We start from the raw sequence: 71808 nt of genomic DNA, 5'->3' as shown, positions 1-71808 counted from the left end.
TGAGAAGACAACTGCAGAAGAGGACAGGATGACCATGGGCAGCAGGCAGTAGCCCAGGACACTTGCAACGCAGCCGTGCGAGACTCCTGAGACACTCATCAGGTTCAGCAGGGCATGCATGGCAAGGCACCCGATGGCACTCATCCCATACACGTAGCCAAAATGAACTTTTCCTGCCTGGAATAAATATGAGGAAGCATGAGGTGACAGAAGTGAGCAGTGATCACTAAGTGCAAGCAGAAGACAGATTTAGGTTGAAATTTCTTACTTGTTGTTGTTGACAATCTCTCTCTGCTTCACCTGCATTAGTTCAGGTGAACCACAGATGATACTTCTGGTGACTTTTGCATAAAATAATTCCAAGGTGCAATTGACAAAATGTGCTTGTTGCTAACTTAAAGTTACAAGGCTGATCCTCAGTCTTACTTTCATTGGGCTCTGAACATAACTGGAATTGCTTGGGAGACTTAGGAAAGTTTAACTAGCAAAAAAAGATGAAATTATGGAAAGCACATTTTAGTCATTAAAAATCAGTTTAGACTCAGGAAACATCTTTTCAATAAGTGTATATGGGGCTGTGAAAAAGTGTCCTACTTAATATGATGACCCAGGTTACCTGATATGCTTCACATTTTATTACAAAACTTCAGCTATAAGCAGGTCTGCAAAAAATTGGGAAAATTTTGCTTAAGCTATGGTGGTTTCCAGGATAAATGTGACTGTCTTTTCCCTTGACTACCATGAAAAAGATACATTTCTGTGCTTAGACCAATACAACATGTTCATTTCAACATAAAACTCAGTAGTAAATGTCAGCTTATATTCTTTTTTTTGTTCTAACAAATGAAAAAAATCCCAGATTTTTTTTCCTTCTAGGTTTTATTCTTTGTTTGAATTTATTGCCTATGAAAGGTACCAGCCTGGCAGCCTGGAGCTTGATTTTTTTAATTTATACACAAAGCTAGTAAAACAGGCAACTGTGGCCACAGCACCACCAGTTCCTTCATCTCCTGCCATAATTTTGAAGGATCCCTCCAGGCATAAGGGCATTGTTCACTCCCCAAAATAAACCGTCACAAAATAATGTTAAATATGTTTTTGTCTCTCTTCAAGGTTCTTACAAATTAAATGCTGAAAGTTGGCTATGCAAAACTGTCATTTTCACATCTGTACATCAGAAAAACATTCATAAATCAGAAATCTGTTTTTTTTCTTAGAACTTTGTATCCTAATGATAGAATGCACCTGTGAAGGAGAAAGTTCAGACCTGGAACTTAACCATTAACTCAACACCATGGAGTAAACTTCTCAAATGAAGAGCCACTATGCATCACCTTCCTGACATGTAGTAAGGTATATGTACATACATAAAACACAAGTGTGTTTGTTCATACACACACATATACACAATCTATAAGTTGCACACACTGTATATTTTATCTGTATATATCGCATATGATAAACCACATAAGACTCAATACTAATAGATGGTCTCAGTTTCCTAATAATGCTGTGGCTTATGGTTGGATTCTGATGTGATGGATTAGGTGGAAACATTGTTGAAGCTTTTATCATGTTTTGTGATACTTGCTATTTTATCTCCCATGATGGCTAAGGAGGATTTAGAAAACATCTGATTTTACTTATCCATACATTTTAATGAAATCTGGGGGAAATCAACTTTGAAGATCCTTCTTTGCCCTCTCTTCCTGTATTCCATGCATGTGGAAATTGATCACTGGATGCCAGCAGTATTAGAGCTGGACAGACATAACGAAACAGTATGGAGAAGGCCTAGTGATGACACAGCTTGAAAGTCCTGATGCTGCAGGTTGGTGGCAGCTCACCAGCTCTCGTTGGAGAGCAGTGCATGAACGTGAAAGGCAATCTGAGTTAATAAGACCTGACTTTACATCAGCACCATTATCCTGTCTGCACACTGACCTGGCTCACTGTTGAGCTCTCCTCTGCTCCCAGTCCTCAAGGTTAAGTCAGGTACAGCCAGGCTGCCTATATCCTTCCAGCATCCTGGCCTTTTCCCCATTACTGTCTTCAACCATTAAGAATAATCTATTCCTGAAATCACAGCATAAGAAAACTTCCTACTTAGGTACAGACTTTTTTTTTGCTGGCATTTGCATACTAGTGGTATAAAATAATCAGGAAAAATTGCTTGTACAAATAAAACTAACGGTAGCTATAGACAGTGTGGGAGAGGAATACTAGCTCAGATGGTTATCAACTAGAATTTCAGTCATTAAGTCAGTAAGTTTAACATTCGCAATGGTTTGAGGCAGCCTTTGCTATATACCAACTAAATAAAGTTCTCATTTTAAACAGATGCATCAACTACAAGCTATATTTTAGACTGTTTGTTTCAGTGTATATAACTGTTCTACACAGCACTATTTATTTATTAGCTTAGTTTAAGATTTAAAAATTCCTGAGCCAGAGATGAAGGGAGCACTAGCACCAGCAGCTAGCTGAGATCTCCAGTTGGTGAAATGTTGGATTCGTGGGGCAAGGATGTGAGAGAAGGAAAAAAAAAGGCAGCTGAACATGTTGGTTCCGATTTTATTCTTATTTAACATATGTAAATATACTGACTCACATACACGGGAATACTCCCAGTTCACAGTGATGTAAGCAAAACTAGAATCAGGCTTGATTAGTCTGACAGGCTTTGATGAATGAGCTAAATTTGTCCTGCAGAAGGAGCAAAGTTAGCAGAAAGTCAGACTTTGTGTTCTTGCTTGCATCTGTCTGGAGTGGGTACTACTACCTTTGGCTGAAGTGGATGGGGAAGTCTGATTTCATACAAATGACAGCGTAAAATGCAAAGCAGCTGAGACTTGGGCTTCTGCTAAATTTTGGGCTGCCATTTTTTCCTCTATCTACAATGGAGCTGCCGTGTTTTACACTAACCTGAGGAAGAACAAATCTGCTGCCAGGCTAGCAGCCCTTTCCTCGTTTTCTCTGAAATGACTGCTACCCTTTGAAGAATATCTTTGCATAATTTTCCATAGTTAAGAAGCCAAAGCTAAAGAAAATGTATACATTATTTTTAGAAACAAGCTCTCAACCAAATCATGTTCCTAGTGCTATCAGAAGATACTTATTTAAGTAGAGAAGGATATCATAGTTTACACAGCTGAAGAGACACGTTAGTATTCAAATACATCTGAGATAAAATGGTAGCCTGAATTTCTAAGATAAACCCAAAGGTTTACTGCTAGGAAGTTATGGAACAAAAACATTGGATTGTGTCACAGGTGTTCTGCTGCTCTAAAACTGGAGCATTGAAAATACTTGGTTTTCTAATGACACCTAAAATGCGTAATAGCTCAGTAAAAGTATGATAATTAAAGTAATTTTTTTCAATAATAATAGTTTAACATTCATTAAAACTGTTGGCTATTCAGAGAGAAAAGTCAACAGGAAACATTTTTCCATTCTTTCTTTTAGCTTTCCTTTCATTTTCTTGATTATAATTAATTCAACTTTCTCTTTTTACTACCCTCATACATTTATTTCTCCAGGTGGAAAATAGCCTGTCTTCTCTAGCTTCCCACCTTCTTTTCCTTTTATTCCCTTTCCTCCTGCCCCTTCCACCCTTTTAAAAGATTTTTATTTTTATAGGAACATAAATAATAATACTACTTGCCATTTATATAGCAGTTTGCACATTCAAGGTACTGCACTGACATTACAAATTGAGTAAGAACTTTCAAGAATCTCCTGATTCAGCACTATTTATCACAGAGGAAATGGAGAATTAGAGCCCCTTTCCTATCACCTCAGTTGCAGGGCAGTAAAGCCCTTCCTGGAATGGCCCCACCTTACGCTGTCTGATGAATTGCTGCTGGCAGCCAGAGCTGTACTTCAGCCACACTGGAGAGCCCCTGTTGCCAGGCATATCTAGATGAATTTGGAGTTCTGTACAACCCTGTTAAACTTTCCTCCTGTAGGAAAGCTATATTCATAAAGAAGAAGGAGGTCAAATACAGGCTACTATATTTTGTTAAGCAGACAATACAGAACAAAGAATATAAAATAAGAAAGTACTAGCAAAATTTATAGGGAGATACTGCAAATTTAAGAGGGTGGGTGGAAAAAGACAGTTTCCATTTTTTTTTCTCTAATTATTCTAGTTGTATAAAGATTTTTTTTTAGTCTAACTGTCTCTACACTCTCTAAAATAACACTGAAAGAAGATAATTCAAAAAAAGTAGCAAGAGTGTTAGAAAAACTGAGCTGGCCTGGTATTCCTTTTTATTCCCTCCTTTAAAACCTGTTCAGAGCCTCTCCAGATTATATCTGGCACAGATCTGACTTTTGTTCATATTAAATCCCACCCTAAAAATGGTGTGGTCTCTTCTTTCCACTGGAAGTAATACATCACTTTACCTGTATCACCTTTACATTACATTTAAATTTTATGCAGGTGCTTTCAAAGTAGGAAGAATTTTTAACACATAATCCCAGAACAGCCGGCAGCAAACGACTCTTTTTATGCTGGTACTACATCTTCTGCAGCTTCACACTCATTATCACCTAGGCATGAGCTTGTTAGAAAAGAAATCCCTGAAGATTTCTACAACATCCTACCATCAGCAATGTTGCTCCAAGGGCCAAACAGAAAACCAAAGGTCCGGTGAGGTCTGTCTCATTCATAATGCTGCCATCTGCAGGCTTCATTGGATTTAGAACGGTTAATGTTTTCTGCCATATATGCTCAAAATTGATCCCAAGTTCTGCAACAAGAAATTTCAGGATTTTGTTAATTGCTCACAAGAAAGCAACACTTTTACAAAAATCCATTAGATACCTCAAAACTACAAACAAATGCTTCAGTGAAACTAATATTGTAGGATGACATATTCTGTAGTAGGAACATAATGTCCCTGCTATATATTCAGTATATTTGAGAATCAGCTTTCATTCTAAATTGGAATATTAATGTATTAAATCGAATTTTAGTCAGTGAAGCAAAAAATGGACTCAGCATTTTTGAGTTTATATTTGGTTTTCCTATATTTAAAACCCACATATCTAATGCCACACTAACATAGATGTTGAAAAACAATTAATTAACAATAACTGCAGAATTTAAGATACTCTGCAACACTGAGGACAAAGATATAAGCTTTAATTCTGGAATTTCTGACAAGAACTCTGTCTTAAACCTGAACAGCCAAAAGCACTTAAAAATGACATTTGTTCCTTCAAGGCGAGTTTATACTACTTTATACAGTGCTTTATAAGCTTGGGGTTTTTTTTGTTTGGTTTTTTGTTTGTTTATTTATTTATTTGTTTGTTTGTTTTTTTGGGGATGGGGGATGTTTGCATTTAAAAAGTAATTAGTGGGACCCCTTGAAAAATAACAAAATTCTGTCCCATTAAAGGTGATGGGAATCCTGCCATTAACTTGTATCTTCTGGAGAAACATTTCAGCTTGCACGAGTAATCATCTTCCCTGAGATTCTCCAGTAAGGGCAAAGTAAGGTTCAGATTTGCTGGCAGAATGGCTGAGACTGACAATGTGTTAGATCTATTGGGAAAGCTGAGTCTTTACCTTGTTCCACCTCTCCATCATCTTGAGCTCAGTCAAAACATTGTATATATAAAGCTATTCTGCATTAAAATGTGTGGTTTTGCTCAGATTTATGTGCTACACAGATAGGAATATCTCTGAAGTCTTGCAGATCACAAGCAGTTGTATTACAACATCCTTTTCCCAGGGTGAACCACACAGGGAGATAAATGGTTGGAGGTCTTAGAGGTAGAGATCTAGCAGTTATCTACATGAAACAGAATGATCTTGCTAGCTTTAAGGCAGTAGTAGTCCCTTTTGAGTAGTAAAAACTCCAGCTGCCTTCCAGTATGCCAAACTAGCAGGCTGAATATGCTCATTTTATATTATGCTGAAACAATTACAGACAAATTCTCCTTTTTTTTTTTTTTTCTAATATAGCATGAGTATTTTGCTAGCAACAAAATCAGCCACTAGTATTAGAATGGTCAATAATCATGAAGAACGACATAGCTCATATAGTTAAATGATCAACTAATTGAAACTGAAAGCAGCTTTCTCAATTCCTTTCCCACTGAAACAAGCAACTTAGCATCTGCAGACTACTAAATCTATTACTAGATACACAAAAAAAAGATGATTATCCATCTTCATTAGCTATAGATTTTCCAATATGTACGGAGGAAAAACGCAAGAGTGGAAACAATTTTGGAAACATGAATGCAAAACTATTGTTCTGCTGCTATCTAGCGGTGGTACAGTATATCTGCTCTAGGCCACAAGGCTGGATGAATCCATGGCGAATTTGAAGGAGAAAATGCAGCTTTGGCAGCCAGGAGCTTTGGCTGAAGCTCACACTGCAAGGCTTGCCAGCTCTGCTGCAGTTTCTCTAGTGACTTCCACTAGCTGGCAGAGAAAAGTCAGAGGCACCCCCAGGAATCCTGCATGTTGTCTGTGGGATTAGTTTTGTTATAGATACATATTATAATATTGGCTTTTTGCAAATATTTAAATGGATTTTATATGTGTAATGTTAAAGCAACTTTGTTATAAAGTTTTTATTTCTGTTGTTAATTAAGCTTAGACATAGTAGTGAAATAGCTGATATATAAGTATAGATGTGTTAAAATACCTGCTTAGATGAGATAACATGCAATGAACATATGAAGAAAACACCTGCTACAGACAGGCCAACTATCAGCACTCACCATGTGAAGACAGTGTGAGCAGAGCCAAAACTAAAGATTATGATAAAAAATGACTAAAAGCACATCCAAAGAATCACATGTTCTAAAAAGGCAAATCCAAAGAGGATATATGCTAAACAATTCTTAGAACATGTAAACTAGTTTGAAGAAAAAGTTTATTATGCATAAGAGTCTATGAATATACAACAGCTGATGTAAGGGCAAAGGTATTTAAAGGGTATCCCCAAAGGTAACCGTGTGCTCTTGGCTGAGTGCCCAGATGCACCTGGCCGTAATAACCTTTGCTCTATGGTTCTTGCCTCCTATTGAGGCAATATTATTATTTATTAAACTTTTTTTGATTTTCACAAGAGAGTGAACGTATTTTTCACAGTTTTACCTTCTAGCAAAGGAGGTTCCTCATCAAATCCATCAACATAACCAAGCTGAGGAGTGTCGGGACTGTACGCTGGCTGCAAAATCTGACCCGAGTAGCTCTGAGAGGACAGAAGCATGTCTGATGGGACAAAAGCCCCAGCTGCAGGTTGCTTTTCTGCCTGGCTCCTAGGACAAGAAGCAAAGCACAGCCAAACTCATAACTACAGTGAGAAACGTCTTGGAGCTGCTCACCACGTTCCACCTACTTTTCACGTATTTTCAGTTTGGAGAACATGGATTTTTTCTGGGTACAACCTTCACTGTGGGAAATGAGAGCTGAGCTGCTGACCGTGCCTTTGCAGCTCCCTCTGCAAGCGGGCAGGGCTCCTTGCCAGCCTGCCAGAACCCTGCAGCCCACCACACCCACTTCCACATTCGGGCACTCCTGGCTTTTTTGCCCAGCAGCCTGGCGACATTCCTCAGCTATGTCCATATTGCCAGTGAAAGAGCCACACATTTAGATTTTTTCCTTGAATCTCAGAATTTCCTGCAATACACACCCTAAATTTCACATTAATAACATGAAGCTCAGTTACTCCTGGCAGGTAAACAACCTGTAACACCTATACTGATAGAAGTAGCACAAAATCAAATCCTTTAAAAAGAAACAATCACTTATAAGCATTCTCCCTTTCTGAAAGTCTAGATGATGTCTTGAACTTCTTCCCTGCTCCTGCAAACCCCAAAGCCAGCCCCAGACCCACCATCTGTTGAAGAGGGAAGCTGAAGCAACACCCACACTTACTTTCTGCTTTCACAGAGGTTTTTGTCTGAGCCATAGCTGTTGCAGCCTTCTTCCTGGTCCTCTATGGTATAATTAGACTGGTAAAAGTCGATGTGAAACTGCTCAAAACTTGACATACTGATTGGAAAAATGATTGCAAATATCAATAAATAGCCTTTACAACAAGCCAAAATCTATATTTTGAACTGCCCTAAGCGTAAATTAAAATAGCAAACCATAAAGCCTTAAACTCAAGAGAATCTTTCTGTAGAAGCTCATGATAATTTGGAAATTACAAAAAAAAAGACCATTTACTTCCCTTAGCTGTAACAAGAGGAATTAATCTGCTTTTTCTGGAAATTACAATATATTAACTTAAAAGTGGTATACCAGATTTCCTTTCTTGATACCGTTACCAAAAATAATGCAATTTTGAAGGAAGATATATATCTACAAAATGTTTTTTAAACATTTCATTAGTTCATTTTCCTACTTTCAATAAAAAAAAATTGTGACCATATCTCAATGTTTAAAAACTAAGGCTTTAGGAAGTACTTTGGATTTCAAAAACAATTAGTACTTACAGCTATTTATGTTTTGCAATATTATAGATGATTCTTATGAAGCAATAGAAAAAAATTCCAGATTTGTTCACAAAATCTGTTGTTTCTGTTCAAGGACACAGCTGGCACATCAGTGGTAGCAGAGAAACATTCTCACTGGCCAGCAACATGAATGGTAAAGGACAGCATACTCTGTGATTGAATTGGATCGATGAGTGGATGATTCCTTGGTGAAAAGGTATGCTAAAATATATCTTTCCTTCCTACTGCATGTATTTCACCACTTGGCTAGCACTTAGGTAGTTAAACCCTTAAAACTCACAGAGCAGTTACATAACCTGACTGATAACCATAGCCATATCCAAATTACATAGATTTTCATGTGAGATATTCATCTCTCCTAACATTTCCCCTTTTTTTTCACTTTTGTCCTCATTTCGAACTTTTCAAATGCCATTGGCAAAATATGCTTTGGACCTTGCAGTTATTCTTAGAGTTATCTCAATATTTATCAAGCACTCTCTGCTTATGGGAAAGATCTTTGCAAATCTCTCTGCAAGATAAAAGTGATAAAAATTACTATTTCATCAGGGATCTTAAAATGCCACATGTTAGAATTTCTTTTTCCCCATTATCAGTCTAAACTTTGCAGACCTATTTCCTTATTTACCTAGAGTTCAAGGCAGAAATTGTTCTTATGTTATTTTCATAACTGCTGATCAATTGTGCAGGTTTTCCAAATAATTTTTACCTTTTAAATATCCATCTTTAGTTGGCAGCTCTACCTCAATAGTTCGATTCCAGTAAGTATTTAATGTTCTTTGCTGTCACTATACAGAATGAAATAATGGCTTAACCAGCTATGGTTAACTCTGTATAACAGAGTTCAGAAAAGATAAATTTATTTCCCAGAAGAATTTGGAGTTAAGGTTACTTACATTTTAAGATATTTGGTGAAAACTCCAGTCTGTTGAATTTACATGTTGGAGAAGACCTAAAATATCCTCTTGCTTCAACAGGGATGAGCTTAGTGCTATTTATAAGATTCTAAATTTGATATTTGAACAGATGCACATGAAGAAAAAAAACCTCATAACCTGTCAATATCAGGGCCAGCATTTAACAAGAGCTAACAACAATGGGCAGAGCAGGGTAGGAACCTTCAAGGGAAAATGAACAAAATGAACAAATACTATTCCATATATTTCAACTCAATAATCTAGATTCCCTCTTAAGTAAGTATTTATGATTGTGGTGGAGCCCTCATTAGCAGAGCTGTTGGGCATTAAAAAGTGTAATAGTACCTGCTACAGTGGTGGGGTGAATACACTTATGTGAGGGTGTGTTTCCAGCAGCCAGAGCCCTAGGACAGCTGTGGGATGCTCCCGGGGAACCCCGCAGCAGAGGGAAGGAGGGAGGGAGGCTGAGTGCCCTGCTGGGCCAAGTCCCTCTGCTGGTCCAGCGCTAGGGCCCTGTTCTCCAGGCACATCCCCCTGCCCCATTGCTTCTCCAGGAGCTCTCTCTGATTGCAAAGCTGTCTCTTGAAGTGCAGTACCTGCCATGCCAAGATCAGCACAAGGAACTTCTGTTCCATAGTCCTGGCTACTGGGAAACGGCAGCATAGGATGGATTTTTAAATAGATTTTAAACTTCAAGAATTACTTTTCAATTTACACCTGCTTTTGTTTGACATACTTGACTAGCCACAACAAAGGCTGCTTTTTTCATTTCTTTATTTATTGGATAGTTTCCCAATAAGAGCTTGGGCTGTTAAATTTAAAGAATGCAACATTAAATTATATATATTATCAGGTAATAAATCTATGCCTCAGGTGCATATTCAGTCCTGTGATGTTGAAGGCCAAATAATTCCATTTCATTAGCAGAACAATGATGAGCCGTTAGCACATGACTTACAATGTTATAGAAGAGTTATAACATATGTGCATTTTGAAATAACTTAAAATGAAATTTACCAAGTTTTTGCTCAGTAAGTATGTCCAAGAAAGAGATCAGAAATAAAGAACGGTGAGAAGGAGAAAAATGTAACATTTGATTCTGAAAATTAAGGGTAATCTAAGTACAGTATTTATCACAACTATTGTTAACTCTCCCTCATGTTCTGCTACTTCTAGTGTAACAGTCCATTCTGCTACATTCACCAAGGTGAAGTTGCATTTCCAACTCTTAGCAAACTGCTAACCCCTATAATGTCTGACCATCTCAATTTAGATAATATGGCTTCATCTTGTTTATACTGAATCAGTGGGGGCAACAATACAGGATTAACTTCTGTCCCTCAAGAAGGTAATTCAAAAATTTCTTTTAAGGAACAAAAAAAATCTTGATTTGATAGGGTTTTGCATGTTTATTTAAACTATAAAAGTGATTTGGTTACTTTGGCTGCTTTCTGATAGAAATACAAATGTATCTATACAAAAATTGGGAATAATTATCAGACAAAAAAATTCAGAGAAGGAATTTAAATAGAAAAAACACAATGAAAAGCAGTGGAATGTGGTCAAATAATACTTTAATAGCCATTTAATAGCCACAGTTAGGTAAGAAAGCCACCTGTAAATTAAAAAAAAAAGAAACAAAATGGAACTTAAAATTGAGCCATATATATTTCTCTCCTTATATAAAATTATTATATAACTTCTGATAGATATAATACATAAATTATACACATATATTACATTAATATCCCAGTGGATATACACGTATAAATGGACACATAAAATACAAAAGTAGAAAATAATATTAGTTGGAAATGAGAAGTAGGTGATCAAAAAATAAAAAGAAGGTAAGTTAAGTAGTTGATAGGAAAGTGACTGATAGAAATAAGGACTGCCCATGTGCATTAAAAGCAGATGAAATCATATCACTACTGCCATGTTCCTATCAGAGGTAAAAATAAAAATACCAATAAAACAAAAAGACAGATGAATTTATTAGAAATGCTAAAATCACCATTTTAAAATTCTGCATCTAAAAGTTTTAGAAGAAATGGTTAAAAGCTTTCTATTTTGTTGAGTAACAAAACAACAGGAAAGTTTGTGAAGACCAAAAATAAGTCAACATGCTGCCTTGTAAAAGGCTAAGTAAGATGCCTTGAGTAATTATTGGCCTGTTCCCATGAGACTGATCCAGGAAATTATGGGCTCAAATAATAACTGTGTTGATGAATCCAATCAATGTGGGACTTTGGAAACTAGCTCATTTCAAAGTAATTTATTTCCTTACAAGATTTGTAGTTGGGAAAGGTAACCATTGATGACCCATATTTATACAAGGCCTTTTATTTTATTTTGGTTCACTAGATATGTAACCATCACTGCTTAGTGTGACAGCCATCCTACTGATTAAATAAGTGCCATCTGATGTGTCTTAAACGTATTTGGGAAAGAGGGGAGGATTTGCATTGATGCCTTACAGGACAGAAGCTTTTCAAAGATCACCTAGCAGATACTCAGGTATGTCACAGGTACCTGATGTGCAGTCCATCAGTGAGAGACCACACTAGACAAGGCTGCCACAGATGCAGTAACATAAAGGAAAAATAAATTATTTCACTTAAAGACTTTAGAAAAGAGTTTGAATATAACTTTACTTTCTTTGAATGGCAGGTATAGAGGATGCTAATAATCTACAGGGAAGATAGTTTGGATGAGATCTAATCCTCAAAGATGAAAATGAGAATTTAAGCTGGGGAATGCAGGAAAGATGAAGAAATTTAATGAAAAATGTGAGAACTTCTAGAAGAAATTAAAACATTTTCCTTAAAGTTAACTCCTAGGTTTTCATTTACCTACTTTCTTCCATCTTTCCTGAAAAGGAAAATAGATGTGGCAAAAAGTGAAATGTCATCAGTTTTCATAAATTTACATTTTCATTTTCAGTTTTTTTTTTTAATGAAATGAGATGATACTTCAACTTCTTTAAACTTTCGGGTGAGCACATTAAAAAAAACCTAGAATTAAATGAGATTAAATGGGAAGAGATAGAAAATACTATAGAACTCTGGCTTTAGACTCAGCTATGTAACCCCACATTTATTACTCAAAGTAAACTGATGAGTATGGCAAATCCATTATAATAGTCAATTATTTTATAGTTTTTTGAAATGTAAAAATTGATCTTATTAAGGATTAATTCAGCAAATCTTAAGCTTAATTACTTACATTTACAGGCCCCATTAATAATTTTGTAAGTGGACATTATTAAAATGTGCTCCTAAAGAAGAGAGGAAAATTTAATTGCAAAGAAATATAACATTTACTATGAAATAGGGTTTTTTTACCAAATTAATTACTTGCATTATAGAAAGTGGCTGCTTAGTGAATTTTATGTCTCAGGCATATCTGTTGCAAGAGATGAACTCTTTCCTGTAACTGGTCTTCAGAGGGTAGATAAGATGCAAATTAAAAAAAGTGAAATCCAAAGCTATTAATGTTTTCTTTTTCATGCTTAACAAGTTTGCTAGACTTGAACAAACAAGTGAGAAGTTACAGCTTCCTGCATGAGTAATTGTACCTATCAATACCCATTACAAATCAAACACACAATTCTCCTGCTAGTCATTATTAGGAAAAGACATTAAAATAGAGGGCATCATTATATCACTGCATGTGTCTGTGATTCACTGACAAGTCAAATATTGTAAGAAGTTCTAGCTGTGCTCCCTCAGAAAATATTTGCGAGGATGTTGACATGCTGAGAGAAGAGCAGGGGAGGTGTGTGTGGAACGGGCTCCATGTAACAACAACCAGGTCAGGTCCTCAGGCTGGAGAAGCAGTGATTAATTGGCGTTTATGAAACTGTGTGACAGGGACTGCTGGGTAGGGAAAAGCTGGGGCCTCTTTCTTCTGTAAGAGAAACAAAATTCACTAAGTGTTCAAAACTAGGAAAAAACAGACTGGTGGAAATCCATGTCAAAGGAAGTTAAGCCTGTTAAGTACCTATATGGATCTGGAACAAGTCCATGAAAGTTAAAACAATCAAGAATTACTGAATGCATAGAAATGCTATGCAGCTCAAGAAGCCAATAAACAAGAATTAGTAGAAGACTAGAAAAATATTCAAGGGAAGAATTCATGATCATCCTTATGTATTCAATCATCGTCATTGTTAAACAGGGAGTTTCTCTTTTAACTTACATGACCATTCAAATCCTTTATGTTTGTGAAGGAGGAAAGTGACACAAAAGATTACAGCTTTAAATCTAAGAAACTCACTGCATAAGACCATAACATCCTTAATTCCACATGGACTGAATTTGCTGACTTCTAACAATTACCAAAACACTGCTTTGTATGACTTCTGTGGTACTTTTCCTTCCACTCAGTTTTTACTTCTGATTGAGTCCTTGTTCTCCCACCTCTGTTGTGAGTTAGCTGACTTCCAGTTTCAGATTCATAATATATCTCTTCTCCATGCAGACTTTTTTTCCTATCAGAAGCACCAAAAAACCAAAACCAAAACCAAACCAACAAACCAATGAACAAAACCACCAAAAAATCCCCCTCAGATGAAGCTTTTTTTTTTTTGATGTATGAATCACAGACAAGAGCTGGTTCGCAGCTTGATTCTTTGATGTCTAATAAGCATGAGAGATGTTTTCATGTTTTACTTAGTGTAGGTACTAACACAATTCCTTAACTCCGAGTAGTTGCCTATTTTCATGACATTTGTAGAAACCTTATTAGTATTAAGAGCTCTCCCTCTCTGTTCAACATACTTAAAATTACCTAACAAATTCAAAATTGTCATGGAGAATGCCAAAACAGGTAGATAAAGAGCATGGTGCAGCAATACTTTGTCCTTAAGAAATAAAGGTTTGTATGTATGTAAATAAATAAATCTTAATTTATTTAGTTTGTATGTAATAAAAAAGATACCAATAAATAAATCTCGATTCATTTATTTTACTTTTTTTGTTTTGTGGTAGGGCTTTTGCTCAATAGAATGTGAAGGGTCTTATGCAGGAAGGAGGTATCATCACTGGTATACTGAAAATGGAGTTTAGTCAACCTTATTAACTGTTTATTTAAACAATCACAATAAAGATATTCAACATTTCAGAAATGTGTTGCACATCTGCTTTTCATGGGCTTCTTGAAGTAACAAAACTGCAATACTGCATCCTGCATAGGCATAGTTACTATTCCAAAATTGAACTAGGAACAGGAGATATGGCAATATTTATGAAAAAAAAAAAAAAAAAGTTTCTTCTCTGTGGAGGTCACAAAACTCCTAAGGGCAACTGTAATTATTTCTTTAGAAAAAGCCTATACAGACTGTGTAAGCTATAAAGGTTTCAAAAGTGCAGTTACAGCAGTTTGTGCCAATAATCTATGGATCACAAATTGCCTAAAGGGAATGTTAACTCCATAAACTGAGTATTACTTTTTTGGAAAAACATATAAATTAATTTGGCATCCTTAAAGGTCTTCTCAGGCAAAATTTCAGCTTCTTGTCTGTGCCTGGAGTAATTATGTACATAGCAATATAGCCAGGCTTGGAACCAGATGAAGAGCAGAAAAAAGATGTTGGTGATTTGTAAAGTTTGCAGTAGACTTGTCAATATATTTGCTGCTTTGCATGATTACACCTATGTAGTGGTCTCATAGGACAGAAATGTTAAACTAAGAGAAACCCATAGATTAAAAGCCTTTGTTGCCTGGTTCTATTTTGCTCTGACAAAAGAGAAGGAAAGGGAAGAGGAAATAAATCCAGATCTTGGAAATAAACCTAAATCAACCAGAGAAACATTTACTATTAATTGAACTGGGCATCCTGATCAATTTCTGTTTGGCTGAATATATTTTGACCTTGCCCAGACATCAGAGATGCCACACATATTCCACAGGCTACTAATAGGAAGGAAGGGGCTAGAGGCACAGGGTCTCTTCCCTGGAGAGGCCAAATCTGTCGTCGCAGGGGGGACCTTCCTGGGCCCAGCCCAATTTGAATAGGAAAAAGATATATGAGCCACATTTGTTTAGAAGCAAATTCCACACACTCTTGGAATGCTGGAGGCCAAAATGGAGCGGCAGGGATCTGTGAGCCCACGATTCATCCCAGCCAAGGTCATCCAGGGTGCAGGCTTGTTATGACACAGAGTGTACACTCAGTTGTAATCCAAGCAAGGGATTAGTGCCACAGTCCACACTGTGATTAAAGACCTTACATAAAGACCTTGTTGCTTATAAATTTGCAAAGTCTTAAGCATCTGGGATGAGACTTCCCATATGTTTTATTTTCAAGGTGAACTAAATTGGAAAAAATGCTCACTGTTTTCTGAAAATAATTTTAGAAACAACTAAAAATGGCTATAAAATTAAAAGTATTTGATCAAGAATGAAAATGAATGAGCAGTATAATTCAAATTATATTTGTAGGAAGGATCTCACTCCTAATGTTTTCAGACTTCATTTACTTAGCCCAGGTTTTATGTGTTGTTACTCTATATCACAGTAGCCATTGTAAGATACACACAGAGAAACAAGAAGAAATTTACTGGCTAAAAGCCAGCAGCAGACATTCCACCAACAGGGAGCCAAGGTAATTTTTTTTCTTCTCAACCTAGAAAAGACTGACAGTGGAATAAATAAAAGAAAGTAAATACTACAACTATAGGTGTAGAAACATGAGATTCAAAATTCAAAAAGGTGAATTGTTTCCAAAAATGCTTATTTAAATGATCGCTCTCTACTGTTATCTTTATTTTAACATGAAGATAAAGAAAGAGAAAATAATTAAAAAACAGTTCTGTTGAGATAACTAAGAAAGGAAAAAATGTAAAAGTTGATAAGATTTATTAAACTGCTTGCTGTATTCCAATTTACTCATTTTAAAACTCCTTCCTGAAAGATAAAAAGACTCTCATATATTGTACTATTAAGCAATTCTTATTTATTGATACAGAATGAAGAAATACCCAGAAATATATAATGTAATTTTCAAACAGAGACATTAATTTATTGGGCTGGACAAGTCATAGATTATAGATGCTGCTAGCTCACAGGAAACTTATATAGACCAAAAAGTTAAGTACATGGTTCAGAAGGTGTGTATCCTTCTATTGTTATTGAAAATAAAAAACAGGAACACAATTATCATTCACAAGATACTGCATTTTGAAAATCAAATCCTCAAAGCTGTCCTTTTGGAATACCTTTAATACATATGTCCAGTATGAACAATCCTTCCTCTTCTGCTCAAAAATATTTTCTTTACTTGCAACCCTTTTCAGGCAATAATCATCAAAAATATTTTAATTGTCTCTTCTCTACAGCTGGATGGATCTAGCTTTCTAACACAGACAACTTAATGAGAGAGAAAAGCAATTAAAATTGGGATTAATGACCTTGGCCTGATCTATGTCTGGAGGGAACTGAATCACAGCAAGGTACGTGGATTGTGTTCCCCCAGACATGGTTCACATGGCTAAATGAATTCTGTTGTCATCCTCAGGACTGTCCCGGTCATTAGGACCTCATTTTCAAACAATAAAGTGCTAAATTATCTTTTCTGTTTCCAAAACTAAGCTCTTAAGAAGAGATGGCAAGCCAATGCAATTAAAGAGGATATAACGAATGTCAAGAAAAATGATGAAAAGGATGGAGGCCAGAATTCTTCACACTGGAAAAAAGGAAAGGAAAGACATGATTGAGGGCAAGAGGAATGCACGGGAGGCCTTGGCCAAGGCTGTGTGTTCCCAGTAAGTAGCACCTCCTGCTTCAGCTGCTGAAGGAAAAATACTGTTCTGGGCAAAGCATTCATCTCACCCAGAAAGGCATTTCTTACGTTCTTAACGTTTTCAGCTACAGGTTTAAGTTATCCTAAAGTATACATTTAATCAATGGAAAGATAGAGGTGAGTCAGGTCTGATGAGTTTTGTAAGGTCTTTTTCTATTATTAATATGTAGAAATTAAAGTGAGGCCATTTTTTTATGGATAATGAAATTAGCCATATTAAGCTGTATATACTGTCTTTGACTTTTTTCAACTTTAAGAAAGGCTGGTGTTCCAATCAATCTCCATCCTCCTGCTACCCCTGTACAATGTACAATGTATTGCAAAGTATGCATTGGGCTGCCAGAGGTGACCAATGCTTCCTTCAGAGAAAAACCTAGCAGCTCCCAGTTCATTAAAGTGGTGAGAAGTATGATATGGCTGTGAGGGCAGCCAGGCTGGTGGGAGGTTGATGAGGAAATATGGCTTTTGCCCTAGGCAAGACTATCAGATATGGGCTCTGCATGGGCAACTACATTGCTAAGTACACAGGCCATGCAGTCACAGGCTGGCTAGCTTTCCTTTTCCTAGGAAACTAGAAAATTTTAACATTTTGTTTATGTGTTTTGTCAATTTTGTAAATGTTTTTATCATTTTGGAAAATTTATTTTCTAAATATCTTAGTTTATTGTTCCTATACTCTGGAGTTCCTACATTTAGTCAGAAACTTCTTGATGCTGGCTGCACCAAACCAAACACTAGTTTTAAGAAAATTTTATTTCTTTGCTGGGCTGTTATGGTGAAGTTCTGAGTCCCTGAGACACCCATACTGAGGGAAGAACGACTGCAGGATTGTATTCCCACAAATATCCCCAGTTAAAGCAATTGTTCTATAACTACTAAATGCAAAGAAAGGGTTAACCTCAGGTAGAAGATGGGCAGGAGAATGGAATGGATCAAACCATACAAGAGGAAAGACCTGAGGGTGTAGAGAAAAGGGGGACATGCATTATGCCATAGCATGCCACACTTCATGTGGCACACAAGACATTTTATTACAGCACAAAGTCAGGGAACTCATAAAATGAGGACAGATATCACACATCTGCCTTGGAAGGAAGCCAAATGGACAAGATACTGCAGCAGACAGTGACTGACTTATTTACAGCAACAACAAAGGAAATACCTATTTCCTTGAAGAGCTTAGAAGCAGGATTTGCTCAGACTTCAAACAAATCCGGCCAAAAGGTCTCAAAGAAAACGAAAAGATGCCAAATGCTCAACAGGCTGGAGTAGTTCAGAAACTGTTTTTTGAAGGTAGAGCTGGACCAGGGCCACTTCACAGGACTGCTGTCAATATAAACTCCAAATACACAAGCTCATGGAAACAGGGGGAGTAAGTTCCCCCCACCTTTTTCTTAAATTTTATTTTCTTTTTTTTTTTTAAATGGACATTCCAAATTAAATAGTTAGTACTAATGTTTTTCTGGATATAAAAGTGAGTGATGACTAGTTTTTCCTCTTTTTGCTGTTAGGTCTGTACTTTTCTAAGGAGAACTGCCTGTCTTCCATGACATCTCAAGGACAAGTAATAGTGCAAATGAGTTATTTTCTCCATAGACTCTCACCCTTCATAACCTTATTCTTTTAGTGCCATGGGAAAGGAGCTTTAGGAATAGGTAAAATGGATTGACCAACACATCACTGAGCAGACCTCTGGCATCCTGAAAATGTGTCTCCAGGCCTTGTATATAATAGACAAGGCATACAGCATATTACAGTTTAGCAGCAATCTTTATTCTCACTGAAGCAGAGGTAATTAAAATCACCACATGCACAGAGGCATTGCAATCTTATATCAAAGGCAAACTTGGGACACACATACCCCACACCCCTCCCAGCACCAGATTTAATATGAAATTAGACAAAAATGTGGAAATAATTATCGCTTTGATGCTGCAGGTGCTGTACTGCACAAAACATCTATAACTAGTAGGTACTCATTCTCATGTACTGCTGGTAGGTGAAAGATATTGCTGCTTCACTGACTTATCCTCTCTGTCTGATTGAAGCTGTATTTTTTAACAAAAATCTTTTATTTGTCTTTGCATACATACAACATTGTTTTGATTGTTTGCTTAATTTTTTTTTTTTTTTTGCTGCTTTCTAATTATCATTGAATCACTTGATTTCCAGGCATCTATTGTGATGATATAGATGTAAAATAGGTTTCATATAAAGAACTGAATTTTGTACAGGTTAGCACACACTGACTTAAGTTTGTTGAAAGTCCCCATGAAAAAGCAGAATCAGAGCCACTAATCTGGGAAAATTCTGGTCCATTGTAAGTAGTCTAAAAAAGTAATACATTTCCTCCACCTTGGTAGATGATAAGTAAAGTATGTGAACTACGAAAAAGATAAAGAGCATTTTTTAATGTTTATGAGCCCCATTTTTAGAAATGTTGTTGTTATTTTTTAGAAGTTTAAACAGCATATTTATTAAATTGTTAAAAAACACTTGTGATAGACCAAGGCACATTTTTATGTTCTACAAACCAGGTATCCATGCACAGAAAATCAATCTTTTATAGTTACAAGCCAATCTTTTGCCTTTCCTAGCTCTGTTTACTCATGCCTAATCACAGAATGTCTCTTGCAGTATTCCTATTAAAAATTAACTCATAAATAATGGCCATACTATAGAAAAAGGACAACATTAACTGAAACAGAACTTATTAAACAAAGCGAAAAAGCAGAAATGATTCAATACTAAATAAGCTACAAAACTTTGGTCAGTATCATATAGAAGGAAGGAAATACAAGGTAAATACAATATTCAATTAATTCTTTTGTCATTTACCTAGTCAAGACCTCCTAAACCATAAAAATCTCACAATCACTGATGTGCCTGCTAGGTTTTTTAACTAGTTTTCTTTCACTTACCTGCAGGGTATGTAACTCATGGCCTTACAACGATTAATGGCTTTTTAAAAACAAAACAAGTTGTAAAGACAATGTTTTCATGAGGCATTTTAAGATGTTCTTGAAAAGTACTTTGCTGACCTTCCCCTACTTACACTAACAGAAGACAGAACTACAAAGTTAATCAAACTGTATCTTCTTCACCACAAATCAATTATTAGTGGCCCACATGGCAAATCTGGGTTCATCAATTCTGTCCATATGCTTATGCTTTGCAGGAGGAAAAAGGAAATGGCTTTTGGGGAAACAAAAAGTATTTGCATACCTTTTTGGAATGGATGGGGAAATGAACAAATGCAGAGTAGCATTCTACAACTGGGATTCCTTGGAGAATGGCTAAGGCTTGGCTGCCTTGACATGGCAACTCCAAAAATTTGATTTGTTTTTGAGAGAATATGACAACTGTTAACATTTTAAAACAAAGCAACTTTTAGGGTGCTATGCCTTTAACACCTCTTAAAAACCAAAAGGACAAAAGTATGGGCCTAGGTGACAGAGCTCCAGCTGCAGTCCAGAACACTGGCAATAGCAGTGCCCAAAGAGCCACAGGGCACTCAGCAAAGACAGAAAGCCACACTGGTTCAACAAACCATTAATCTTAGAAGGGAAGAAGAAGTATAAGGAAAAAAATAAACAAGAAATGAAGGAAGGTGTAAGGTGGCAATAATTACTGTAAATAAGGAGAACTACATATCCTTGGTAAGAGAATACTTTAGGAAATTTACAGATAATTCATTGCTGACTGTAATATTTTCAGGGAACAAAATCCATTCCTCGGGAGAAAAAACCTCCAATCATATTTATGCATTAGATGATTCACCTTTCAGAAGAAAAAATAATATTTTTATTATTAACAGAGAACACTTATTTTTTGTCAAAATCCTATCCAGCAACCTCTATATATGTATGTCACACAATAAGGAGGGTTAAATTTGTTATTCTAATAGCAATACTAGAAAACATTGTGTGGTTCAATTTTAAAATAGCTGTATCCAGGTAATTTGCATACAAACTTTTAATACTGCCTGACAAGCTCTGTGAACCATTAACATGGCTTCCCAGCAACTCTTGAAATGCTGTCAGCTCAAGAACAGTGACAGAGAGGAAATGTGTTTAAGGTTTTAAAGAGAGCAATTATAGACCTGTCAGCTAGATGCCAATCATATGCAAAATAATGGAACGGATGCTACAGGACTATAATCAAGAATTAAAGAAGGATAACATAATTCATGCCAGTCAACTTGGATTTGTGAAAAATATACTTCATCAAAATAATTTTTTTTTTTTTTAAAGAAGGTTACAAGTTAAGTTGACAGTGGTGGTAAATAACACTCTCAATACAAAATATATAGATTTCTATTTGGTATGTAACTTTAATAACATGCTAATTTTTATTATAAAATTGCAACAAAACTTTTTAACTGAACATCAGATGGATTGGTGTACTTGCTAGGTCTCAAAGGTTTGGTTTGAGGAAATGATCATCACGTACTTGTGTGTCTAGCAGAAGTCTAGGAGAGCTTTTCCTTGCTTATAAACATTTTAACAATTCTCTTTATTATTTCTAGATAAGTAATTTCTAATACAATTTAAAATAACACAAAGATTGAGGATTATTTAGATAACGAGAAGCATAAATCACTGATACAAAGCAATCTGAATTGTACTGTAGGGTCGGCATTATCAGACCTGCTATTTGTGATGGGACCAAATGTAGTTACCCATCTAGGTATACAGAAAGAGGTTTCTGCTCCTATGGCAGCAGCATCAGCTTCAGAAATTTTGTGGCAACACAATTACCCTTTAACACATAAATAGTTCAATAATGAGGAAGGGAAAGCTATGCTACTAGCCTTTTCTCATTAAAAAATCGTTAATAGAGAACAATGCAAATGTGATAGGAAAATCGATTAACCGGGATATAAAGGAAAACAATAAAAGAAATGTAATTCCTTCAATCAAAACCTTAGGGACTTTAGTCTGGCTTACAAAGACCTTAAGGGGGGTCTACTAATCAGGTAAGAACTTACAGAAAAGAGAATCTTTCCAGATGGTCTTTTCAGTCCTGGCAACAGGATGCTGAGTAATTCAGAATAGATATAATTCCACCTTTTTAAAGATCTAAAACTAGGCAGCTGTTAAAGTAACCATCCAATGTAAAGTATTCTGCATACTAACAGCCTTCTAAATCAAGACTCTTTAATTTTTCTTTGTAATTGTCTTATAGTGCAAAGAAGAATTAAATCCAGAAAGTAATAGAAACTCTTAAGTGCAGGTGAAGCATGAAAGACTTTTTTCCCCCTTCTATCTAGATACAGATGCGTTTTTGAATATTTTGAAATGCTTAGAATGAACTTTGGATAAGTTCAATTTACTTCATTAACTTTATGCTCTTTATGTTAAGAATGATGGGCAGTGACTGCTCATCCTCCGACGTGCAGACCAGTCCAGCTATGGGGCTCTTCTCCTGAGGGAAAGCTTATCTGCAGCAGAAGGGGGTGACATGGCCCACCAAAGGGTCCCCAAAGGGGTCCCCAGACCCTGCACCAGAGCGCCAAAGATGATGCAACAGACCCTGTGTGTTGCAAGGGTGTTCCCACCTGGCCCAAAGTGTGTATTGATCCATGGTAATCTTCGACGTGTGGCAGCATGGCGTGGTGCGGTGCAGCCACGGCGCGGGACCTTCACCACCAAGAAGACCAGATGGAGAGGAGCAATGAGACGTCGTTGGGACCCCCAGATAGGTGATATGCTTCCACCTAATCCCTGTTACTCTCCCCTCGTTCCCCCCATCCCCCATGTACATCTCTTTTTCTATTTCTTTTTTTTTTTTTCCATTTTCTTTCTCTTTGCCTCTTTTACTATTAAATAAAACGCATAAATTTTTTGGTACCAACATCTAACCTCATTTGGTTTTAATCTCATTTTCGGATATATTTTGAACCTTCTAAGTTCCTTCTGGTTTATACACAGAGATTTAGCTTAAATTGGATCCTAACAAGTGACCATTCAAGTACTGAAAGGCTACACTGAGGTCTCCCTGGAGCCTTCTTTTCTCCAGGCTGAATACCTCCAGCTCACTCAGCCTTTCCTCACAGGACAGATGCTCCAGCCCTCTGATCATCTTCATGGCCTTTCTCTGGACCTCTCTCCAACAGGTCCATGTCCTTCCTGTGCTGGGACCCCAGAGGTGGCTGCAGCACTACAGGTGGGCTCTCAGCAGAGCAGAGCAGAAGGACAGAATCCCCTCCCACCCCTGCTGCCCACGGGGCTCTGGATGCAGCCCAGGACACGTTTGGCTCTCTGGGCTGTGAGTGCCCATGGCTGGGTCATGTCCAGCCTCTCATCCACCAGCACCCCCAAGTCCTTCCCGGCAGGGCTGCTCTCAAACTGTTTCATCCCCAATCTCATATCAACAGGAATAACCTATTAATTATGTTCAAATTGTTTTGTAAACACAAATCAAGCTAATATTTAAACCCATCTAATATTTATTAAGCCTTCCAAGAAAATCTTAAAATAGGCAGACTTCCATTGGACTAGTAAATGCATCAAAGCTCTGTATACCAAGAATATAATACAGGGAATAAGAAGGGGAAGAAACTTCCTTAATCACTACTTATTAAAAATATGTTCAAATTACGAGCCCAAGGAAGTAAACAGAATATAATTCTAACATAGTGTCTTTCTGGTAAGCAGAATATAGAAGATACATGTCTCAAATGAAAGAAGTTTCCAATATAAAGAAAAATAGCAATTTTTCCGTTACATATTTCACTATATACTCTTTTTCCTCTGTAGGTTATGGCCTAGAAACATGCAGTTTGTCATTATTTATAGAAACAAGGAAAATGCATTATTTTCTTTTTATTAGACAGACATCAATAATCTCAGATGCTTTTTTTTTTTTCACAGACTAAAATACTGCCATTTTCCTCAGTTTCTACTGTGACTTATGAAGATTAGACAGGAAGATACTAACTTCCTTTTCTGCTTTATTTTTAAGGCAAGAAGTATATATGTGTCTGCTACTTTTGTCAGCTTGGCTACAACAGAAATATTTGGCCATCAGCATCATGAAGTGCCAAGAAATAAAAGATTAAACTGCATTTTCAAGCACAATTGGAGAAGAACTTCGTATATTGCAGCAATCTGACAAGTCAGAGTTAACGAACAGCTCCAAAATAGAAATTTGTCCTAAGAGGCAAAATATTAACTCCAGTCACTGCTGTCCCTTTGTCCATCATTACTTTGGTTAAGAAAAGTGTAGAGCAGATACAACACCAAGTGTGGATATTGCACAAGACACTTTTTAAAGACAAAAAAAAAAAAAAAAAAAAAATAAAAAAAAAAAAAGAAAATAAGAAAAGAAAGGGAGAAAAGAAAGAAAGGAAGGAAGGAAGGAAAAGGATTTGCTAGATTTTGTCCTTCCAAGAAAAAGGGCCTGTCAAACTCAAATACCCTGAGGAAAACTGGGTGACTACTCCAGTTAAAAAACTGGCAGACCAGGTTAGTTAATTAAGGCGTCTTTTCAGGCACCTCACTCTGCCACATAGACATTTACTTAGAAAATGAACGTTAGTGACTATCCTGTAATGTATTTAGTTTGAGACTTCAGGTTTTTTCCAGGGTAAGGTAAACTTTGTCCCTTTAATTCAGGTCATTACTGTGCAATATAAAATCTTTGAAACTGGCTTAGGAGAATGCATTTTACAGATGGTGAAATTTCTGACAACGTTATCTTTTAGGTAGTAATTCCCTTTTAGCATCTGCTGGCAGCAGTCCTTCCAGTGACAAGAAAGGCTTTTGTCACAGCTATTTCATTTGCACAGTAAGTACTTGTGGAAAATAGAAATCTGTTCTGTTACAGAAATCCTCACCAATGAAATAAAGAAATATTCTCTTTTTTTTTTTTTTTTTTTTTTTTTTTTTTTACTTACGGCTATTGAACATTGCTTTCATTTCCACAATCTCACAATGCTACCAAAGAATGCTTCCAAATGAGATGCACTAATGATCGAGTAGCAAGTGGTGCAGTCTCTGCTGTGTTTCACAGATGCCACTGATTATGGACCTGTTTGGCCTTCTGCATGCATACATACCTTACACTATGAAATCCTAGTTGCATTTTATCAGCTCATGCTTCACTACCAAGGAAATGCTTTTTACCTTTTGTATTACTCATTGTACTAGGGTGTGCTATTTCACCCTGTGGGACTGTCACAGAAGTTTAGCAGATGACTGATTCCTGACAGGGTAAATGCCTAATTTTGCACTTTATGGGAAAACACAATTCCTGTTAAAACTCAGGTTATGAAACCATGTCAATTAGGGAGCATATTTGTTTCTGTTGAACATAACTGCCAGGAAATAATATATAACACTAACTGTTTTGCATTTATGGCCATTTATGTCTTCAACTTAAATGGTTATTGATAGGACATTCAACACCTGCAGTCAAGTGTAGCTGAAACAAGATACTTGGGAATCAGACATGCTTGTATTTTGTTTTCACCTTTTCAGTCAGGAATCTGTAAGTATCTGAATTTACCGTTTATATGCTTGGCTTCAGTATTAGTAAAGGCAGCTAGTGACAGGTACATTTAATTTATCCTCATTACAACAAATGCTTTTTGATGTTCAGGAAATGTGTGCATCCATCCATCATATTTTGATATGTAAATGATCACTTGAAAATTAATATTTCTTGCTTCTGGCTTGCTGCCACATAAATACTTTAATATTTATTATTCTGATGAAGTGTACATCATTCTATAATATTTCCAGTGAATGTGTTCCATTGCATATAGAGCTCAAATTGATCAAAAATCTTAATATTTGATTCATATATTTATCTGAGCTGAAAAGTGAAAATAAAGACAGATGACTGTAATTTTTCTGTGCTCTATCCTAGCTTATGATGGACCTCCAATCTGAAATTCTAGTTAATATATTTTGTTCATATGATTAGGAGTCATACTTGAAATGCAGTTCTATTCCAGTTTTTCTTAATCTATCTCAGAACTCTAAAATACATGCAAATAGCTTTACATTAAGGGCTCCTGTCTCACAGCATGGACCAGCAGTCACTCCACAGGTGATCACTCAATGACAATAGGACAAGTTCCAGGATGAAGATGCAACACATGACCTCATTCAGTTACTCCAGCACAGCTCCTTGAATCCAACCAGCTGAGTGTGCATGTGGTGCAAACACAAGCCTTTGTTCTCTAAGGTGTAGATATGGAGTTCAAGTGCAACCTATTTGGTTTGAATTATGCTTTTTAATTATTTTTGAGACTATATGATTTTGCATGTCCCTACATGTCCTGGTAGTGTGAACATGTGGTTTAGCTACCCCTGCTGCTGCTGTTCTGGAATTGCTGAAATCTGCCATCTATATAAATTGCTCAGTGCTAAAGAGAGTGCTCTCTCTTTAACACAGTATGTAAAGCATATTCGTTTAATTCCTGATAACAGAGCACTTTCTTAGATTTTTTGATATTCATGTACCTTAGGACAGTGAAGACAATTATCCCTTTAGGAATGATAGTATTGCCATGTATTGGTGTTCTCTGCTAGAGCACACAGGTAAGCCAATACCTACAGTGCATCAAACTTAATCTGTGTGCAGCAGGGAGAATGTTTTCCTCCAAATACACCTCCTATACTCATACACCTGCTCTGGATCACGGCTTTGGATTCTTGGTTCCTGTTGCATTCATTCACCATTCAGGGACATACTTCTCCTTCTCTATACATTTTCATGAATTTGCCAAAAGACTGTCTTTGTCTATTACTACCCAAATTCCATGGGATCAGCCCAGCAGTGAACTACATTAGCAAATTCATCACTGCACAATCCTAAGTCATTTTACATGGAACTCCTGCTGTCTGCACTACCTATCACTTTTATGCATCCTTTTGAGACCAAATCCTTCTCACTTAAAAAGGACTACGAGTTTTATACTTATATCCTGAAATTAAACCTCCTTTAAATGATTTTGCCCTCAAAATTTACTGTCTTGCTTTATTTGGCACATCTCTAGAATGTGAATCTGATTAAATATTGGCAGTTTTCTTAGCTAAGTGGTCTGCTGGCTTTTCTGAAATATTTTACATAGCTACAGCTGAAATCTTAATTAGACTGAACAAAAGAGAAAGGAGGCGCCAATATATGTAAAGAGAACAGTGACTCTTGCCTGCATGTTTTCCCAGGCCTGTGAAACCTTAATGCAAAAATTTAAAGAAAGAAAAACAGAGGAATATGCGGTCACCTATAAACGCCAAACTAGGAACGATACAAGCTAGAAAAATATCTGGAAGACCCGCAAAGACTGTGATGAAGAGCAACACACGGAAAACGCATCTGAGAATACGACAACATTCTTCTGCTTCCAGAATTTAACAAAGCGCAGCTCTGACGGCCACAACAGCCAGATGCCGGCAGAGCAGCCGGCATGCCACACAATACACCCGTCTGCAGTGCCAGCAGAGCAGCAACTCGCAGCACCAGCGTCCCTCGCTCCGACTGCCCCGGCAGCGCTCCCGTCGCGTCACAGCGCGGCCGCCGCCTCCGTCCCGTCCCTTCCGGGGCGCCGCGCCCGCCCTGCGCGGCACGCCCGGCGCGGCCTGAGGGCAGCGGGCAGCGGCGGGCTGGGCTGAACTGAGCGGAGCGGAGCGGCTGCCAGCGCCATGGCCCTCGCCGGCAGGGCGGCCCTGCGCTGGGGGCCGAGGCTGCCGAGCCCCTGCCCCGCCGCCGCCCCGCTCTGCCGTCCGGCCTGGCTGCCCGCGGCGTGCGGGCGGCCCTACAGCTGCCGCGGCAAGGTGAGTCCTGCCCGAGGCCGGCTCCTGCCCGAGGCCGGCTCCTGCCGGCCCCCTGGGACTCGCGGCATTGCCAGGCAGCCCGCGCTGGCGTCCTGGAGGGAGAAGGACGCGTTACTCCGTGGTAGAATTGCCTTGCTAAGGTGTAGGGCTTGACATGTTTCAGTCATCTCAGTTCTAGGGACAGGTTAACAGAGCTTGGAGAGAAGGATATACTGTTAGTAGCGGCACAAAGAATGCAGAATTCACGGGCCAGAGGACATTTGACAGAACTCCCAGGATAAGTAAGGAGCTAGCAAAGCCAACTCGGCAAGTGTGCTGAAATCGGCTCTGGCTGGGCAAAAAGGTAGTTCTGGCAGGGGACGATCACAACAGACCCCGGAAACCCACCAACTCAAGAGAAGGAGACCATGCTGGCTAACTAGCGTAAGAAGTGAGGGAATCATTTAACCAACATAATCTGAATTAAAAGACAACTATGTAACTTCTAGGAAGTGTATATTAATGCCTTTGTTTGGTAAAATGTATGAATAGTATAAAGTTTTGGTAGTTGTTTGCTGACTTTGTGGGTTTTCCACCAAGTGCCTCTTTCTGCATAGAACTGTAACTAAATAAAATGCTTTGACTTTTGTGTGTGGATTGGCTTCTTGCACACTATAGCATCCTTTTTCACTGTCTGCTTGCTCCTTATGATAAGGTCACTACTCGCTGAGTCTCTGGATAATTCATATCATGCTTGTGAAGACTCATGTCCTTAATGGCCCTCTGAATCCAGTTTTTTTAATCCTTAAGTTTAGTAGTTTGACAATATGAAACTGTAAAACAAAGTTTTGTGGCTCTCGATGTACATAGGAACATAATACCTTTTTTCAGCATAGTTCATGGTTGTTTAGTGATAAAAGAATACATGTATCTATATGACTAAAGTGAAATGCTGACATTTTAAACAATGGTGACCATTCAGGCTTTTGTATCTCTGTTCAACTTGTGCTTCTTCTAGAGAAAAAGCATTAAAATAATTAATTTGGTTTTTTAAAGGCCAGGTCATATGCTATATAGAGACTGTAACCTTGACTTATGAAAAGAAATTCCTGTTTTTCAGGAAAAATTAGATATGGCAGCGTATCCTGTTGAAAGCATTAGAAACTTCAGTATTATAGCTCATGTAGATCATGGCAAAAGTACACTAGCAGACAGATTGCTGGAAATTACAGGTAAGCATTCTCTTTTTATATTACCTTTTCCTGACATGGAAGGTGGCATCTTAAGTTTCTGTACCATTGATTGTTACTGAAATTTCTAATATTTTTGCTCTTCTAGTGTTGCTTGTGCTTTTAAGCTCTCAGCTATGTAGTGTTACAGATACATGGACTTTGTGGTTGAGATCTGCATAAGGCATAAGGAAGTGTGTAATTCATTAGAGAAGAGTATTTTGGAAAGAGACAAATGGAGTTTCAGGATGTTCCTTTTTTCAACATCTTCCTTGTTCAAGATGTCACTCCTGTCATTCTAACCAGTCATCCATTAGAACAGTGCATGTTAAGTTTATGATGTTTACTGCTGGTGGTTGAGGTGGACAGAAGGGGCGGGACTGTCATGACCTGGGAATTCTGGACTCTCATTTGAGGGTGAGTGAAAAAAAAACAGGGAGAGAAACTTCAGATCGAAGCTATTTTTTATGATTACCTCCCATGTATCACTATGAGCATTTTTGCCTGATGCCTGTGCTAGAATGGGATTTTGAATTCAGGTCTGTCACTTTATGCTAATGCTCATCTGGCACTTGAGATTGATTTTAGAGCTGTGGGCCACTCTTCTTCAGTGATAGGAGGGGAAGTTTACTTAAGTATCAAGATTATTTACAATTCAAGGGAATTTTTTCTTAATCTCTTAGGTGATGTTTTTTATCCTGCTTATTCAGGATAGTATTTTATGTAACTTTATTGTGTAAACTTCATTTGACAAATGTAAAGAGTTGATGCACTGTTTTGTTTTTGATTGAAAATCTTTGTTTAGCTTAATTGTATGGGAAAGCTTCATTTGCTCTTGGTTAACTTTTAACCAAAAGTTAATGGCATTTGCAAGATTTATGTAGTAAATTAGGTAATAAAACTTTTTTTTCTTATTTTTAGGAACAATTTCTAAAACTGACCGTAATAAACAAGTGCTGGATAAACTTCAAGTGGAACGTGAAAGGGGAATTACAGTTAAAGCCCAATCTGCATCTCTCTTTTACAATCATGAAGGAATAAACTATCTCTTAAATCTTATTGACACACCAGTAAGTTAAATATAAACAGTGTTGAAATCACACGAATCTAAATGTCTTTATAGTTAAAAGTAGGAGATTTCTGACTTCCTGTGTTTATTCAATTGCTTTTTGTAAGGTGAACTTATATACAAATGGAAACATCATTGTACAGAAATCTTTGCAAAAATACCTGAAATTGTAAACATTTGTTTTCTCCATAGGGCCATGTAGATTTCAGCTATGAAGTATCGCGGTCACTATCTGCCTGTCAAGGTGTCATACTTGTAGTGGATGCAAATGAGGTGTAGTACTTAATTCTTCCTTTCTATTTAGTATTTCAGGATTTCCTTAAGCTAGAAGGAAACTAGGTTGTGGGGTTTTTTTAGTTTTTCTGTTTTTTTTTTTTTTTTTTTTTGCCCCTGGTCTATCTCCATGAAAGTATTACCTTGCAGAAAAAGAATAATGTAATTTTAAAGCAGTTGCTTATAATCAGTTATCTTTTATTTATCCATCTCCTAAATGAAAGAGTTGATAGAATAGCAAAGTAATCTTAAATTGTATAGTATGCCTAAAGATACTCCCCAGAACCACACCAAAACTGAGAAGGTTTCTGTGTTAAACTTTACAATGTTATTTTCTAGGGTATTCAGGCTCAGACAGTGGCAAACTTCTATCTTGCCTTTGAAGCACAGCTTTCAGTAATACCTGTCATTAACAAGGTAATAAAGTTTTTAGTGTTTTCTGTTAAATACTTGTGTTGTTTAAATGTGTATAGTGCTGATCAGAAATGTAACCTTAAAGAGAAGTACATAACAAAGAAAGTTATTATAATACTTATAGGATTTAGATATAACATTACTAGAATGTAATAGAAATTTTCTGTATTTGCTTTGTGTGTAAAATTTTACAGTAACTGCTGTGAAATTTTTAATTTCATGAAATACATTTAGGTATTTAAAAATGTAGCACTTAAGGATGTGCTTAGTGGTGGACTTTGCAGTGCTGGGTTTATGGTTGGAATTGGTGATGTTAAAAGTTCATTAATATTGAGGAAACAACATATTTAAATATTTATCAATATTTAAAATATCAATATTTAAAATGTGGAGTCTTAATTTTAAATGAAATTCTAAGCATTACTTTCTATACAATTTTGAGAGCTGTGTTATTGGTATCACAAGATTAATTACTGCTCAGCTTATGTTAATTGCTTTTTGTAGATTTATATTGTACTTAATATGTGATCATATAAACAGTATAGGTAGCACTTAATGATTTCAAATTACTTTGTAAACTAAAGATTTTTACCAACTCTTGGACAAAGGTGTTTTCCCTAATTAAACAAGCCAAAACTAGACTGGTTACAGATGGGATCCTTCCCAAAATCAATAAAGGAAGACTTTATAGAATGAATATTGATCTTTTCCTAAAGATGGGCAACTCATCTTTACTCATAAATACATAAAGGTTCTTTGTTGTACTTTTGAAAGCTACGGTACTGGATGATGTGGGAGGTGTGATTGCTTGTATATTTAGCAGTTTGTTGTTTTGTAGATTGACTTGAAAAATGCAGACCCTGAAAGAGTTGAAAAACAAATTGAGAAGCTGTTTGATATCCCTACAGATGAATGTATAAGGGTAAGATCTTTAAGTTTTATAACATGGCTGATAATATAACTAACTAATGAGTGACATGCACATGTTGTAAATTAAGAGAGTGCTATCTGTCTGCCTGTTCTTGTCTGACATAAGAATTTCTTTAAATTTTGTCTCCTCTAAGAGTGGAGAAAATAACTGTCAGCTAAAGATTCTAGTATTTTTTGAGGAATGGAATCTGGGATTTTAAATTATTTCTCACTGTCAATCCATAAATAGTTTTTGTTTCTATCATAAAAATAATTGCCATTCACAAAAGAAAAAACAGTATTTCTTAGTAAGAGCATTCTAGAGTCTCCTTTTGAGTGCTTTTATGGGTGCCACCCAAACTGTCTAAGTAAACATTACACTATTTAATTAATAAGTGTAAGACATGTTTTATAAAGTTGTTGTTGGATTTGTTTTAGATTTCTGCTAAACAAGGAACAAATGTTGAAAAAGTTCTTCAAAAGGTCATTGAGAAGATCCCACCGTAAGTCTGTATTTAATTATGTATCTAATTAACCTTATAAAGTAATTAGAAAATCATGAGTTGCATTTATATGGTATTGGCAGTAGTTTTACACTTAATAGGCATCTAATTTAAAGAAAATATTTTATAGAGAGATGTAGGAGAAACAGAAGGAAAATAGTGACTTGTGCTTAAACAGGAGAGATGAATTAGTCACCAGTGAGGCTGAAAAGCAGAGGGACATTTTCTTTACCTCTGTCTTTTCCAGCAGTGTTGGGCTTTAAGCCTGGGGAGCAAAAATGCAGGTTGATGTACAGACCCACTGTCAGCAAAGAAGGGAGTTGGTATGTGAACTATTACAGGAGCCTGACCCCTGTGCATTGGCCCTGATAGTATCCATCTGAGGATTGTAGGAGAGCTGGCTGTGTCTGTGCAAAGCTGCTCTTTGTAATCTTTTGAGAAGCGATGGATATCAGGGGACATCCCAGAAGACTGGAAGAATGCTAATGTCCAATTTACAAGAAGAGCTTGAGGGAGGATCCAGGAATTTATAGGCCCATCAGTCTTATTGCAGTCCCTGGAAATGGTATGGAACAAATCCTCCTGGGGGCTATGACAAGTCAGATGAAGTAAGTGATTGGGAAAAGTGAGCAGGGATTCGCCAAGGGCATATTGTGCTTGACAAACCTGATCACCTTCTACAGCAGAGTAACCTGCTGTGTAGTGTGAGTGACACTGGCAACCTGGGTTTCTCTTTACCTGGATCTTTAAGGTTTTTGATAAGGTTTCTCAGAGACTCTTGGAGAAACCACTGTATTACAGTGTGGAGTGGGTCTGTGTCGTGGGAACTGTCTGACAGGCTGCACCCAGAGGGTGGTGGTAAATAGCTCCTTTTCAGCCTGGCCACAAGTAGGGTCTGCCAGGGTTCCACGGTGGGTTCAATGCTGTTTATCATCATCATAAGTGATCTGGAAGTTGAGATGTGTACCCTAGTGAAGTTTGCCAGTGATACCAAACTGAGAGGGGAAATAGACACTTCAGAAAGGGGGAGGAACTTTGCTGGAAGAGTGGGCTAACAAGAACCTTATGAAAATCAACAGAGGCAAAGGCCTTGCACCTGGGAATACATAATTCAGGAGCACAGCACTGGCTGGAATCTACCTAGCTGGGGAGCAGCTCTGTGGAAATGGACCCAGAGGTCCAGCAAAGTGGACAGCAAAGTCCCTATGAGTGAACAGTGTGCTGCTGCAGCAAAGAAAGACAGCAGCATGCTGGGTTGACTCAACAAGGGTATCAACAGCAGAGATGAAAAAGTCTTATCCCACTCTGCTCAGTGGTGGTCAGTCCATACCTGGAATACTGTGTTCGGTTTTGGTCCCTTCTTGTGTAGAAAATATGGACAGGCTGAAGAGGGCCACAGAAGAGCCACAGAGATGATCAAAAGACTGGGCAGCCTGCCCTTTAAGGAAAGGCTGAGAAAAATGGACTTGTTCAGCCTTGAGAAAAGAAGGCTGAAGGAAGACCTTTTGTTGTGTTCTGGTATTTAAACAGTAGCTACAAAGAGCTGTTGGAATAATCTTTCCAGGAAAGTGGTGGATTCCCCACCATTGGACACTCTCTGGTTTGTTTGGGCAGGGTGCTGGGCCATCTTGTTAAGCCTGTGTTTTTGCCAAGAAAAGTTGGATCAGGTGATACTGGAAATCTCTTCCAACCTGGTATGATTCTGTGAAAGTGTTTGGGGTGGGCATGCTTGCTCATTCAATACTGAATGAAAACACACTGTATAATACATTGTTCTATTTTTTTTGGTGACAGACCCCAATGTAATACTGCTGAGCCATTGAAAGCCTTAGTATTTGACTCTACCTTTGACCACTACCGAGGTGTCATAGCTAACATTGCGCTTTTTGGTGGGGAGATTGCAAAAGGACAGAAAATTGTGTCTGCACACACTAAGAAAAGATATGAAGTTAATGAAGTTGGAATTTTGACTCCAGAGGAACAGCCAACACATAAACTGTAAGTAAAAACTTCTTACAGTGGAACAAATCATCTGTTGGGGTAAGCTACAATGTCCTGCATTTCTGTATGTTTTTCGCTGTGAGAGGTAAAAACTGGGAGATGTCTAGGTTTTTGTTCTTGTTCTTTGGTGGTGTGTTTTTTTAATAATTACTGTTTGCAGTTTAATGCTCTGTGTCATTTTTTATTTTGGGCACGCTGAGGCAGAAGGTTTTAGGGTTTGCTTTTTGGGCATTGTTGTGGGAGGAATCCATTATCTTCTGTACTACATGGAACATACGGACAGCTAGGTGTTTAAAGGCTAGTGTTCTATTCTTATTCAGCTGTCCAATTTATTTCTAGGAGCTGCCTTGTTTGAGAGTGGAAGGGAATGGGGCTTCATCTTAGTTATTGCTGCAGCATATTTTGAGGGTGGAAAACTTAAAATCCATGAATGCAACAGCTTCCAGAAACTGGCTTCTCAATGGCAGCAGTGGGAAGAAAATCAGGTACTTAGAATGAGTGGAGAAGTTTTACCAGTTTGCAACCAAATACATGTTAATAACTTTATTGGGGGCATTCTCAGGTTACATTACTGTGTCTGGTGGGTTGAACCCAGCCAGCAACCCGGCCAGCCCCCTGCTCACTCTCCAACCCTGGCAGGATGAGAACTGAGGAGGTACTTGTGGATTGAGATAAAGACAGTTTAATAAATGAAGGAGAAAAAAAAGTAATAAAAACAAGTGATGCAAAAACAGTCCATTATTCACCACTTTCCACAAGCAGACTGATGTCCTGCTAGTCTACAAGTAGAAGTCTTGGAAAGACTACACTTCTTTTTTATTGCTAAGCATGATGATCTGTGGTGTGGATTGCCCTTTTGGCCAGTTTGAGACTGTTGTCCTGGCTGTGTCACCTCCCAGTCTCTTGCACACTCCCAGTCTGTTTGCTTGCAGGGGCACAGTTAGAAACCCAGAGGGCCTGTTCAGCAATACCTAAACATTGGTATGTTATCAACACTTGTTTTAGTCACAATTCCAAAGCACAGCTTCATACAAAGTGTGTATACATACATACAGCATAAGGCTGCTCTGAAGAAAGTTACTCCATCCCAGCCAAAACCAGTACACTGTGTTTTACTCAATATTTACCATGTATTCCCCTCCTATTAGCATAATGTGCTGATGAAAAGTGTTTGTCTAGTTTCATCCTGCTAGTATATGAAACTTGCTGTGCTGGCAGCTGGGAACTGTTCTAGTTTCTTTGTCTTAGGAGCTTCTCAAGGGTCTAGCTCCAGCTTTTAAACTGGGAGCAACACCATATTCAAAATCCAGGATCATAAATGTACTGTTCAGAAAAAGAACCAGTTGAGACTGTTCACAACTCAGAGGTGAAACAACTTAAATCTCACTTCTGGACATTGGATATGGGCTTTTAGGGGTGATTTATTTGAATTTCTGGCTGGGCTAAATCAAGTAGGAAAATAGTAGAAATACTGCTAATGCCAACAATCATGTCCATATAATAACAATTTTATTTAGCTATGCAGGACAGGTGGGGTACCTGATTGCTGGAATGAAAGAAGTAACGGAAGCCCAAATAGGAGACACACTGTTTTTGTATAAACAGCCAGTGGAGCCTTTGCCTGGCTTTAAGTCAGCGAAGCCAATGGTTTTTGCAGGTGAGATAATCAGTATAAAGTGGAGTTACTTTTTTCCATGGACAAGAGCAAGAGCTGTTAGAGCTTTTAAAAGAATACAAATACATTTAGAGTTGGGAGGATTAGAATTTTAGCCGAGGTGTGTCATTTATGTAGATTTGTGTTTTCCCTGTGACTTAACAGGATTAGTAATAAATGCTGACTAATTTTACATGAATACAACACAAACATGATTATTGTTTCTAATGCCAGTAAACTCTTAATGGCTGGGAAAGAAGGGTTGAAATTTAAAAAAAAGAGGGAATTATCTGTCTTGATAATTAGGTTTCTGTAATTATTGTGTTGGTTTTTCTTCTTTTAAAATTTAGCAGCTGTTTCATTTTTGTTAAACATGGTAAACTGTCAGAGCTAATATGCAGAATGATCCTGTAAAATATTTGACTTTCTGAGCTTGAATAGTTCTGTTGAGCTGTTGCCACTAGCTTCAGTAACTACTACAAATACTACAGAAGGTGGCTTTATAAAAAATTCTGTAAATAATTTAATAATTTAACTAATTTTCTAGACCTGTTGTGAAGCAGTGTGTAAAACTCACTTGAACTGTCTCATGGAGACTAGGCAGTCTCTCAGTGACTGTTGAAAAGTCTAATCTTGTAAATGTTTTTGTGTGCATGTGTGTTGCTTCTTGATGTAGATGACATTTTCTGAGCATACAAAGATGTGAAAAGTGATACAGTAGAATCTATTTCAGGCAGTAGTTATACAAACAGCTGTTTTTATTAATTTCGAAAGCAATTTTGAAATGATGCTTTTATTTTTCACTCACTCTTAGCTTTGAGGGAACATCTCAGTAAAGTCTATACATTTACACTGCAAAACTGTAGTTATACTCAACTGTGAATCTTCCACAAATGTGAATGATTAGATGAGTACAGTGATTCTACCATTACGGTTTAGATGCTAATTCTGAAGTAATCTAAAACAGTTTTATGTTTTGACTAATTTTTTTTTGAGGAATAAAGAATCCTCATGTTGTTTTTCACATTTAAAACTGATGGAGCAGAAAGTAACTATTCCTGATTTTATTACTCTGTTAACTCCAAGTGGCATATTTGAAAGCCAGGTACACCATAGCTAGAGCTCTCTGTCACATCACTTCTATTTAATCTATTTAATCTATTTTGACAGGAATGTATCCAATAGATCAAACAGAATATAATAATCTCAAAAGTGCTTTGGAAAGGCTGACATTGAATGACTCCAGTGTAACTGTTCATCGTGACAGTAGCCTTGCCTTAGGAGCTGGATGGAGGTGAGGTTTTTGTGCTGCTTTCATTTTTGAAAGCGTTCATAAGTTAATGCATGTTTAAATAAACTGAAGGTAGAATTAAACTTAATTCAAAATTAGAAGCTGTAATTCAAATTAATGATAAAGATCAAAAGCATATGATGTTTTTACATTTTCTGATTGCACAGAGAATGAAATTTTTTGTGATTAATAGTTTTTGTTCTCGAAGACTTAATTCAACTGTGGAATTATTTGTCCCTTGAACATTGTTTGCTCTGCCTGATACTAGCACTGTAAACTTGCTGGAGGGTGGGAAAAAGACCACTCTGAAATTCTAGGGAATACACAAATACTTTTACCAACAGGGTATTTATTTTCCAGATTGGGCTTCCTTGGTCTTCTACATATGGAAGTCTTTAATCAACGTTTGGAGCAAGAGTATAACATGTCTGTTATTTTGACTGCTCCGACAGTTCCATATAAAGCTGTTCTTTCCTCAGCAAAGTTGATAAAGGTATGTTAAATTCATTAAAAAAATTATGTAAATATAACATCTAGAGTCTCTTTTTAAATGTAGGTGAGTACTGTATTTTATAGTAAGCATTAGAAACACCAGTATATTACTTAAATAATTTTTAATTTTCTTGTGGATGTTGACTGCTCTTTCCCATTTCATTTCAAGCACTCTCTTTTTATGTCTTATACTTTGAAAATGGGAGTATAGGACACATATCTTGCTGTATTCTTTTAAGTGCTTACTACTGGACTGCATTAAAAGCAGGTGAAATAATCTTCCAGGCTTCATCTGTCAGAAAACAAGAACGTGTCTAGGAATAGCTTGTCATGATACTGTAGATTGGCAGGGGCTGGTGAAAGAGAGATTTTTTGATCACAATTAAATGGGCATGTGCTAACTTCATTAAACTGGGTGCAAGTAGAATTGCTGTGTTTGAGTTTTAGAGAGAGAAAGAGGTAGACTTAGAGCACCTGCTGACAGAGGAGGCTGCAAATTGGCTGAATGTTCTGGAAGTTACTAAAAACTTGTATAAGAAAGGTTTCTGTACTTGCAAGGTGTGAGGCATAGACCTTTTATATCTCTCTGGTTGTTTTGGTTTCTTACTCAGACAGTATAACAGCTGAATGAAGTAGCTGACACCTTTGGTGCGTGATTCCAGACTGTTGATGTGGGATTCTTTTCAAACAATGCTGGAAGTTGGGTCCCTGTCAGTGGGAATGATGTAATCACTTGCTTTGGAGGAGAGGGAAGTTGCATTTACACAATAAGTAGCATAACCTTCCTTTTACCTTGGAAGGGTAACTCCAGCTCTTACTGGGATGTTGGACTCAAAAAAGTAGGTAATGAAAGCACTTACACAGAAATCAAAAACTTCATTTCTAAATCCACTTCAGCATGTGAGGGAGCCTGAACCCAAAGTTCTTAGAGAAGAAGGTCCCCACCACTGAACTCTAAAATATTTAGAGCAGGTCTTCTGTTAGCTGTGTAATAGTAAGTTAGAGGATCAGGATGATCCTCAATTTACAGGGAGAGAGAGACCTGGAAAGATGGATAGAAAGGTTTTTTGCATTTCTATCATTTCCCAAGTAAAAAGCTAATTTCTGCATGATGATATTTAAGGATATGCTGATAATGGACTTCTATATGTTTTATAAAAATCTCTTCTAAAATCGTCCTTGGTTTAAACTTCGGTTGCATAATGCACCATGTTTTCAGGCAATTGAAACATTTTTTAGCATTTGTTCAATGCAAATTCATTTTACTTACTTTTAAAATTACAGTATCTGGTTTATTTGTTTGTTTTCAGGAGTATGGAAAAGACCAGATTACTATTATCAACCCTGCTCAGTTTCCTGATAAACTTTCAGTATCAGAGTATTTGGAGCCAACTGTTCTTGGTACTATTGTAACACCTCAGGAATATATTGGGAAAATAATCACCTTGTGTCAGGTTGGTGTATAATTTTAATTTTGTCTTTTGCATTTGTAAGCTCTTCACCTCATACTTAAAGTGAAGACAAGATAGTATGATAATAGATATTACTTCTTAAATAGTGTCTTTGAAGTAATTATTGAATACTTTTGAAAGATAAAATAATTTTTAACATTTTATTTGTAAAATTCTGAACTACAGAATCCATAAACTGAAAAGTTAATCATGAATTTCAGTGACAGCAAAGTGCTTGGTCTGTACTAGACTAATTCATAGCTAGTTCTGGTCTCCTGAATGAATGGAGTCTGAAGCAAGGGAATAAGATGTATTGGTTTTTTAGAAGTATATTCATGGGAATAGAACTTCTGCCAATGCTTCTGACTGTGTGCCCATGTACTTTTTTCAGTACTTCACTGAAAGTAAATTTAAGATAGCAATGGCCAAATTTGTCTAACTGTATTTGGAATACTTCTAATTGAAAATGTTTTAACTGCCATGCATATTGTGTTTATATTATTTCTTCACAATATTTTCTTGGCTTTTAACATTCCAAAATGCATAATACAAAGCAGTACAGTGAAGAATAAAAGCTATTAAAAAGAATTTCTAAAAGAACTTTAAGAACACCCTTCTGGGAGGAAAGAAGATGAGCCTGCAAGTCCTACTGTGGCAGCAGCGAGCAGAAGCTGTGAAGGATTTCAGAAATTCAGCATTAGTTGTAACCATTTCATTTGTTACAGTGCTGCAGTTTGTCCTGGGACTTCAGTGAACTACCAATAAGAAAGTTACTTTGGGGCTTAAGTACAGGAATTCTCTTGTGTAGCTTGATTGCTGTTCATTTTAATTTGCTTTGTATTTTTTGTAGAAAATTTCAAGGGAAACTAAAACAATTTTTATTTGTCTAGGATCGTAGGGCAGTCCAGAAAGATATGTTTTACATTGATGAAAACAGGGTTATGCTAAAATACCTCTTTCCACTGAATGAGATTGTGGTGGATTTTTATGATGCTCTTAAGTCTCTGTCTTCTGGCTATGCAAGGTAACTACCTCCCCTGTTCTCCCTTCTCCTTCTCCCACCCTGGACCCTGAAGTGGGTGGTACGGTAAAGAAAGGCCTGAGGAACAGCTGTGGAAGGGCACAAGTAAAGAATATTCCTTTATGGTGGTGCTGTAAATCTAGTCTCTCTTCACCTTGAATGGATTAGATTCACTGTGAAAATTGATGGAAATAAGTCTGAAAAACATGAAAAGTCCATCACTACCTAATAATTGTTGTCTTTGGCAGTGTGTGTATTTTTCAAGGGCACCCTCTGGAGTGGCACTGGCTTATCTATATGAGTAAGACTTAAATGGTCTGTCCTTGTCTGAAGTGACACTGTACAATTTTTTTCAATGGAATCACTGAAACTGTACTACTTACTGTATGAACTGGCTCTTGGTGGAAAAAGGAAAATAACCACATTGATTGTTTAAAGCTAGTAAAAACAATGTGGTATTTAAAACAAACAGTACTTACTTAACATACATGTTTTATTATGTGAAAAAAGAAAATCATGTGTATTTTGAGACAAAATTTTCTGTTGTGGGTCGCTGCTATGAATTCATAGTCTAGTATAGTGCTTAGATGTTTGTGAAGAGCCTTTGTGAGTTTAATGGAAGGGAAAATGTTGCATGGCGATGAGCTTGTGCCCCAGGAGGCTCAAAACCTGGTATGTTATACAATAGGAACTAGTATACCTAATTACATTACTTATTTTATTAACATAAAAATGAATTTGATTGAAGGACTGAGTTTACTTTAAGATTATGTTTTCTTTAATTATGTCTTACAAATGTAAGTAAGACACGTCTTGCCCAGGTTTTTATATATATGCAGCAAAAGCATAAACAAAAGCGGAGAGGCAAGGTAGAAGAAACAGAGGGATGGAAATTTTGAATTTCCTCTCTGGATCTAGCTCCCCGACTACATAAAACCTAACCTGTGTATCAAGAACCTATCTCATTAGCAGAATTATGCTGGGTTTCCTTTGATTCAAGGATGATTACCAACGATGTTGAATTATCTTATTTATTTATTAGTTTTTATTTCCTAATTGACTCCTTAATACAGCTTGTGTATGTAGCGCTCTCGGTAATGATATTTCTGTTATATGGATCCATTCATACATCTGTGGTTATTAATCAAACTAAGATAGAAGTACTTTGAAATAATCTTGAAGGATTCCCCCCCCACCTTTTTCTAGTATTTCAGATTTGACCCCATTACAGTGATATTGATGATCCTCCACAATTATACTTACACACAAGATCCATCTGTCTATCTGTCTATCTAATCTCTGTCTATCATCTATCTATTGCATACATCACCTCTGCATCTCTTCTATTTTAAGAATTTTTGCAAACTACCACACAGACAGCAAGGCCCACAGCCACCAAAGAAAAAATCTGGTTTGGAAACTAAGTGAAAAACTTAATTGTCAGAGACAGTGATAATAGGGGTCACATAAAAAGTTTGTCAAATGAGAGGATGAAAAGAAGACAGTCCTGGATTGGTGTTTGATTCCTGTGACATTCAGGACATTGAGTGTTCAAAAGCTGTGTTGAAGGGTTCTTTAAGACTGCATTAAGCATGTAGATTTCTAATTGCTCATTAGATTGGAAAGACATCCTTAAAGTCAACATGACATCTTTCTGCATTGAGGGGACATTACGTGCAGTACATTTCTAGTGTGAAGATGTACTGAGAGACTTCTAAAAACTGTACTCCCATTATATTAAAAAGTTCAAGTATTTTATTAAGAAATATGTCTATAAAATCTATGGAACAAAGAATGCAAAATATAATTTATACAAGATCATGACTAATTTTTGAACTGCTTTTATTTTTTTAGTTTTGATTATGAAGATGCAGGTTACCAATCAGCAGACCTAATCAAAATGGATATTCTTGTAAACGGAAATCCAGTTGAAGAACTGGCAACTATCATACACAAGTAGGTTTACTGGATCCCTTACTCAAAAGGAATAACAATGAAAACATTGTCTGTTAATAGGACTTGATGATCTTAAGGTCTTTTCTGGCCTAAATGTTTATATGATTCTAAATTACTCTTAAGTGTATGTGTTACTCTTAATATGACAAATCTGTTTGAAGATTTGCACTGAAGATTTTTCCATATGACCACCTTCATTACCACTGAAAAAGAGAAGCATTTTGTAGTGTGAAAATTAGGAAATAATTAATAGCAATTTTTTTACTTCCCTTTCTCAGCTTAAGTACTGGATATCATATTTTTGTGGAAAATGTAGGGCAGAGAGAAAGAAATGCAAAATGCCAGTCTTCTAAAGGGCTGGAAAAATTTAAGTGCATACCAATCTAGGAGATGCCAGATGAATAATTTATGATGCTTAATACTGACAAGAAATGATTTTGTTCTCCCAGTAGTTCCTGTTGCATAGAGGTTTGTTGTTACCTTGTTTCCAGACAGAGTATCAGGAGAATGTAAATATTTACTGGATACAATTGCCTCAGAATTTTTTTGCTAAAATTATTCCATTTCTATGAGCATTTCAGGCATTAGAGGTGAGAATAATGCCTTTCCTGTTTCCAGCCTGTCCCCTATCTTCTCACAAAGTTTTTACAAGGCTCCCTTCTGTAACTTCAGCATCCCTTTCCAATAATGCCTACTTTTCTGGGTTGTTTGGTTTTCCGTCTTAAAACACTTGTAGTTGTTAAGTATTTGTATATTTTCATATTTTTTGCATAACTGCAATCTTGAAATCCTTAGAATTCTGTAACTCCAGAAGGCTGACATAGGAAAATAAACCCCTTGCCTTGTTCAGAAGGATCGTGGGGCTGAAGGGGACTGACTGTCTTGCATACAATTACTAGTTAATGCATTTCGCATAATTCTACCTGAAAAGATGCAAAATGGAGTGGGCCACTTTGCAAAAGTTAGTTATTGCTTTAGCATGTATTTTTTGATCAATTTCACCTGTACCCTGAACTGTTTTACTCACTAAAACTGACAGCCTTTCTTTAGGCTTTAGATTTCAGTTGTGGGTTTGTTTTTTTTTTTTAACTCATAGTTGCAGTCATTTTGATTTTGCTGCAGGTGTTCTCAGTCTTCCCACTGTAAAAACTGCATCTGTAAGAATTATGCTGAATTATATTTATAGAGAAAACATTACAGAGATTACTGTAAGCTTGGTATTAAGATAGTCATCATTTGTTCTTACTGTACAAGTAAATATATGTACCTCTAAAAACTGTAATGCTCAATGAACATGACTTAAGTACTTCATGTTTAAACTGTCTGCTCTATACAGGTAGCAAGGAGTCACATTGCCACTACCTGAAAACATATATGTTGATAAAAAATGTCTGCTAAATATGGATATTTTTATAGAGATAGACCCATTTCTTTCTAATGGCTTATGAAAGTATCTGTTAGTAGCTTCTTTAGACATTTTGTTGTTTTCTCTTTCCAAAACCTGAAGCATATGCAGATGCTGAATATAGTTAGATAATTTTTATTAGCAGATGACAAGGGTATGTTAATTTATTTTTTTCTTATGATACAAACCCAGACTTTGAAAGCATTCTGTAATATGGATATTTTGACGGCTTGACCCCATGATCAATGAAAATTCTCCTTGACCTAGTTTAAAATTGCACTTGAAGCTGTGGCAGTATTCAAAATGTCTTCATTGTGATGGATAATCAGGGTGTTTTTTATAAATACTTTATATGATGTTATATTCTGAGGTTAATACAGTCTTATCACCTGTTAGCATGAAACAGGTGACACACAGAGACCACTTATTAGACGTAAAATTTGATCTGATCAGCTTATCTTCTGAGTTAAGAATAGGAAAACCTCTATTAAAATCCTTCAATCGAACAGATTGATTTATGGATATATTTTTAGTGTTGCTGGCCTTTTTTTTTTTTCAGTGATAAAGCCTATGCTGCTGGTAAACTCCTGTGTGAACGTTTAAAAGAGACTATTCCTAGGCAGTTGTTTGAAATAGCCATCCAAGCTGCCATTGGCAAGAAGATCATTGCAAGAGAAACGTAAGTGAAGCCTTTCTATTCCCCTTGTTTTTTTTTCTGTCCATATTTTAAGATATGTAAAATACAGACTTGTGAAGTCTTACCTAGTTTTATGCATTACAGGACATTGATTTTGCTATAAAGTTGTATTTTCCTTGATATATGCTACTTGAAGAAAAAAACCACATTTGAGCAGTGACTATTGATTAAACAATTAGATTTATACAAAGAAATTGTATTTTTATTTTAGATTGCTTGGGGTCAGAATTGCACTTAGTGGATAAAGTGTAGCTTCCACCACACGTGTCCACTTCCTCTGGCAGTGGAAAAAGTTTCTTACTACTGAAAAAAATCAGCTAGTTGTGGAATACTTTGCTATGAGAGTCAGCAAAAAAATAGCTGATTTGTGCTGTTCCAAAGGAAATATGTTGCAGCTGAACACAAAAATATTTTCCTAGCTTCTTTAAAGTAAACCATTTCCTTGATGTTGTGTTTCTCATCACATTTTTCTGTTGCTATTTAAATAGGATTTAAATAGTGGTAAAATAATTAAAGGTCAGAATTCAGGCAGAGGTGCTGTACGAATTTGTTTATACATGTATATACACATTGATGTAACACTGCCTGTGAGTCATAGCAGAAATTCCAGATAAAATGCCAAGACTGTGATTTCTTTATGTACATATTATATGCCCTAAGTGATGTTTCTAGAATTGAAAACCGTGAATTATATCTTCTGTTTAAAACTTCATCTTTTGTATACAAAACCTGAAAATGTTATAATGCCAAAGCATCTTACAAAACTAGTACAAAACAACATTTTAACAACTCAAGTACTTAGCTTCACATGCAGATGTTCTAATATCTTAAGGTGTATGTGTTATTTTATTTTGCAGGCTGAAACCTTACAGAAAAAATGTTGTGGCAAAATGTGTAGGTTATTTTTTTTCTCTTTTCTTCACATTTCTGACATTGGTAAACCTTAGAGTCCTGCTAAGATGATACGACCCTCTCTTCCTAGATACCCAGCAAAGACATATTCTGTTTGTGCTCCTAAGTGTCTGTGGAATTCTAAGAGATACTTTTTAGCTTTTATTTTAAAATCCAGCTCTTGTAACCTCTTGCTGCAGCTTGAAGAGTGGATCAGATAAAGTAATGGTGTTTTCAGTCACACACTTTGAGTGTCTGTTTCATCTCCTCACCATTTTCTAATAGTTGTAGGCACACAGTAAATGTGTGTGTGTGTACATAGGCATACAGGTAACTTCATGTTTCCTAAACTGGTTTTTATGCGACAGAAGGAAATAGAAATTTGCTTCTTTTGAGACTTGATTGTGATTAGACTTCTACTTAGGTTTGCAGTAATACATTGCAATAAAGCTTTAAATGTGCAATAGTTGACTAAGGACAAAACTCAACAAAGTGATTGGAAAACTGTGACGCCTCTTATTTAGCTTGGATTTAACTCTCTGAAGTGAACATATTGGAAATATTAAACAAGTGTCCCTTTCTCACAACTGCAGTAGAATTCTGCTAAGCACAGCTGTGGGATGGTATCTGCTCAACAGCATACAAGGGTTTAGGTCATTTTTCTAGACCTAAGCACCTAGTGCTAGTCAAGATGCCACAGTGTATCTGAGCTGGTATCCTGCTGCTGTTCCCAGGCGATTTGGATCTAATGTGTTGTCTACTGTCAGCCAGGCTTACAGGAATGTATTTACCTGACAGTTCAACACTCAGTTGTTCAAATTAATGTGCTGATTTGCTTCCTTATTCTTTCTAATTAGTGGCCTTTAGGCCAAACTATTGGGAGTATAAAGTAATCTTTTTGTAAAAATATAACCAGCCTTTCTGACTATTTTTAAACCCTTGAGTTTTGTGTGGCTGGAAAGTACTGTAGCTGCAGTTGTAGTTTAGGCTTAGTAAATTTTTTTTTTTTTTTTTCTTACAGCATGGTGGTGACATTACAAGAAGAATGAAGCTTTTAAGGAGGCAAGCAGAAGGCAAGAAATTGATGAGAAAAATTGGCAATGTTGAGGTTCCAAGAGATGCCTTTATACATGTTCTAAAGAGAGAAACTGACAAATAGAGATCAGTGACATCTGATCTTCCAGATCATGTCAGCTTTTTGCAGACAGTAGCAAAGTGAGCTAATATGGGATTTATCACTGTGAGAGGGAACATACTTGAATGTAAATGGTATGAACATAGTATATGTGGGAAGATGAATTGACTTAAAAATGTACATATATTTGTAGATTATGAAATTAAAGTTATTTGACTGCATCTAAAAGTTCATATTATGTTGTTTTTTCATTTTATTCCACTGTTTTCACACTTTTAACACTTAAAATTAATATAATTTTGGGTGTTCTTTGCATTGCAAGTCTCTATATATAGAAAGGAACCATATGGCAAAAGGTTATAAAAAAAATTTAAAGGTATATATAGACAAACAATGCTGTATTGGTTTGTTTTTTTTCTTTTAAAGTTTGAACTGTTGACATAAAAGGATCAAGCTATTTCCTGTTTCACTTTCTGTAAAGTTGCTGTTGTCAGGAAATCGTGATGCTGGGAAACCGTATCAGATGAAAAAATCAAAACTTCTAAAATTTACCCTGCTGTTTATTTTAAACCAGTTGAAGTGTGTAAGTTTACCATGAGTTCAGCCTAGCTGTGCTCATCTCCAGGGAAATGGTAAGTTTTCGTATATAAAAACACAGGATCTGTAAGTGTTCCACTAGTAAGACCAATTCAGGCCTTAAAAATTTTTATTTAAGGTGAAGGTTTGTTTATAGCATATCTTGGTGTAGCTGGTGAAGTTTTATTTATACTGTTTACATACTAAAGTTTGTCAGTGCATCCTCAGTGAAATGCTGCAGTGTAATGTGCATAACATGAGGTTACTTTTGGAAGTATACACAAAGAAATTATAAACATAAGTTAATGACCCTACTATGTACTGTATTTACAACTGTTTACCAAAAGCTTTTGAGCTGCATTTTTGAGCTTCAGGGACTAGTTTTGCTCTTCACAGATCTTAATTTCTTGTTATTAAATATTTATTAGAGAACAAATTGCTAGTCGTACCTACTGAGGTACTCAATCAACAGGAAAGTTGGCCCTTAAATTTAGGCTTGTACCTACACTTTAACCATAAGCTAGTTTTATTTCAGCCTCTGTACAAGGAGGAATTGGGAAGATCTTTGGAGGGATGGAATTGAACAGGACATGTTCCCTTTCAACCTGTACTAGTTTCAGAGTACAGAAAAAGGGGACAGGAAATTCTGACACTTTAATGGTTTATTGGGGCTTTTTTCTGTTTGGTTGTGTTTTGGGTTTTTTTTGTTGTTTTTTTTTTTTTTTAATTTGAGGCTGTTTCAGGTGCACTGAAAAACCAAAGATCTGGATGTGAACAAGGTATCTGTATCTTTAATAAAGTACCTAAGCTGCTGCTACTGACCCTGAAGAAAGGATGCTGTGGATAAAGGCTCTCTAACACATTTATTATTCCTCCCCTGTAAAAGCTAGCATTTAAGGAACTACAGCTGCAGGGATGCATGCTGGAAGCAAAGGAGCTAAAACAACTCCTTGAACTAGACCTACCAGCACTGGTTCTGTCCTGAGGAATAAGGCAGAAGCTAAAGGTGAGCTAGACATTATCCAAACAGTAAATCATATCCTTGCTGAGTGACAAACACATCAAGTGTATGTTACCTAATTAAATGAGTTACATAGATGGATAGAGCTGCCTTGAGAATCTGTTTTAGCTTTACTATAGTCACCTGAGGCAGAAAAAAAATACAAACTGTAGTCTTAATTCTGAGAGGACTTGTACGTATATCAGTTTTGAGAACAAGAACTTTAAATGAACTGGTCAGTACCTGTAAAAGTACATGAAGTATTACTTTTTGACACAAATGTACCTGATTCTGTCCAGTACTTTTTCATTTCCCCCTTTCCTTTGGAAATACTTTAAAACGAGAAGAAGAATAAAATGGTAACCTTGATGTGCTAGGCTAACTTAGAATTTACTTTTAAGTTACTTTTACTCCTGAACTTGAAAATGCTTGCTTTGCCATTACTGCAGAGTAACAGGTAAAATCTTATGCAACTTAAAGGGTTGACTCGCTCTTAGTAGTTGACAAGTTTGGAAGGTACTCTCCTGAATAAGTGATATTTCATTAAATGATTGGAAGTATCTTAAGCAATGAAATAATGGAAACAATATGGTAGTGCTTAAAAAAATAACATAATATAGCAGTTAAAATTAAAAAATGAATAGTATAACAAGAGAAACAAGCTGGAGAACAATGAAAAACTGCATTAAAAGAGACAGTAACAGTCCCAGACCCACTCAAGGACAGACAGGTTCTGCTGTACCAGTATTTAAACTGGCCTGTGTTTCACAAAAGGTCGGGTAGTTAAAAGGGAGAAAGATACTAATTCTGTGATCTCACACATCTTGAGAACACAAACGGCTTTAGTGAGTAAGGGTGCCAGGCAAGGCACATGACTGAAAGGTGTGCTGGAATAAAGAACAAGAATATAGTTTCAAAAGAATTCTCCATTTTGCCACGTGAAGTATGATCAAGATGAAACCTGATTCAATTCCTTTAATAATAACCTAAATTCATTACTACTTTCAGTTTCACGCTTTTTGTAATAGAATTGCTTATAAACTTACTTAGCTGTAAAGTCTAATGGCAAACCTAACACTGTGTTTTGAGTCATACATTACCTGTAACAGCATTCTTCTGAAAAGCAGTCAAGTTTTTTTCCACACAGTGTTGCATTATGCTTCAAAAATACACATGCATAAACTCAACCTTAAAGCTGAAAGCCTGTTTTAAATGTGTGGATGGATGTTCAGTGTATTGAACAATTGAGAATTGAAACACTAGGCCCGGCTTCTTACAGTGCTACAGACGGATTCTTCCACGCTTTTGTAATTTCATAGAATCAGAGAACAGTCCAGATTTGAAAGTATCCTGCAAGACCATTTATGAGAAAGGTGAGCCTACATGAGTCTAGAAAAGTTGCCTAGATGAAAGGTGAGCCTACCACATCCCTGGGGAGACAATGTGATTTTGTAATAAAGACTATATCCCTGACATTTAGGTGAAAAGTTAAATTGTTAAAGTTCTGCTTCGTTGTACTTTCTTGCAGTGAGTATTTTTAACAAGGCCTTTCCAAAAAAAAGTCTTCATCGGTAAACTCTTACCTTTCTCCTTTGGTGCCTAATCACTCCCTGAAACTCTGAAGTATTTGCTCATGACTATATTAGAAATGAAACAATTTTGAAACTAAGAGATTTATATTTAGGTTTTACTTATATTCAAAGTAGGAAATAACATTCCTTGTAACAGCTCAATGTTTATAATGATACAATGAAAAAGTGATTAACAGTTGGCTTTAAATGATCATTTGCAGACATTATAGTCCTGTAAATTAAGCCCTTTTCAGGCATTTAATTGTAACATCAGTTATATAATTGACCAGGTACCTCCACGAAGGAATGCTGAGATTTCTTCCTTATGTATAAAGCTTGATTACCAAAAATATAAAGATCCTAAAGTAATTTGAAGTACATGAGAGGAGAAAGTGCTATTGTAGAAGTTTAATATTTTTATCCGTGGAGCAAGTTGTAACTTCAAAGAATTTGGTGCATTTTTAGGCACTGTTTTTGTATCTTCATTTGCCCAAAATATACAGCAGGACTTGAGATGCTCAGAAACTGTTTAAGACAAATTTAAGGCAACCAAGTGCAAAAGCTCAGTGTACATAAGATATATGTAAACAGAACATTTCATAGTAGAAATTGTACAACTATTACAAGTCCATAGTATTAGCAAAGGCCAAAACCATTCTGCCTAGAGACACAAATGCAAAATGTAATTACACTACCCAAGCCAAAAATTAAGAATTCTGGGAAATGGAAGTTTCATCATCTCTAACATGAGGCAGATGCAATACATCGATGTGCTAGAGTAAGTGCTCTGCTTTTCTCCTCTCTACATAACGTGCAGTCTCTCCCAAGTTTGTTCTTTGCCATTTAGTGATGTCAGCAAACAGCAGAGCTCCAAATGTTAAAGGAAAATGCACAACACAGCAAACAGATGGAATGTGAATGTACAGATATTGGACCTTTTTAAAAATACAGTACCTAGGATTTCCCATTTTAAACAGTTTTCAGCATATTGCATAGCAGTGAACTCATCTGCTACCTAAAACTTTTGCTGCTGACCCACATGGAGTTCCTCTTCAGTCTTCTTTCAGTTTTCTTTCATACTGTACAGTGGGTCCACAAGCTTATTGTGCACATGCATTAAACCTTGGGGGGAAAGCAACAATGCCAGCTTTACATAAGTTATACTTTGTTAACATGTTCTTCTATCCACATTTTTATTTGGAATTTGCTTCACAGTATACATTTAAATAGTTCATTGAAGAGAACAACAATGGCTATTTAAACTAGTTCAGAGTCAGAGACAGCAGATATATTCCTGTATCACTTGCATACTAATGACATATTCAGTATCAGCTAAGCATGGACCAGATATTTCCCTGACAACAGACCCAAAAAACACATCTGGAATACTTCCAAATGAACTGAATATATCTTCCATGGATTAAAAACTGTGTAACAGCAATGCAATTCCCTCACACCACAATTTGCCATAAAAATCAGATGCACACACAGTAAGACTTCGACAGCTTAAGTTCTTCTGCAATGTTCTAGCACTGTGGTGATACTGTCTTTATAATTATCATGTACTTGTCCTAGACAGGCAAAATCAAATTAAATTATCCAGACTCTTAGTGCAGACTCAATTTCAGCAGTTCAACTGTTTCCTGTTGTAGCTGGGCTTTTTCTTTCTTTCTATACAAGTCCTCCATAGCTATGATTAGGGGGGTTATTTTTTTTCCTCTTCAACTACTTTAATTCTGATAAATGCTGAAGTGCAATTAATAAAAAAGATGCTTCCTTCTTAACTTTGCTATAACTATGTAGGTAAAAATGTTACCTACATCTAGGTATGTATGACATTGGATCACTGGCAGGTTTTTAACCTCATTTCACCTTGAGGACTAATAACAGTAACAATCAGTGTTCACAATCTGCAAAGTAAAAGTCCATCTTAGTATTGAACTAAAGATTTAACTTCTAAAATTAAAATATGCACTAAACACTAAAAGTAATTTTCTTAAAAACCGTGAAAGAAATTTCACAGTATGGCATATTTATTATCTATGGCAAAGAATATTCAAATACCTTTGCTACATGATGCAGCTGGTGGCAACCTTGGTGTCACTGCAGCAACATGAAATTTGAGTTAACCATACAATCTAAGGTCATTACTGTAGGTAATGTAGGTAAAAATGCATCTTATGCAGCATCTATTACTAATCACTGTGTGATGATTTAATATAAAATACAGATGTCAGATCAAGTGTAATATTTTTTCAGTTTAACAGTGACAAAAACTTAAATATACATTTGACATAAAAGTCGTTTGTCCAGAAAGAGTAACAGCTGCATATACTATGCAAACTAGAAACGTGTTTTGAGCTTTAAAACATTTAACTTCCTACCAATATTTTCCTCTTCTAAAAAGGGGAAATGAAATGATTATCCACTTCCTAGATGCATGAAAAATTGTTTCAAAGTATAGCTTTTGTCATACTTAATGAAGGATACTTAAATCCTGTTAGTGAAAATGTTACAGGAAAAACAGTGAGAAACAAAAGATTTTTTTAAAGGAATGCACCAGACTTGCTAGATGCCAAAACAATTACTTCAATGGAAAGTCCCACTGGATATTCAAGTATGCTTTGAATAAACAGATTTCTGCACACAGGTTTAAGAGGAACATGTTTAAGTATGGAAAAAACTATCCTGAACGAACTTATCTGCAGATAAATCAGTAAATTAAAAGTTCATTTTCTGTTTCATTCTTCAAGAAAGTTGCAAGTAAGACTATAAGCACACTTGATAATTTTAGCCTATTACAGGTTTTCAGGAAGTTAGAAAAAAATGGGATAGGTTAATCTGTTTAACAGACATCATCATAAAACAAAAAAAAAAAAAAATGCAGTTTCGTAATGAAAGTTTTAAGTGGTGAAAAATCTCCATAAATCACTACCATAAATAGCAATATTAAGAACTACCTAGCTTCCCTAAGAAGTCTAACCTGAAGATCAAGATTCAGAAATAATTTGAAATTTGACCCACACTGACTTCTTCTCCATCTTAAAAGGGGAAAAAATCTCACTGATTTGAGAGTAGGTAAAATTAAGTAAGTTTAAAGTAAACCATCTTTTTAAAAGTTCTATTGCTGTGTATTACAGGGTAAATACAGTGACACAATAGCACACATTCATAAATTGTAGCCCTTGATGTTTTTTAAAGCAATGTTCAGTGTCATTTATATTTAGTGATTCTACATTAGGTTTGTGTTTCCCAAGCAAAGCCTCTGCTTATGTAAAATACAGGATAATATTTAAAACTTATCCAAGCAATTAGAGAAGTTTATCTTTGAAAACAACAGTAACTGCTATCTAGCAATGTGATACAAGAAAAGACTAACCCTCCCTCCTACCCCAACAAATACATAGCAGAGAACAGCATATTGAAAAATATAAAATTTACAAGCTGGCCATAAGAGGTAGCAGGATAAATATCACAGAAATGTCCAAATTGCAAACCAGTACTTACATGAGCACTGGTGATATAATGCTCTATAAAAGAATTTAATAAATGACAATCTTGATCTCTGATACCTCAGATACTACAGGTACCCACGCTAGTGAGAACAACAAGTGAGTCACACAATTGCATGTCCTGTGCTAGTACAGTCAGGAGAAAACTACTTTTCTCAGCTTCTACTGTCTCAGTCAAACAGAATTCAGTCTAGGAAGTCTCCATTACTATCAAATATCCTGACTTTAAGTTTGCCCGAATATACCTTCTACAAATACAAAAAACACACACAGTAAAAGGGTGCAATGTTTTCAAAGGCAGTATAGATTGTTATGCTAATTGCACATGAAAAATGTTCTCAGGTGGCTTCAAACTCTGTATCACAGTTTACTAGACATCACATTAAAGCATATAGCAAAAGCAGCATGGAAATGTGTCAGGATTAATAAATGTATTAAGATTTTTTTTTAAATTAATCTTTCCAGTATACTTAAGATCTGTATTCTGGAACACCAGATTGCTGCTGTTTAAAGTTAAAGATTACTAAATTATTGTTTCAAACTGAAAGCAAAGGAAATACTCTTCCCAAGTAGATTTGTCTGGAATGTAGGTAGCACAAGTTATGCCTCCTGGCAATTTTCCAAACACAAGAAATAAGTTAATATTTATATTTTGAATATATAACATTATAATTAGTGAGTGCAAAGTGTTGGAATGCTCAGATTTAAATCAGTATAATTTCAAAGCTGTCGGTTTTGTGTAAACATGTGACCTCTAATTCAGTGCTCACCTTTAAAGTACTTCACAGTTTTAACTCTTAGTTCTAAAGTAGCGTCTTCATCACACACAAAGATAGTGCGAGGGTGTTGTTGGAAAGCAGAAACTGTCCACATATGATTGACTCCTTCTTCAATTGCTTTGTACAATGCAAAAGCCTTATGTGCACCTGTTATAAGAATCATCACCTGCAAAACAAAGGTCTCTTTACTTTCAATCCTAGTATCAATACCAACTTATTTTGAAAACACACATGCAACTAGAACTAAATGAGTTCTTACTTCTCTAGCATCCATCACTGTACCCACACCAACTGTTAGCGCCATAGTTGGTACTTTAGATAAGTCTCCATCAAAGTATTTAGCATTTGCCAAAATGGTGTCCATTGCTAAAGTCTTTAATCTTGTTCTTGAAGACAAACTTGATCCGGGTTCATTGAATGCAATGTGGCCATCTGGACCAATGCCTTTTCAAAGTTAAAAAAAATAAATCATTCCAGACCTGAGAGTCAACACATATCCTCAAACATTGTAAATGAATAAAAAACGGCTCATCCTTTCCTTTCGATTCCCCATTTTCAACAAAAACTTACTTAAGTCATTAGAAACTTGGACACCAACCATTCTGGTTTTGGAATTTATACTGATTCTTTGTTAGACACAGAACTTCCTTACACAATAATTGAAAAATCTGGGGTTTAGTCAAGTCATAAATATAGTGATTAAAGAATCAGTGTATGTGCTTGAATTGTAACTAACCATAGAGCATTTCCTCATACCTCCAACAAACAGATCAATCCCCCCTGCTTCTTCAATTTTCTTTTCAAATGCATCACATTCCGCCTGTAAGTCTGGTGCGTTCCCATCAAGGATATGAGCATTATTCGGATCTATGTCAATATGCTTAAAAAAGTTATTCCACATATAGGAGTGATAGCTCTCTGGATGATTTCTGGGAAGCCCTGAAATGATTTATAGTGAAATTACTATATGACAAGATTTAAAACAGTGTTACTTCTAGTCTGTATGTAACAAATGTAGATACATGCAAGGCAAACCTGAGTCAAATAAAGCAAAATTTGAAACTACATCAAGAAGAAAAGTTTCCTGTTGGCACGTACAAAGTAACTGGTTTACATTCCTTCCACATACATCTTAACCCAGAGTGTAAAGTCTTCAATAGGAATGCAGTCCCAATATTACATGACAACATAATTTCTGCAGAAGTACTGTGAAACACTGGATTTAGCCCGGTGTTTATTTTTGCATTTTTGTAGATAAAGGAACAGAGAAAAGTGCTGGGACACCAGTCCAATATAGGAATACAAACATATTAGACTAACCTGGTACTTTGACAAAGTATTTAATAGTTTTTATACGGAAAAAAAAAATAATAAGAGTACAGTATGTTCTCAAATAATAGCACATCTTACCTACATATTCATCCATGTTGAAAGTCTTTACATATTTGAAAGAGAGATCTCCATTTTTGTGATATTCTATCAGCTTTTTGTAGCATCCCAAAGGTGTACTCCCTGTTAAATAAAATTTTTCTACTGTTCAGTGTATCTGCACATTTTCCATGTATTTAAATGTTTTCACAGTCAAATTTTGCTACAGTGCTTTTCAACATACAAGCAATCTACTGTTTCTCATTTAGTATTTATCAGTTTCTCAAACTATCACAACTTTTCACAGAAATCAAATCCGTATTTAAAAAAAAAAAGTTAGAATATTACCAAAAATACTTATGTTCTTTTAAATACTGTATCTGCTACCAGTGATACAAACATTGTTCTAGGCTTAGTTATTTACAAAGACTTTGAATAAAACTTGCCTGTTGGTAGACCAAGCGTGAAGTATCTTCCTTGACTTGGCTTGAACTGGATAATACGATTACAGATGTATTTGGCTGCCCATTCACTAGCCTGATCATAATCTTCAAGAATTACTAGCCTCATTATGGCAGTGAAGAACTTGTATGATAAAACAAACTTAAACCTGGAGAGAATGTTGTAGTTTTAAAAATAAGCACCACATAAGTAGTTGTAAAACTCTTAGATTACGGAGGAGATAAAAAAAATCATCTTCCATACCAATGACTTGGATTAGCATACCATATTCTTGCAGTCCTAGTTCAAGCTGGACAATCAAGAGAATTGATTGTCCAGAATCCAAATGATAGATTGCAGCCAAAATATTTATTAAAATTCAGAGATTAATTTAAACAGTTAATAGGAAAAAGCTAAAACAAGATGAGAACAAGCCATTTTGAACTTAAATATTTTTGTTGTTACCATGAGAAAAGAGGAAATACTTAAATACCAAGATTAATTTCTGTTTCTTATGACCAGCTGAATGCCTACAACTTCAAAAACAGGACCCAGAGTAATCCCATGTTCCTATAATCAAAATACCTAATTGGGATTAAATTTTCACTCCCATTCTAGCTCCTTAACAATGCTTCAGTAAGTTTATTAATCTGCAAAAAAAAAAAAAAAAAGTTAAAGCATTAGAGATATTTGAAATGTTCACAATTCACAGGAAAAAATACTCACAGAAATTTAAAAGGCTTTGAGTGCAATTGTATCAACTTTTAAGATTAATATCCAGAAAACAAGCTTGGTTGCTAGAAGTATACAAGCATCTCCTGCATTTAAGTGAAACTTATTTTCCATTAATTTCTGCTTAACAGAGTCCGGTAATTACTCCAGAAAGACTGAGGCTCTTTCCCCAGTTCGGGATGTGTTTCTCTTCTTTTCCCATGTCTGGGTGTGCTCGGCATTAGCCAGAACACAACACAGTTGCCAGAAGCCTAGGGCCACCGGTGTGACAGACCACACTGCTTTTAGCTGACCCAAAGTGAGTGGCTCTTTCAAAACAAATATGAACTTAAGTACTTAACAGGGTACCATGTTTGGCCCACTAAAGAAGGACGAAAGTGATCATCACCGTGGGCTGCCTGTGCCGCTCCATCGCCCTGGACAGCTGAGCCGTGACAAGTCAAACTCACCTTTGCCGAGGAAACACTATTCGCACATACCCAAGAGAGTAAACATACATCCCCGAGAATGAAAAGGTGGCCAGCAGGAACAGACTTTAGGCCGGTTTTATAAAATCCCGGCAATTTTACGCTGGGAACACGAGGATGCTCTCAAGAGCAGGGACCCACGGACAGCAGCAGAACCACCGCGAATTTTCTGCAAAGGACACTTTTTTTTTTTTTTTTTTTTTTTTTGGCGATGGTGGGGTGATAAACCTATACTGGCAGAGGAAGAGACCTGCAGCCGGAGCGCCGCCGGCACAGAGCCCCGGGTCCCCGCGGCCTCCCCTTCCCCGCCCGCGGGCACCCGCACGGCCGGCGACAGCGCGCCCTGCCCGGCCCCGCTCACCCGGGACAGCCCGCGGCGGTCACAAGCGGCACCCGGACGAGGACGAGATGAAGCGGAGGAGGAGGAGGAGGAGGAGCAGGTGGACGGGAACTGCCGCCCGCCCCGCAGCTCCCGCCCCGCCGCCTCCAGCGGAACCCGGCGCGCGACCCGGAAGCGCCAGGCGCGGACGGGAAATGGGCTCCTTTGGCCGTGTCCGTTTCCGGGCCTGTGCGTCCGGGAGCGAGGGAGCGCTCGGCCGACCCCAGCCGAGGGGCCCGGGAGCTACGGGGGGCTCGGGGCGCTCCAGCCTGGAGCACGGCTGTGCTCGAGAGCTCCTTTGCAGCCCCTCTGCTGCGGAGCACATTTTGATCTTAATGGAAAATGGTTCCTTTATAACCTAAACGTTTGCATGATTCAGCTGCAAAAGCTGTGCATAGTTACTGGAGAAAATTAATGAGGGAAAGCATCAACGTCTTGGTGAATCACAGGCTGACCATAACTCGGCAGTGCCCTTGTGGGCAGGAAAGGCAGTGGTGTCCTGGGGGTGCATCGAGAACAGTGGCCAGCAGGGCGAGAGGGTGATCCTGCCACTCCAGTCAGCCCTGGTGAGGCCGCATCTGGAGTGCTGTGTCCAGTTCTGGGCTCCTCAGTACAAGAAAGGCAAGGAGCTACTGGAGAGGGTCCAGTGGAGGCCGCAAGGATGATGAGAGGTCCTGAGCATCTCTCTTGAGGAGAGGCTGCAGAAGCCAGGCCTGTTTAGTGTGCAGAGGAGAAAACTGGGAGGGGGTCTCGTCAGTGCATGTAAATATCTCAGAGGCTGGTGTCAGAGGATGGTGCCAGACCCTTTCTGGTGGTGCCCAGCGACAGGATGAGGAGTAATGGCCATCAAGTAAAACAAGAAGTTCCACCTTGATGTGAAGAACTTTTTTACCTTGAGAGTGGCAGAGCACTGGAGCAGGCTGCCCAGCGAGGTCATGGAGTTTCCCCATCTCTGGAGACGAAAAACCTACCTGGACACATTCCTGTGTCACTTGCTCCAGGTGACCCTTGCCTCAGCGGAGGGGGGGGGTTGGACCCCATGATATCCAGAGGTCCTTTCCAACCCTAACAATTCTGTGATTCTCTTTTTGCTTTAAAAGCAGTCAATTCCACAGCTATAAAAGCAGTCAATTCCACAATTCTAAGCTATAATTAAACAGGTGTGGGGTGATAGATCTTGATGTGTGGAAAGGGCTAGTAGTCTGAAAGGATGGTGCTTCAGACTGGAGTGGGGAAACTGGAGTAGGAGGGTGAGCAAGCCACATAATTCTGATTATATGTGTATGCACATACTTACAGGCTTCACTGCGGTCTTACCATAACAGAAGACCAGGATAAATCTGTTTACTGGGCAGGAGCATAATTGTCTGAGGGAAAACATGATTGAAGGGTAAAACAAGGGAAGCTAATAAAGGGGAGTGTGTATTTAAGAAAAAATAAATCTAGGGTCATACATGAGCATAATGATACTTTTTTTTTGCAAGACTGAGTTTAGCTCAGTTTGTTAGAGCATGATGCTAGTAATGCCAAGGTTTTAATGTGGGTTTGATCCCCATATAGGTCTTTCATTTAAGACCCATCGTTGCAGATCCCTTCCAACTCAGCATATTCTGTGATTCCATGAGCCTGTCTAGCAAGGTTTAGAAAGATTGAGAAATACTTTGCCAAGGGCATGAAAGGTGTGTTTGCAAGCTTGTGAGGGAAAATATGTCTTTCTGAGGTCTCTGGGGCTTATCAGACAAGCAATAAAAATACCTTTTGTTTCAAAACTGGCCTTTTATTTGAATTTAACTTTCTAATATAAACAATTTTAATTCATTCATGTTCTTCTGATAAAGTCTTTCGCTCAGAAATTTTACCAGGTCCTAAAGAATAATGTTTTGCACCATTTCTTGAGTCATGCTCTGAGCCTCTGCTGCTCTCATTGTTTTGGAGTATACTTGCAGTGGAAGTGACTTTCAGATTCTATGCAGCAATCTAAGTTTTGCCTCTAGATTTCAATTCTGGTTTTTTTTCCTACATCTGTGGACTGCACATAGCACCTCCCTGGTAAACTACTTCTGCATACAGCAGACTAGTTAACACATTTATTTCGTATTACTGCACACCCAGGTACCTACAGGCCTGAAATCACACCCCTCCCCCAAAAGCTCTGTTGGTTTCCACAACTTGAAAATTCTCTTTTTTTTTTTTTTTTTTCATCACTGCAGAAGAACTCTTAAAATTCAAGTAATAGTCTCCCCCTTGTTGCATATTCTCCAGGGGGTCTGAGAATATATGATGTACTGTTCCACACTCAGTGGAACTTGTCCTTTATCCTATTGCCCCTACATTTGAACAGCAGCTTGTCTGTTGCCTTTTAGCAAACTTCACAATGCTATCAACTGTTTCTATTAGATAAACAAATTCCCTGTCTTTTGTAAACATCTTACTCTCATTGTTTGTATGCTAATACTTAGGGAATGATTTTCCAAGTAATTCTTCAGATTTTCCTTTCTAATTAGTAGCAGATGAAAAATGCTCTATATGCACTGAACACTGTAGCTAACGATTGCTAATTAAGATGCTGCTAAAAAAAAAACCTTAGTTCCTTATTACATTTTATTGAGTAGCATACCTAGAGATTTCAAAGTCTCACAGTTATTTATTATAAGTATCTGTTGCTTTTGGAAACAGTCTTTCTGTGACTTCTTTTTTTTTCTTTTGTTTTCTAAATGGCCCCTTCTTTTAAGTATTAATTTATTTACTGTACTCAGGGTTATCGGATTTGTATACATCTGCTATGATCAGATTGCTTTTTTAAAACCTGTGTTTAAGTAACTGTGAACTTAAACTGTATGTACTTCAATAGTACCCAAACTACTTTGAGTTTTACCTGACGAGGACCACCTCAATTTCACGTGAATCCAGACTTTTAACAAGCTAGCTCTGTTCCTTCAGGTTCCATCTGATTTAGCTGCAAGAACAAAGGATCCTGAACAAAGCTGGGACCTGTGAAGGAAAATTACTCATATGGATGTTGACATGTAGGAAAGACTCTAAGAACAAAACAAAAAGGTTGCAATGAAAATACTTGCCAAGGCATTAAATGCAGAGATTGAGAAACAAGTAATTGCTGAAAAGACTTAAAAAAATATACTCACTCTTATTACCTTGCTGAATTAAACACTTCTATTAGTCTGGCTGAGGTGGGATAATTTTCCCATAGTATCTCTCACAGTGCTGTGCTTTGCATTGGTAGCTAGAAGGGTGTCAATAACACTCCAGTGTTTTGGCTGCTGCTGAGTAGCCCTCCACAGCAGCAAGGCTGTCTCTCCAACATTCCCCCTAGCCAGGAGGCTGAGGTGAGCAAGAGCTTGGGAGGGGACACAACCAGGACAGCTGACCCACATATTCCGTAATGTAAGATATCTGCTCAGATACAACATTTAAGAGAAGGCTGGAGAAGGAAGGGTGTGGGGAAGAGAGAGCCAGGTATTTGTTATTAATGATGTTTGTCTTCCAAAGCAACTGGTACACACACTGAAGCCCTGCTTCCTGGGAAATAGCTGGACATCACCTGCTGATGGGAAGTAGAGAATAAATCTTGTGTCTTCATTTGCTTCCATGCACAACCTTTTTTTAATCAAACTGCCTTTATCTTGATCCATGAGGATTTTGTCCATCTTCTTTTCTCCCACACTGTCCTACTGAGAAGGGAAGTGATAGAGGGGCTTGGTCAGCACCTGGTGTCCAGCCAGGGCCAACCCACCATAATTCTGCTGTGTAACACCTGTGCAATCAAGCATAAAGATACAAAATAACACAGCAGCAGAGACCTTTTAGGTGGTAACTGTGTGGGGAGAAGGGGAAAAACTGCAGTGAAGTTTTTTTTTTTTCTGATTTTCAGAACTCTGAAAGAATGTGAAGACAGTGGTTGTTACCCCTGGTAGTTCATTTAATGCCACAGGGTCAATAGTCTGCTGTTTTCCTGCCATTAAAGCAGACTGAATTTCTGCTAACTTCATTTCTCTCCTGGACATAAGCCTGAGGGGACCAAATCCACTTGGGCAGCTTTGCTTATTTCTCGCAAAGACTGAAGATAGTTTCACATGTGCATTACATCCCTGTACTTGTCACAGCTTTCTTCAACACTTCACTGGTTAGATCTCACCACATTTCTATCAGCGGGGGGGGTACATGACATATGATGTCTTTTGGGTTGTGTTTTATGCAACCAGCCCAGGAGTACCATTTCCCAGTGAAAGAGGAAACATGAGATTCTGTGATGCCAGGACTGTGTCAGCAGATGCACAAATGAAGCACCTAGCTAATATTTAGCACCGTCTTAATTTTCATAGGCAAGGCTTTGAGTCAGTTTGTGAAGCTCTACGCAGTAACAGATACATATCCTATGCTTTTGTTTTCTGTATTTGTTCTTGCAATGTGTTGGAGCTTCCTACATGGATTCTGGTGGAGTCTGTACCAAGACAGTCACTCAGTTCCAGCTGGTTCTGAATGTAAGGGTTGGTTACTACGGAGTAAACAGTAGAGGTGATGAGAAGAGTTTATTGTACAATCACCCTGTTACCTTTTGCTGGTGAACTTTTCAGTTCTTCTGAGAGTAAGGGTTCAGTGTGGGAGATTGCTGCTTGGTACTGCTTCATTTTGCCATGTAAAGAGATCTGATGCTGACCATTTTCCTGTGTGCCTGAAGTACCGGGCTATTTCTCTGCAAGTCTCTCTGCCAGAACAAGCAGGCAGAGGTGCCTGCTACATTCCCTCCATATCAGATCATTCCATTTTACCGATGTGCCAGCTGTGTCACAAGTATGGGTGCACTTATGGATGGTTGGCTGTGCCTCTGCAGTGTGGAACATTCTTGATGTATGCAGGGGTGTTGAGAGAAATTTCTCATAGTGCTCTCAGCTGCTGTTAAAGCCTGTTCCTTTCAGAGTACACAGTTTAGACTGGGCACAGAAATATACAGGATGTGTTTAATACTCCATGATACTCCAGATGTCCAGATGGGAAATAGGTTCCCTGTTTTTGCAGCCAGGCCATTCTATGCCAGTCAGTTGAGTGCTTAGGCTTATTTCCGGGTATATGTTATTTGTGAGTGTCAAGAAACTTTGTAAGTCCTTAGTGCTTATGAAAATATTCTCATTTGATTGTGTTTGTGCAAAACTAAACCGGGATTTAAAGATTCATGCTAGGTATTTGCAGATGTTGGGAGCTAACCAAAGAAGTCAGTAAGTGTCAATAAGCACTTGAAAAGAAAATAATGTTGCATCTCATTTAAGATTGTTGCTTTTTTGGTGCAATTGACTTTGCCTTTTGCATTTTCTGTTTTCATAAAAAGTTTAGAGAGATCAGTTATAAAACATATTCAAGAAATGTAATTTGGACCTATTATCACTGTACTGAGTAAACGTTTCAAACATCAGCTTTGGGTTTGTTTTTTTTTTTAGCCTTTTTACTCTCCAGATGTTGCTGTTTGGGCAGGGTGACTGCTGGGGCTGCCCGGCGCGGGGCGATGGCGCGGCGCGGCCGCCAGGTGGCAGCAGCGGCCCGCGCGGCCCTGCGCCCGGAGGTCCTGGAATTCCCAGCGTTCCTCTCTCTGGCCGCCGCCTGCCCGCCTTCCGACAGCTGCCGTCAAACACTCAGAATCACCTTTAGACTCCTTGCAAACATGAATGAATTTGTATCTATATGTAAAACACTCCAGTAAAGTGGGATTCATATCTTGTTTTTTTACAGTTGATTTCTTTCACACACATAGAAATTTATTTTTGGGAACTCTGCTGGTGTCCTCTGCTGTGGGGGCCATGCTTTCTGTCTAGGCTGAGGCATGGCTCGAGCAGATCAGAAATATATTTACACCTACCTTGGAGAATGTACAGCGAACTGCTTATGGGTGTTTGTCTGGACACACTTGGTGTTTTCTGTGCTACCATTTTAACTACAGACTTTTTCAGTCTACACACACTTGTCTGCAGCAGCCCACTATCAAATAGATCTTAGAAAATGGTTATCGCACTGTGCCGCTGCTGAAGTGTGGGTCCTGCCTGGGTCACTTTTCCAAAGGGGAAGATAATGCTTCTTGCCCAAACTGGGGATGTTACAAAAGAACACCCATTTATAAACAGTTTTTCTCTCTTAGTGCATTACTGACTGCTTTTTTTGGTGTGATTTTTGTGCTTATATGAGGACTTAGAGATCTCCTATAGAAATGCAGGTGTGTTGCTGTTCCCACCTATTCTACCCCTATCCTGGAACCAGTCAAAACTTCCCTCAAACTTTGGCACTGGAAAGCACTCATCATTCTCAACAACCTTTTAGTATAATTTTGAACTGAGAGAGATAAATTGTAACAAAGTTAAACAGTCCCTTTAGAAATGTATTTATATATCTTAAAACTACCTTAGCTTTGGCAGTTATGTGATAAATGTGGGATGAGAGACTATTCTGGTGACAAAGCCTCCAGAAAGTATATTTTATTATACCAAACTAATGGTTTGGCACATATATATGTATGTGTGTGTGTGTGTGTGTATGAGTGTAATAACTTTGTTATTTTATTTGACTTGTCAGAGCTCTGTCGCCACCTCTCAAGCCAAGAGGATGGTGATCAGCAGCAGAGGAGGTGAAAGACCTGAGGCCAGATTTGTCCCTGGCTCTCTAACATTGTATCCTGTATTTCTTTAAGAACGTCTGCGTAGAGTCAGGCTTTCCAAATGCATATTCCTTTTTTAAGATCTAAAAATATACAAAATGCAACCCATTTACTTCAAAACCTATAAAATCTATTCATACTCTACAGGTGGAATAATACTGGCACAGAATTTTAAAAAATGTCTTAATTCACTTCAAGGTTAGTGCAGTTTGTGAAAGGAAATACATTTTTGGTTGACATTACCTTTGGTTTTAACTGTTGTTTATAGCAGACACTCGAGCAAGCTTGAAACTGTGCCAGGATCTGACTTAAGCAGGCAGAGCAGGCAGAAAGTATCCAGCACTCCAGCATCTCCTGCATCTTCCAGGGGCACATGGGGACAAATCAAATAGTCACAAAGTAGAAAAAGCTGAAAAACACAGGAAAATATTTAGGATGGCTAATGTTTGCTGAGCTTTCCTGACATTCAGGGTTGCACCTGCAACAATTTGACAAAAGCAGTAACCTCTGTCCCTGCAGGCGGGGATGTAAGGGTGGCACAGGCAATCCAGCTTAGGGACTTAGGGTGTCACTGCTCTTTGGTTAAGGGTTTGCACACAAAGCTTTATGAGTTTGCCTCTCCATGCTCAGTGTGGCACCCTTAAACATCACACTCTTTCCACCTTCCTCTCATGGTCTTTCCCTGCTGAGGTTTTACAGTACTTGATGTCCTTCTCTGGCAGGAAGGATGGGGTCTCTCCTAGTCTTCGTTTAACGATGAAGATAGAAGCTAAAGACAGTTTTCAGTGAGTAATTTGCCTAGCTACCTATAAAACTAGTCTTTTTCATAGGCAATGTTTATGACAATGGCCCATTTCAGTTAATTTGTATGTTATCAGTGATTTGAATGTTTTGTTTGTTAGTGGAAAACATGGACTTTGTGCTGAACTCCTTTCAGAAGTTTCAGATTGGTGGCTGCCTGGGTGTAGTGGGACAACAGCCAGTATGTGGGGAGCTGTTTTCTTCAGGCTGCTTTCTGCCCTAGCACTCCCCCAGGATGTTTAGATCATGCAGAAAACAGGCTACAAATTACCTGCTGTGGCTTCCCCTAGGGAAGGGGGGTACTATGAGAAAGTACAGGGTATACTCTGGGAGCTGGGATGATCAGTGGGTTTGTGAAATATTTGAAGAATTTGTAGACCCAGGCCTGACTTATGATGCAATGTAAGCTGTGGTAAAACTCACTGCTATGTTGATCCTGCTCTCACCTTAGGGTGTTTTACCTTGGAAGGACAGGGACCTCTGCTTGTGGCCATAAGATTTAATAGAAAACAAGGTGAGGCAGGCTCAGGACAGGTCTTAACATGTGGCAGTCAGGCCTGTACTGATTATTTGCATAAGCATATTTGGCTTTTTCAAGACGTTTTCCTCTTTTCACCTATGCAGAGCAGAGATGTGAATTATAAATGGTGCACATTTGTGAGTGATGGTAGCAAAAACTTTCAGAAACATTTCTTGGCTTCATTTGCTTTAAAATTCAATAAATTAAAAAGAGGTCTTCCAGTACAATTAATCTCTAAATTTTATTAGCCTTATTCCTAGAATGACTGTCCTCCTGCAATAGCAATAAGCTTTTGTTTCTAATTGCTTGTTGTCACATCTCCACCTCTCTACTCTTCATACCTCTGGTAAGGTTAAAAAGCCTTAGCAGGAAATAAAAAAGCATGTTAATGTTTGTGATTCCATGAGGCAGATGAAAGTAGGGTTTGCTCTGAATATGAATGATGGTTGCAAATAGTGATTTTTAGGTGGTGGTCTGATTTGTGGCTGGACCTGTTGGAACTTGCACACGGCACCTTGGGCTGCTTGCACTCTGAAATCAGTCTCATGCCTGTGTTGTTACAACTGACATCTGTTTCAATAACCTGCAGCCAATGTTCCCCATGAGTTCCCGTAATTGCTGCTGGCAACTGACACAGCCAGATTATGTCTAGGAGTAGGTGCTCCTGCTGATTTCAATTTAGGCAAGGCATGAATCCACAAACAAGAAGCCACAAACGGTTGGAAGGAGTCAGCTCATAACTGATTCACTGATGTGTGGTAGGGGTGTACTGAGAACAAGTCGTGGATGTTTTTTTGCATACAGATGGCCACTTGCTTAAAGAATACCTTCTCTGTTCATTCTGGAGGCATGTCAAATGCTCTTTCACTAAGAATAAGGGACAGTTGCCTCCATCCTTTTAGCTACTTCTAATTCAAAAACTATGCTAAATTCCTCTTCCCATCATAGAACCTACTGGGCTGGATGGATCTTTGCTTTGATCCAGTCCAGCTGTTCTTGTATTCTTATGAAACCTTTAACTATAAAATTAAAATATAATTATAAATATTATATTTTATTATATAGAATTAATATGATTATATAAAGTTAATATTTAATTAGGAAATTAAAATTTGGTTGTCTTAGAGTTTATCTGCAGATGAGGAACATTCCTGACACAGAAGAAGCCAGCTGAGAGGAAGATACTGTTGGTTAATGCCATGGAAAAGCAGTGGAAGCTGGAAATAAAAAGAAAATCTGAGAGAGCCTAAGAGAAAAGTGAAGATGGGCTTGTGGGAGAGAAACGAGAGATACAGAGAAGGTGATAAAGAGGAAAAATATGGTTTTACTGACTCCAAAACACAGAACCCATTCTGCATGAGTTGGGTTTCATTTCTGTGCACAGTGATCCAAAACAATTTTGTGTGAGTGTTTAAGTTACTCTTTGCAGGTTTTCAGACATGCACATGCATTTAATTTGCAAAGCCTTTTACCTGTACAAGTTTAACTGTGCTTCTTGAACTAGCCCATCTCATTTAAATGAATTTCCCCCCAAAAAATTCCTCTTTTTCCAGTTCACCCTTCTGTTTCCCCATTAAAGACCAAAATGCTGTGATTTCCTTTCCTTCCCCAATTCCCAGCTTAAATGCCTCGTACCTCCACCTCTCTCCAAATTCATAGGGCAGATGGTCTACATGGTTTTTAGGGCAATTGGTGTATACTTCAGCAAGAGACAATGGGTTGGCAAGAGACCCTCCAAATCTGAAACTCCTCACTTGAGTCCCAACTGCTGACACCCTGGTAAAGCAGTGGATTTGGGGCAAGCAACACCTAAACAGTTACACATTTCACTGCATAGTTCTGAGAGGCACTGCCTTTCCTGCGTATCTCCTAGGTTGGGAGACACCAAACTTTTGGCTTGGAAATTCCTCTGATGATCCTCCAGTGCATAGGATCCAAAGATATGTTATGCTGTGCTATTTAAGCATGTAAGTTTATTTGGACAGTAATTGTGAAGTAAAATTCTGATTCAGGGGAAGGATTGTCAAACCATTTGTAATTTATATTGCCTACCCTACATTTTGAGTTTATCCATATTGTTTATATGGAAATAAACTGAAAAAAAAGCCCCAGGCAAGGAAATGTTGCTGGCTTTTACCTTTTTTTTTATTTTCTTCCTTTCAGAGTAGTTATTGTTATTTGGGAAAAATTGGTTTGTTTGTTTTTTTGGGTTTTTTTTTTTTTTTTTTTTTTTTTTTTTTTTTTTTTTTTTTTTGTTTTTTGTTTTTTTTGGTTTTTTTTGTTTTTTTAGTGAAAAGAAAAATTGCTTGTGCATCTTATTTTTCTTAATTCTGGCACTTGATGACCTGAAATATATTCCATGAAAGACCATTTTACTCACATAATCATAGGATCATTAAGGTTAGAAAAGACCTCTAAGATCATAAAGTCCAACCATTAACTTGACACCGTCAAGTGCACCACCAAACCATGTATCTAAGCTCCACATCTAGGTGTTTTTTGATTACTTGTAGGGGTGGTGATTTCACCACTTTCCTGGGAAGCCTGTTTCAATGCTTGGAAACCCTTTCAATGAAGAAATTTTTCCTGATATCTAATCTGAGCCTGCCCTGGCAAAACTTGAGCCTGTATTCTAATTTAATCACTTTTTACCTTGGAGTAACCTCCTTTTAGATAGTTGTAGAAAGTGATAAGGTCCCCTCTAAGCCTCCTTTTCTCCAGGCTCAACAGCCTCCACTCCCTCAGCAACTCCTTGTAAGACGTATGTTCCAGGATGTTCACCAGCTCCACTGCCCTTCTCTGGACATGCTTCAGCACTCAATGTCCTTCTTGTAGAGAGTGGCCCAGAACACAGGCTTCAAGATGTGACCTCACCAGAGTCAGGGGGCCACCACTGCCCTCGTCCTGCTGGCCACACTATTTCTGGTACAGGCCAGGTGCCATTGGCTTCTTGGCCACTTGAGCACAGCAAACTCGTGTTAAGCCAGCTGTCAACCAGCATCTCCAGGTGCTTTTCTGTTGAGCAGCTTAACAGCCATTCTTCCCCAAGTCAGTAGTGCTGCAGGGGGTTGTGACCCAAATGCAGAGCCTGGCACTTCACCTTGTTGAGCCTCATACAATTGGCTTCAGCCCATCAATCCAGCCTGTCCAGATCCCTCTGTAGACCCTTCCTACCTTCCAGAAGATCAACAATCCCACCCAATTTGGTGTCATCTGCAAACTGACTGAGGATGCCCTTGAGAGCCCCATCCAGATCATTAGTAAAGATATTGAGCAGGACTGGCCCCCAACACTGAGCCCTGGGGAACATCTCTCATGACTGGCTGCCAGCTCCATTCACCACCAGCACTGGCCCAGCCATCTAGACAGTTTTTTACTGGTGAACAGTGCACCCATCGAAGCCATGAGCAGTTTCTCTAGGAGAATGCTGTGGGAAATGGTGTCAGAAGGTTTATTAAACTCCACATAGACATCTACAGCCTTTCCTCATTCCACTCAGCATGTCACCTTGCCATAGAAGGGGATCAGGTTGGTCAAGGAGATCCTGCCTTTCACAAACTCATGCTGGCTGGACCTGATCCACTTGGTTGTCCTGTACGTGTCGTGTGATCTCCTGTAGCCTCTTACAGCAGTCAGCTGCTGTGTCCTGACACTTGCATGGAAGGGACATTTTGAAAACTTCTCCTCAAAATCTTTCTTTCCCTCTTCTTATCTGTCTAACTCTTCAGCTAGTAAGGTGCAATACCATGTAATACCTATCAAACCACAGACATTTGATTGACCATCTGAGGGTGCATGGTGTTTTTTTGCTGAACTGAAACACTTCCATAATTTCTTCAGGAGTTCGAAAGCTTCAGGGAGCACATGTATTTGCATACATGAGGAAAAAATTCTTTGGCATCAGATGTACAATGTACTACACTGTCAAGAACTAGGATTAAAGGGTTTGCCCTACCATCTGTCAGACTGTCATTTTCAATAAATGCAATGTCACTGTGATATTACTATGGCAGAGACACTGCCGTAGTAATATCACAGTGACACAGTATCTATGTATTGTCACAATAAAAGTGGAATGTACATATCATCCTAGGAGGATAATTCTGAAATAAAAAGAAAAGGTAAAGTGTGGCAATAAAAAAAGAGTGGGTTTTTTTTGTTTGTTTTTTTTTTGTTTTTTCACAGGCTGTTGGAGAGAAAAACAGCCAGAACTTGAGAATTTCTGTGGAAGCCAAACACTGGAAGCCAATGAGGAAAAAACTTCCTTCTTGACCCAGTTACATAGCATACACAATATGTCACAGTCATTTGAGACCATCACATATAACATAATTGATCCGAGCCTTGGCCTTTTTTTACCTGTGCTCCTAGCTGGGAAGGCCACAGCCCAGTGAAAACAATCACATAATCACACACAGCTGTTCCTGCTGCTTTGCAGGTAGGAAGGCAAAAGAATTCCAGACACTGTTGCTAGAGGGTTATTTCTCATGGGAACTTACTCCGACTCCTTGAAGGTATAGGCAAGTTCATGTTGTTGTTTTTGGCTGTTGGAGATGCAGCAGAAATTCTAAGGTCTTTAATTGATTTTTTTTTTTTTCATTGGAAAATGTCAAGAAGGAAATTACAGAGGCTGCTGTGGGTAGTTCTTCTCAAACTGTCCAGTGATCTGTGCAAGGTAGTTAAGGATTTTCACCGAGAAAATCCTGCTGTGCCCACATTACTCTGTCTCCCAGTAACACACATGGTCTGGGATAATCTCTCAAAAATATCCTATGCTCCTTTCTACAGCTGGGTAAAATCATAGCACCTTTATCAGAGATAATCCCTTTGTTGTTGGTCTCAAAAGTAGCCATGTGGGCTTTTTGGTGTGTTAATGCTGGTCAAGAGTCCCTCAGCAATGTAAAATGCAGACAGATGTGTGCCCAGCAAACTGGGCACTTAGGAGATGTGCCTTCTGAATGCTGACTTTCTGGTTCCAGCCTGAAAATGTACACCAAGACATTAGAAAGCTGTGCTTGAGAACCAAGGCAAGAATTCCAGAGATTTGCATGTTGTTCTTGTGAATATAGGGGGTTTAGTTCTCCTAAAATGCCTTTTCTAACTACAAATTTTTGTGCAATCTCAGTGCATGAAAGCTGCACATTTCTCTTTCAGATTGTTTTTAGTCAACTGTTTTCTTCTGCCAGTGCTAGCTTATGTAACTTGCAGCATGATAAGGATCCCTTCACAGACAACAGCAACCCAAGCATGAAATCAAGATCTTTTGATCATGTTTAAAGGAAGAGCTTGTTTTTCTTCTTTTGTGATTGTATTGGGCTGTCCTTTCTCTTCTGGTGTCATTGAAGTTAGGCAGTCATAAGTACAGTTGCATAATATATGAGATGAAACACTTGTATAGTCACTAATAAAATGACTAAATTGTTAACAGTTCTGCTGCTATCTCTGCCAATTACCTCATTTCCATTCTAGGAACAAATTTGGACCACTTTGGGCTAAATGAGACATTTTGGACAACATGGTGATAGATCTTTGTGCCAGAAGAACACAGCAGTCTGTAAAACACTGCAGGTGCTACAGGTGAGCAGCAAGAGGAGTAGTGCTTGCTAGTACCTCCAGAGGCAAAACATGGACCAAGGTTTCCCACTTATGTTTTGGATCAGGAAGAAAATTTCAGTGTCTGATATTTTATTATAAAATATAGATTAATCAATTCTTTGTGTTTAGCTTTATTTCCAGGAAATAGTTCAGGGCATGAATAGGCCATAAGTCTATAGGGAATCAGCAAGTCATTAAAAACCACTGGTCTTTAAAAGAGAGTATTTAGTCCATTACTCAGCTTCAGTTGTAGCTGTATCTTTCCAGGCTGTTTCTTCTCTAAACTGTTTTTTAAAACTTTCTCTGGTGGTTATTTCATAGTCTCCTCCAGTGCTCAATTATCCTTGCTATTGTAATGTCTGTTCTGATGTCTAACCTAAATTTCCGGCTTGTGTAATTTGGTACAATTACATTTGCTTCTTACGCAGAGGTCATAACATCAAGGATTTCTTTTGTCATTGCAGACGCCTTTCTTCTTTTTGAAGACCACTCTGACGTTTCTTCTCAGTTCTCCCATCCCTAGACAAAACAGCACACAGTCTTTCAGTCTTGATAGATCTTTTTTCTCCTTGCTTCTGTGTAAGACAAGAAAACAGCTTGCTTTTCCCATTTTTCTAGCTAACTGCATGTTCAGAATATTAATAATTCATTTCACCTTTTCTGTTCAATAATAATTTGGTATAATTTTCTGAGTGGGTCTGAAACCCATCTAACAAAGACAGGATAGAGGCAGAAATTGCTCAAAAGTCATAGTAAAAGAAAGTAGAACATACAAGCTTTGGATGTGGGGTTTAGTTTAATATCTGAGAAGGAGTTGTGTGTGAAATGAAAAGTGCATGGGATATCTCAGAAGGAGGTAACTACAGCCTCAGCACTCAGGTCCTCTTCCCCATCTCTTTCCTGTCTTCTGTGAGGGCCATTCTGGTTCTTGCAACATTTCTGCAAGAGAGTTATGATTAAACTATAGAAAGTTACAGTCACAAAATTACTTGCAAATCTCTTATAAAAGAATAGGAGAAATATAAGGCTTTTGACCTTTGATGAAAA

At 37.6% G+C, this 71808-nt stretch overlaps 3 protein-coding genes across 6 annotated transcripts in view; 1 reads left to right on the top strand and 2 right to left on the bottom strand.

Annotated features, from left to right (window-relative positions):
• YIPF7 (Yip1 domain family member 7) overlaps window positions 1–9450 on the bottom strand; it is a 13926-nt gene extending 4476 nt beyond the window's left edge. The window contains exons 1-5 of one of the 2 annotated variants that reach the window (XM_053976014.1): window positions 9384–9450; window positions 7904–7980; window positions 7121–7284; window positions 4609–4754; window positions 1–177 (exon numbers count right to left, since the gene is read on the bottom strand). The exon at window positions 1–177 is cut by the window's left edge and continues 5 nt beyond it. In XM_053976014.1, coding sequence (XP_053831989.1) covers window positions 1–177; window positions 4609–4754; window positions 7121–7235 — 438 coding nt within the window. In that variant the 5' untranslated portion in view covers window positions 7236–7284; window positions 7904–7980; window positions 9384–9450. Of the gene's footprint in view, window positions 178–4608; window positions 4755–7120; window positions 7285–7903; window positions 8021–9383 lie in introns of both variants that reach the window. The other variant, XM_053976013.1, reaches the window with a different exon arrangement.
• Window positions 9451–27863: 18413 nt separating this feature from the next.
• GUF1 (GTP binding elongation factor GUF1) lies at window positions 27864–46603 on the top strand. 3 transcript variants are annotated; one of them, XM_053976395.1, is made up of 17 exons: window positions 27864–27995; window positions 29095–29206; window positions 30125–30273; window positions 30465–30545; window positions 30885–30962; window positions 31798–31881; window positions 32307–32371; window positions 34166–34369; window positions 35890–36029; window positions 37197–37320; window positions 37678–37810; window positions 39120–39263; window positions 40151–40284; window positions 42136–42237; window positions 44202–44321; window positions 45197–45233; window positions 46252–46603. In XM_053976395.1, the coding sequence occupies exons 1-17, from the start codon at window positions 27864–27866 to the stop codon at window positions 46387–46389; spliced, it is 1977 nt and encodes a 658-aa protein (XP_053832370.1). In that variant the 3' UTR covers window positions 46390–46603. The 3 variants fall into 3 exon arrangements, with proteins under 3 accessions (XP_053832370.1, XP_053832371.1, XP_053832372.1); XM_053976396.1 differs by lacking the exon at window positions 45197–45233 and having other exon boundaries at window positions 27919–27995; window positions 46252–46369; XM_053976397.1 differs by lacking the exons at window positions 27864–27995; window positions 29095–29206; window positions 30125–30273; ... (3 more) ...; window positions 32307–32371; window positions 34166–34369 and adding an exon at window positions 34725–34857.
• Window positions 46604–49607: 3004 nt separating this feature from the next.
• Window positions 49608–57292, bottom strand: GNPDA2 (glucosamine-6-phosphate deaminase 2). Its single transcript, XM_053975809.1, has 8 exons — window positions 57173–57292; window positions 56198–56262; window positions 55614–55781; window positions 55214–55311; window positions 54560–54742; window positions 54063–54247; window positions 53795–53969; window positions 49608–50634 (listed from the first exon to the last, which is right to left on the bottom strand). Exons 3-8 carry the CDS (start codon window positions 55739–55741, stop codon window positions 50576–50578), a joined length of 828 nt encoding a protein of 275 aa, XP_053831784.1. The 5' UTR covers window positions 55742–55781; window positions 56198–56262; window positions 57173–57292; the 3' UTR covers window positions 49608–50575.
• Between the last annotated feature and the right edge of the window lie 14516 nt (window positions 57293–71808).

This window comes from Vidua macroura, chromosome 4, assembly GCF_024509145.1.
Source record: "Vidua macroura isolate BioBank_ID:100142 chromosome 4, ASM2450914v1, whole genome shotgun sequence".
Classification (NCBI taxonomy): Eukaryota; Metazoa; Chordata; class Aves; order Passeriformes; family Viduidae; genus Vidua; species Vidua macroura.
Note: the sequence above shows the minus strand (reverse complement) of the source record. Positions and strands in the feature narration are given on the sequence as shown.

Coding starts and splice junctions, on each gene's coding strand:
- GUF1 (XM_053976395.1), top strand. CDS start 27,864: ATGGCCCTCGCCGGCAGGGCGGCCCTGCGCTGGGGGCCGAGGCTGCCG. Junction 27,996..29,094: donor CCTACAGCTGCCGCGGCAAG/GTGAGTCCTGCC, acceptor CCTGTTTTTCAG/GAAAAATTAGATATGGCAGC. Junction 45,234..46,251: donor AAAATGTTGTGGCAAAATGT/GTAGGTTATTTT, acceptor TTTTTCTTACAG/CATGGTGGTGACATTACAAG.
- GNPDA2 (XM_053975809.1), bottom strand. CDS start 55,741: ATGAGGCTAGTAATTCTTGAAGATTATGATCAGGCTAGTGAATGGGCA. Junction 55,312..55,613: donor CTTGGTCTACCAACAGGCAA/GTTTTATTCAAA, acceptor TTTAACAGGGAG/TACACCTTTGGGATGCTACA. Junction 50,635..53,794: donor AACTGTGAAGTACTTTAAAG/GTGAGCACTGAA, acceptor TTTCCCCCCAAG/GTTTAATGCATGTGCACAAT.